Source organism: Peromyscus leucopus, chromosome 15 (genome assembly GCF_004664715.2).
Source record: "Peromyscus leucopus breed LL Stock chromosome 15, UCI_PerLeu_2.1, whole genome shotgun sequence".
Classification (NCBI taxonomy): Eukaryota; Metazoa; Chordata; class Mammalia; order Rodentia; family Cricetidae; genus Peromyscus; species Peromyscus leucopus.
Window position 1 is genome coordinate 66699524 of NC_051076.1, and position 72089 is coordinate 66771612.

Consider the following 72089-nt stretch of genomic DNA (forward strand, 5'->3'; position numbering starts at 1 on the left):
ATACTCAGCCACTTGTACACATATTTTCTGGAGTCTGGGAGAAATCTCCTTGGGCAGGTACAGGGAGGGAGACAGGTTTGGTAATCAATGAAACAAAGAGTTGGTTCTTTGAGAAAAACAACAACATAGACAAACACTTATTCAAACTAACCAAAAGGCAGAGAGAGAACATCCAAATTAACAAAATCTGAAATGAAAAGGGAGCCATAGCAACAGACACTGAGGAAATCAAGAGAATCATTCAGTCATACTTCAAAAACCTGTACTCCACAAAATTGGAAAAATCTAAAACAAATAGACAATTTTCTTGATAGATACCACATACCAAAATTAAATTAAGACCATATTGACAATTTAAAATGATCCATAGCCCCTAAGGAAATAGAAGCAGTCATTAAAAGTCTCCCAACCAAAAAAACCTCAGGACTAAATGGTGTCAGTGCAGAATTCTACCAAAATTTGAAAGAAGAGCTAATACCAATACTTCTCAAATTGTTCCATACAACAGAAACAAAAGGGACATTGCCAATTTCTTTTTATGAGGCTACGGTTAACCTGATACCCAAACTACTTAAATACACAACAAAGAAAGAGAATTACAAACCAATCTTCCTCATGAACATTGATGCAAAAATACTCAATAAAATACTGGGCAAACTGAATCCAAGAAAAAAGAAAAAAAGACCATCCACCATGTTCCAGTAGGCTTCATTCAAGAAATGCAAGGATTTCAACATATGAAAATCTGTCAGTGTAATCCACCATATAAACAAACTGGAAAAAAAAAACATGATCTTCTCATTAAATTCTGGAAAAGCTTTGATAAAAACCAACACCCTTCATGATAAAGGTCTTGGAGAGAACAGGGATAAAAGGAACATACCTAAACAATATAAAAGCAATATACAGCAAGAAACCCAAAGCAATTCCACTAAAATCAGGAAGGAGGCATGGCTACCACTCTTTCAATATCTACTCAGTATAATCCTCAAAGTTCTAGCTAAAGCAATAAGAAAACAAAAGATCAAAGAGATACAAATTGAAAAGGAAAAAGCAAACTTTTGCTATTTGCAGATTATATAATTGCATACATAAGTGACCACAAAAATTCTACCAGGGAACTCCTACAGCTGATAAGCACCTTCAATGATGTGGCAGGATACAAGATTAACTTAAAAAAAAAATCAGTAACCCCCCTAGATACAAATGATAGACAGGATGAGAAAGAAATCAGAGAAACAACACCATTTATAATACCCATGAATAATATAAAAGATCTTAGGGTAACTAGACAAACAAGTGAAAGATCTGTATGACAAGAACTTTAAGTCTTTGAGGAAAGAAACTGAAGAAAATATCAAAAGAAGACAATAAAATGGAAAGATCTCCCATGTTCATGGATTGGTAGGATTAACATAGTAAAAATGGCAATCTTACCAAAGGCAATCTACAGATTCAATGCAATCTCTATCAAAATCCTAACACAATTCTTCACAGACCTCAAAACAACAAGACTCAATTTCATAAGGAAAAACAAAAAACCCAGGATAATACTAAAACAAACCTTTACAATAAGGAAACTTCAAGTTTTACTATAGAACTATAGTAATAAAAACAGCTTGGTATTGGCATAAAAACAGACATGTGGATCAGTGGAATTGAAGACCCTGATATAAATCTACAAGCCTATGAACACCTGATTTTTGACAAAAAGCCAAAATTATACAATGGAAAAAAGGAAGCATCTTTAAAAAATGGTGCTGGTCTAACTGGATATCAGTGTGTAGAAGAATGAAAATAGAACCATATCTATCACCATGAACAAAACTCAAGTTCAAGTGGATCAAAGACCTCAACATAAACCCAGTTACACTGAACCTAATAGAAGAGAAAGTAGGAAATAGTCTTGAATGCATTGGCACAGGAACCTACTTCTTAAATATAACACCAGTACCACAGACACTGAGATTGACAATTAATAAATGGGACCTCATGAAACTGAAAACCTTCTCAAAGGCAAAGGACATGGTCAATAAGACAAAATGACAGCCTACAGAATGGGAAAAGATCTTCAGTAACATCTGACAGAGGGCTGATCTCCTAAATATATAAAGAACTCAAGAAACTAGACATCAAATTAACAAATAATCCAATAAAAAAATAGAATGTTGTGGGATGTCTTTCTGTATGCTGTGAATTTATGTTGCTCTGATTGGTTGATAATATAAAACTGCATTGGACTACGACAAGGCATGTTAGAGACAGGCAGAAAATTCAAGTAGATGGACAGGAAGAGAAAGGAGAGGCAGAGAGATGCCAGCTGCTGCCAAAAAAACAGCAACACGCCAGCAGAACACATGACAAAACATAGATTAATAGAAATGGGTTAATTAAGATATAAGAGTTAGCTAGCAAGAGGCCTGTTATAGACCATACAGTTTGTAAATAATATAAGCCTCTGAGTGATTATTTTATGAGTGACTGCAGGATATGGGTAGGAGAAATTCATCCCATCTGAGGGACCAGGAAGGACCAGAGAAATCTTCCGACTATATTTGGCTGCCCAACACGGAGCAAGAATTTCTACTCAAAACCTGAGAAAGCTTTTTAAAAAGATTCTAAAATGGAGCTAAAAACAGCTTCCTAGTTGTGTCTCAGGCAAGCCATGAGCTACAGCATGGCACGTTTGTGGTGTGGGAGCTTGAACACACCATGGTGGAATCCCACTGCAATACACAGTGGCGTCTCCAAGCTGCATAGCACGCTGCTTGGTGGATTTGACATGTGCTAGTAAAAAAAATAAAAGAGGTTTCTGGGCTACAAACTGCTGGATGGAGGCATGAATCCACTGCCTCCCAGAGTCAGCAGAGAGCATGGCTCCCAGAGCTGGTGGTGAATTCCCTCTGCCATGTTGGGAAGCTGAGGTGGGCGGAACCAGCAGCCAGGCCAGGCGCTTGGGTCCTAGCCATGCTGCGGTTTAAGACAATGGTCAGAAAATGATTCCAGAGACAGAGTAAGAACAGATTCAGATAGAATAAAAGCCTAAATAGTTTACAGTGTGTGTAAAAAAACGTGCATAGGCTTGGAAGAGAGAGAGAAAAAGAGTATATGTAGTTATATAAAGAAATGATAGTTTTTAAAAATAAAGTCTTTAGCCGGGCGGTGGTGGCGCACGCCTTTAATCCCAGCACTCGGAGCAGAGACAGGCGGATCTCTGTGAGTTCGAGGCAGCTGGCTACCAAGTGAGCTCAGAAAGGCGCAAAGCTACGCAGAGAAACCTGTCTCGAAAAAAAAAAAAAAAAAAAAAAAAATAAATAAATAAATAAATAAAAATAAAAATAAAGTCTTTAAAGAGATAGTAAAAGTAATATAAAAAATAAGCCATGTAAAGATGGAAGTCACACACAGAGTCTGGATTATTTTGTCTTTGGAATTTTTCACTACAGAAAGACATTTGATTGTAAAGGCTGCTAAATTAAACCAATATGTATATTTTAAAGATATCTTTGCTGGGCGGTAGTGGTGCATGCCTTTAATCCCAGCACTCAGGAGGCAGAGGCAGGTGGATGGATCTCTGAGTTCGAGGCCAGCCTGGTCTCCAAAGCGAGTTCCAGGAAAGGCACAAAGCTACACAGAGAAACCCTGTCTCGGAAAAAAAAAAAAAAAAAATGTCTTGACTTCAAAATGTGTGTTGCTGGGTGGTGGTGGCGAACACCTTTAATCCCAGCACTTGGGAGGCAAAGGCAGGCAGATCTCTGTGAGTTCAAGGTCAGCCTGGTCTCCAAATCAAGTTCCAGGAAAGGCACAAAGCTACACAGAGAAATCCTGTCTCGAAAAACCAAAAAAAAAAAAAAAATGTGTGTCTAAGGATATGTTACTTTGGAAAAGACTTTTTGTTTCCACAGAAGATAAGAACTTATGGATTGCTTCCAGGCTAATATGTTTCATCTAAAACCCCCTGAAAGGTCTCTGGCAACACCATGGCCCAGATGATCCAACACCCAAAATAGATTCAGGGCAACTGGCTCAGACAATGCAGCCTCACAGACTACTCTAGTCAGGACTTGACCATAATTCTTAATTTTCTCAGGCTCCCCATAAGATTGCCAGTACCCCCATCCAGCAGGAATGAGTATAAGAAGCTATGCCCAGATTCCCAAAACAGTGTTTTTAAATGTTTATTTTTATTTAAAGGAGGTTGATTTTAATGAAATCTCGTTCTAAAGAAGAAAAGGGGATATTATAAATATGATAGAATAAATAATAACAGCTTGTTTAAAAGTGTTCTACATTGCTATGAATTTTAGTTTATTGATTCAAATTTAAATTAATTTTGTTATATTATATGTATATTTTTACTCTTGTTTAAAGTATTTTGTTTGTGCAACTCATTTGAAATTGTAGTATATAGTTAAGAAACACAGATTAATAATTAGTCACCTATGATAATCAAACTTATAGTCAAGTTAGTTAAGTTTTCTAGGTATACATAGATATATTTCAATTAAGTAGGTAATCTTCAAACACTTAAAAGACCTACAGAATATGATATTTTGAATCTTTTAAGAACTTAGACTTTTCTGGACAATGAGACACGTCTGCTCCTGGCAGTACCAATTTACTTCAGGAGGAAGAGGGGCATTGAAGACACTCCATCAGAAGTTTATCTTCTTCTTGGCAGAACTGGCCATTTGGGCAAGAGACTGTTCTTGCTTGTACTGCTTGATAAAATGTTGTATTAACTGGACATGTAGGACTCATGGAAAAATGACCACTGAATTTGCCAAAACAAGGTGAAGTAGTCTTTCAGTTTCCTGCTATGCAGAGAGATGGCCAGATATTCTACAGGACACAGAGAGAAGAAACTGAGAGACTCTAGGCCTATAGGCTGAAGATGGATGCTGCAACATGGCAGAAGAACTTTGGGTGATTGTCCAGGCAGCCAGCTATCTCTGTCATTTTACATTTTTGGAAGTTGCTCACAATGCACTTCCTGTTTACTTAGGTAATTTTATATCCTTCTGAGGTCTTTGATGTAGTTAAAGACTAAATAATTATAATTATAATTTTCCTTGGTTATGATAAAAGATAAATTAGATATGAAACTTTGAATTCATAAATATAGGATAGATAGAATATTTTCCTTAATTTTGCCAAATATAAATAGACTAGATATTGTAACTATAATTCTTGCTTGTTAACTGTTAGTTATATGTAATTTTTCTATGTTAAAGTTAAAACCTTCCTTTTTGATTAGACAAAAAAAGGGAAGTGTGTGGGATTTCTTTCTGTATGCTGTGAATTTATGTTGCTCTGATTGGTTAGTAAATAAAGCTGCATTGGCCTGTGGCAAGGCATGTTAGAGGCAAACAGAAATCCAAGCAGATAGACAGGAAGAGAAAGGAGAGGCAGAGAGATGCCAGCTGCCACCAAAAGAACAACAACATGCCAGCAGACTGGTAAGCAACAGAACACATGGCAAAACATAGATTAATACAAATGGGTTAATTAAGATATAAGAGCTAGCTAGCAAGAGGCCTGTCATAGACCATAGAGTTTGTAAATAATATAAGCCTCTGAGTGATTATCTTATAAGCAGCTGCAGGACATGGGTAGGAGAGATTTTTCCCATCTGCAGGGCCAGGCAAGACTGGATAAATCTTCTGACTGTAATGGAATACAAATCTAAACAGAGAATTCTCAACAGAATAATCTCAAATAGCCAAAATATACTTAATGAAATGTTCAACATCCTTAGTCATCAGGGAAATGCAAATCAAAATGACTCTGAGATACCATCTTATACCTGTCAGAATGGCAGATCAAAAACACTGATGACAGCTTATGTTGGAGAGGATGTGGAGCAAGGGGAACACTCCACCACTGCTGTTGGGAATGCAAACTTGTACAGCCACTTTGGCAGTTTCTTACAAAAATGGGAACCAATCTATCTCAAGACCCAGCTATACCAATCTTAGGCACATACCAAAGGATGCTCAGTAATATCACAAGGACACTTGCTCAACTATGTTCATAGCAGCTTTATTTTTAATACCCAGAACCTGGAAACAACCTAGATGCCCCTCAACTGAAGAATGGATAAGGAAAATGTGATACTTTTACATAATGGAGTATTATTCAGCTGGAAAAAAAAAAAAAAAAACAACGACCCTATAAAATTTTCAGGCAAATGGATGAAATTAGAAAAAATCATTCTGAGTGAGGTAACCCAGACCCAGAATGACAAACATGGTATGTACTCACTCATAAGTGAATATTAGAGGTAAAGTACAGGATAACCAACCTACACTCCACAGCCCCAGAGAGGCTAGATAATGAAGAGAGTCCAAAGAGGGATGCATGGCTATTCCTGGGAAGGGAAAGTAGAAAAGATCTTCTGGGTAAACTGGGGACAGAGATGAGAGGATGAAGAACTTGGGGAGAGTGCTGGGCATGCTGGGCATGAGAGGCAGGTAGCAGGCAGGGCAGAGGGGGAAAATAACAAAAGAGATGAGAAGTCTTAATGGGATTAGGGAGAAACACAGGGCCAGAGAAACTCCCAGGAATCCACAAGGATGGCCTAAGTCTCCTAGCAATAGTGGAGAGGGTGCCTGAACTGGTCACCTACTGCAATCAGATTGGTAACTACTTAATTGTCATCAGAAAGCCTTTATCCAGGAACTGATGGAAGCAGATGCAGAGATCCACAGCCAAGCAATAGGCCGAGCTCTAGGTGACCTCCTGGAGAAAGAGAGGAGGGATTGTAGGAGCCAGAGGTGTCAAGGTCATGATGAGGAACCCACAGACAGCTGACCTGAGCTTGTGGGAGCTCACCAGCTCTGAACTGACAGCTAGGGAGCTGCATGGGACCTCCTAAGGCCCTCTGCATGTGAATGACAGTTGTGTAGATTGGTCTGTTTGTAAGGCTCCTAGCAGTGAGATCAGGACTTGTCCCTGGAGCTTAGCTGACTTTTGGGAACCTGTTCCCCATGCTGGATTACCTTACCAGGCCTTGATAAAGGGGGAGGAGCTTATCCTACCTCAACTTGATGTGCCATGCTTTGAGCAAGCCCATGGGAGAGGCCTGCCCTTTTCTGAATGGGGACAGAGGAGGAGTAGGTGGGGAGAGGGGTAAATGGGAGTGGGGAGGGAAGGGGAGGGAGGAGAGGAGGGAGGGAAAACTGTGGTCAGCATGTAAAATAGATGAAAAATAATTAAATAAAATAATTTTTTTAAAAAAGAAGAAGAGAGCCGGGCGGTGGTGGCGCACGCCTTTAATCCCAGCACTCGGAAGGCAGAGCCAAGCGGATCTCTGTGAGTTTGAGGCCAGCCTGGGCTACAAGTGAGTCCAGAAAGGCGCAAAGCTACACAGAGAAACCCTGTCTCGAAAAACCAAAAAAAAAAAAAAAAGAAGAAGAAGAAGAAGAAGAGAAATGGAGACTTCAAGGCAAAGTGCCGACCCAAAATTTGCAGACTGAGGCGTATCCGGAGTCACAGCTGAAATGGGTAGCTCTGAGTAGAAACCACCAGACCCAGAAATTACAAAGAACAATTTGGTGGCAACTGAGGAATTGTTGGAGGTTAGGAGGAATTGTTGAGACTAAGACACTCTTGACATCGGATGGGCGTCCTGTGGAGTCCCCACACTTCTGTGAGCTTCACCTCCAAGGACCCTGTCAGGTTCTCAAGGCAGAGGATCAGAGAAAGAGTTGCTGGGGATTGGAGCGGCTGTTGATAAATAAGTGAGTCGAATCTATCCAGAACCCGCTCTGTAGCTAACTAAAACCAGAGCCTTGCCTACCTGGAGAGAGGCTGCCCCAGCTTCAGGTTCCTCCAGGGCTCCAGTCTCAGCTAAGGGAGGAAATGTTCTCAGTTGAGGTCAAGGAATACATCAGGAGTCAGGCAGCCCAGGAGAAGTAGAGAGGGGAGATAGAAAACGCAACTAGAGAAACTCTTGTGAAGTTCACAGCTAAAACCTAAGACCCTTAGGAGACTGAAACTTAAGAAAAAAACATGTAATCCTCTTCCTCCCCTAAACCATAACACAACTCTGACTGGCATCCATCATAATAAAGGGACTTTTAACAGAAGGGCTGCTGGATGCTGCTTCTCCCTGAGAACACGCCTTGCTGTTGGAATGGCAATGATGTTCTCTGAGAGCTTATCTTCTCATTACTCCCTACACATTCCCTGTCCCCTTATATGTAACTTTCAACACTTCGCATAGCAATAATTGTGTTGTTTTAGTCTATGTCCTGCTGTTGGCCAGCCATTATCAACTCAATAACTCTGATCTGGTAAGGATTTTTTAACTATATGTTAATTAGGAATAATAATGAATTTCAGTATGACACTTTCATTTGTGTATACAATGCATTTGAATCATATTGATCCCCTATTACCTTCTTTTGTTCTCTTCTCACTTCTGCTGATATCCTTCCTTTTCCCAACTGGTCCCTCTTCTAGATTTCCATGTCTTTTAATTTTGGTGTCACAATGAATTTCATTAGGGTTACTTCCATGAGTACGGGTGGAGGTTTGCTTACTGGAACATGGGCAACTTACCAGTGGCTACATCCACTACATTAACTACCTCTACATCCTCAGGAGGGAGGGGTTAGGCCTCCTTAGCCCCTCTCCCAAAGCTATTCTACCTGTAAATACTATGTTAGAGGAGAGGCCTTATAAGGTGCCCTCCCCAAGAAATCTTTAACCTAGGCACAGATTTTTATCTGCTTTGTTTGATGATCTCCCAAAATAATACCTCAATCAATAAATATTGTTGCATGAAGGCAGGAATTTCTAACAATATCTACAGGCTTCTCCTCATATCTAAGACACTTATCCTGACACATACTGTTTTCTGAGACTGTGTCATACTGAAGAACAGAATTCTGCAAATAAAAGCACAGAGAACAAAACTGAGCCATTACTTGCTGCCATAATAGTGGAGTCTTACTGGGACTTGTCCATATTAATTGTACACTTACTGTCTATAGGTGCTATTAATTATAAAATCACCTGAACTGGAAACATGCCAGAGTAGTTAAGAATGTGTACTAATCTTACAGAGGACCTGGGCATGGTTCCCAACACACACATCGAGTAACTTAACAACTGTCCTTAATTCCAGTTCTAGAGAATCTACCATCCTCTTCTGGCCTCTATGGTCACCTATACTCTGGGGCACACACCTACACATCCACACATACCTATACACATAATTAAAATTAAACTAGATTGGAAAGAAAGTTGAGCAGTGGCAAAAGAATTTTTTGGTGCCCAAATTCTAAAGTGGTTATCATCTTGTCTTTTATAGAAAATAGTCCTACCCTGATTGACATCATAGCAATTGATCCATTATTTTTTTAAAAAGGAAGAAACAAGACATTAAAATTTTTTCAGGCTGCCTATCTGCCTTACTTTCTGTAGGACTTCATGGATCTTGTTGCTCTAGAAAGTATAGGTCAGGGTTCTATTTCCATATATTAAATCTGACGGGAAATGGAAATTACTTTTGTAGAAATCTTTTTACTAAATGCAAGAGATAAAGGGAAAAGGTGAAGGAGAATAAGAATGAATGGTGGTTGCAGATGTTGAATGAAAGAGAAAGTTCTATGTCTGATTAGATGATTAGCAGGCACTGTTTAGATGGAGAAGAAAGTAGAACCCAAATATAAAATACCAAGTTTGGGTGCTGCAGAGAGGGATACTTCCCTGTACAAAAGTCTGAGCCCTGAAGGTGGGATCATCAGCACCCATGTAAAAATCAGGGCACAATGGTTTACAATTATCACCACAGGGTTGAGGAGGTGGAGAAAGGAGGATCTCTGAGTTCACTGGCCAGCTAGTCTAGTTCCTCAGTCATCTCCGTGTTCAGAGAAAGACCCTATCTCGAAAAAGAAGATGGAAAAGTGCTTCAGGAAGACACCTGATATCACCTCTGACACACATGTGCCTAAGTTCTCAGACATATACACATAAAATTTTAATTTTTCATTCCCACAAACTCAAATGAGTCTTTTCCTAAGTCAGTCACACATCTTTCCACAGCCTATAATATTCAGAAGGTTGAGAGCACCAACAAGGAAATGGGAAGACAGAGTTAGATTGGTAAGTACAGCCTTCTAGAAACTCTCACATCATCCCCTGGGATGATCCCCTTCTTAAGGGTCCCTAACCATCTCTTTATCCACCTTGCTGGTCTAATCTACGATAACAGAAACTTACAGCCACACAATATTTTCACTGAGTGCATTAGCCTTGCCCCACTAGTAAAAGAGAAGGTAAATTATCTTGCCATTTCTGAATTTTAGATAAATTAGGCTCTGATTGGTCTGCATCATTTTTGCTTGCATCTCAGCTGTTAATCATAAATAATGCATGTAAGATAAAATCATAGAAATTAAAATAAAGCCTGGATGTAAAGTAGACTCATTTTATGGCTTCCTATCCATAAAAATGTCTCATATCTAGCAATTTTTGGCTTATGGAAAATGCTTTTTAAAAATCAACTTGTGTCTAAAGCAGAGCATACACAGAGTAGGCTTTTTTTTTTCATTACAATAGTGCTGAGTTTTTATGTTGATTGGGATTTTGTTCTCCACCTGCTTGTGAAAGGAAATCTATTGCAAATTACATATGTTGGATTTATTATTATCCTCTGGTTGATAGGTCCTAGAAATAAACACAGAGCTATCTGTCCATGTGGAAATCACAGGTGCTATTTAAATGGATGTGTGTTGAGTAGGCATAGCCCATAAAGAGTTGTGCACTTGTAGGAGCCCATCAGAGCTCACCTTTTCATTTGTTGTGATTCTGACTCTCTGAGATGTCTCTAGCTGGTATAGAGACTTCCTTACCTTAGATCAATAAAACAACAATAATAACACCATTTCCCCATTTACTGACATATGTCATTAGAAAAACAGCCCTGAAATCAGAGTCAGGAGGCCAGTGTTTGTGATCTTCCCCTACCTTTGACAGACATCTGGTCATCGACCATGTCTGACCTTTCTAACTATAATTCATCCATCTGCTAAATGAAGGATCTGTATTAGATAACCCTAGAGGACCTTTCATGACAATATCCCACAACTATACAAAAAAATTAAACCTATGAATAACTAACCAGAAGATGACATCTTCCAATTTTTATCTTGTCTCAAGGAGCAGATAATGACCCTTCTGTCCTCTGAAAAAAGCACAGCTACGCAGTTTTAATCTGTGGTGTTATCAAGGTTTTTCACATAGTGGCTCAAAATCTATCTACATATGCTGCAAAATAAATAAGTGGGAAAGAACAATAAGAACATTCAGGAAAAGGTGAAAAGGTGAATAGAAAACAGAGCAATAGTTCATATTTATGTGTAGGATATCCTACCTAAGTCACCATCACAGGTAGTTAGGCTAACAACAGATTAAAGGAAGTATCTATTTCTTCCCCCAACAAGTATTTATGTATGTATTTGTATTCGTTCAGTAATTTGAGGGGATATGTATTAGTGAAGGTTATCTAGAAAAAAAGGAACCAATAGAATGTATATGTTTTATAAAATGGGGATTTATTAGATTGGCTTGCAGGATAGGAGCTGAGGACTCTAGCAATAGCCATCTGTACTGGGAAACTAAGAACACACTACATGCTCCATCTATGAAGCTGACTGTCTTAGATTTCCAACTAGCACTGAAGGCCTGGAGAATTCCAGGAGAGTTGCTATGGTCAAAGCTGGAAAGCCAAGAATCTTGGTTCTGCTGTCAAAGGATGGCAACAGGAAGAGGAGCAGCAGCACCAAGAGCATCAAGGCAATAGATGTGCTCGTGAGCAGAAAGGGAAGGCAATCAGGAAGCACTGCTTTTTCCCTGGACTGTTTCCTGTCTGAGCCGTCAGTACATACTGTCCATTCCGGGAAAGGTCTCCTCCCTTCAGTAACTCCTGTCTCTTGGTCTATTCCAGATCCAGTTAATTTTGGTGATCAAGATCAACCCTCACACAGTGCTGGAGAGATGCTCAGCAGATAAGAGCACTTGCTGCTCTTATAGAGGACCTGAGGTAAGGTCTCAGCACCCACACCAGGCAGATGGAGATACAACGGCCTGTAACTCCAGCTCCAGGAAATCTGAAGCCTTCTTCTTGCCGATTTGGGCACCTACATATGTGGCAGATATTCACACAGATAGATAAGCAAAATTAAAAATTAATTGTTTTCATAAAGTAGCCATCACAGCACAACATGTGCCAAGTATTCTTTTAGATATTGTAGAAAAAGAACCCAAGCAAGGGCTCAGTGTGAATAGCATTTGCATGTTAAGGTGAGACTGATAATGATCAGGGGACATATGAACAAAAAATGATTTTAGTTCAGGAAGTGAACGGAGCATGAAGGATACAAACAAAACACTGAATATGCTTAAAGCAGGGCAGGGCTGTCAACACAGTGCTTAGGGAAAAGGTAATCAGTGAAGGCCAAGAGAGAGATCACTCCACACAAAGGTACCAACAAAGCCAGGGCCTGAGGTTGGAGAGTGATGGATTTTCAAGGAAAAGCAGAGAGGTCATGGTGGCCAGTGTGAACTAATACTGAGGTATCTGAGGTGAGGTCAGAGAATGAGCCAGAGCCTGATACCATAGGAACTTTCAGGTAATAATCAAATATCTAGACTTTTCTTAATCTCCAAAGTTACTAATATCTATCTATTAATCGCTCTGTTATCTATCATTCTAACATGCACCTTACACCCTTGTGGCTTCTAAAAAAGAAAGTAATATTTACCTAAAGGACTCTGTGTCAACAAAGCACAGAGATATTGCACATTCATATTTATTTAAACTTGGACCCTTGTGGCTTCTGGCAAAGTAAATAATGTATACCCAAAGGATTTCATGTCAACATATCACAGAGATATTTTCACATTTGTGTTTATTTTAGTACTGCTCAGAACAGCTAAATGTCCAACAACAGAAGCATGCACAAATAAAGAATGAATGTGGTCATGTACCCTCACTGTAATGGGACTGGGCCCAGATAAACAAGGTTGGTGACCCTGGCCTTGGTGCCAAAGAAGGGCTAGAAGTAGAGGTTTTGGAATGAAAATGAGAAGGTTAAGGGTATGGGAATTACCAATGGTCTGGCTAAAAATAGAAAGAAAAAGGGAAAAGAAAGGATTATATGACAGCAGCACCCCGAAAGAAGCCAGAGAACAGGAGGACAGCCCAGCACTTGAGTGCAGATTAAACTGGATGAATAACCAAATTAATCACAGGGTCATCCAGTAATGGTTAGTTTTAATTATCAGCTTGACATATCTGGAGAGTCTCAATGAGGTATTGTTAAAACATGTTGACCCAACTGGTCACCTTGCCCACCCTTAATACATGGGGGAGGTGCTTAGTCTTACTGCAACTTGATATACCATATTTTGTTGATACTTATAGGAGACCTGCCCTCTCCTGAATGGAGATGGAAGAGGATGGATTTGAGGGGTGTGGTGAGAGGATGGAGGAGAGGGACTGAGAGAGGAGGATGGGACTGGGGAGGCTGCAGCTGGTATATAAAATAATAGATGAATAAAAAAAGTTGACCTGTTGATATATCTAGGGGTGGGGGATGTCTTAATTAAGTTAATTTATGTGGGAAGACCCAATCCACAGTGGGTGGTACCATTCCCTAGGCCTGAGTCCTGGACTGTGTAAGAATAGAGAGCTCCAGCTGAGCGTGTGCATGCATAAATTCATTGTTCTCTGCTTTTGATTGTAGGTATGATGTGACTAGCTGCTTCAAGTTCGTTCCTGACTCCCCAGCAATGATGGGCTGTGACTGGGATTGTGAGCAACATAAGCCCTCCCTTCCTCACAGCTGCTTGTGTTGGGCTGTTCTATTGCAGCGAGCGGCTGGAGATAAAACTACAACAGCCAACCTAAAGACAACGGGAATTTGGTGAAACAGCAGGGGCTTCTGAGGTCAGGATCAATCCATCTGGATAAAGCAAGGTTGGCAGGGATCATCGGGGTGCTCTTCCATGTTAGTTGTCTTTACTATCCTAAGAACAGAAGCAGAAACTGAGCAATGCATGGTAAGATGAGAATAGATATGATTCCTCTGCAAAGAAGCATTCCCTAAGGATCGTGGCAATACTCCAAAGCATCCTCTCCCATCTTTCTCTGTGGAGTCTTGTCAGTTTCATTCTATCCAGCATAGTTAGTTATTTAGAATCCCCACAGCCTGAAATATCTGTTGACACCACGTAGCTAAAGTTTCCCTGTGTCCCGCCTAGTCCACAGCCGCTCTAACCCAAATAAACCCACAGAGGCTTATATTATTTTTAAAACTATATGACCTAATAGCTCAGGCTTCTTGCTAACTAGCTCTTACATCTTAAATTAACTCATTTCTGTAAATCTATACTTTGCCACGTGGCTTATGGATCACGAGTACTTTACCTCTTGCTTCTTCTGGCGGCAGCTAGCTGTGTCTCTCAGCTCTGTGTTTTTCCTTACTCTCTCTCTCTCTCTCTAGTTGGAATGTCCCACCTAACCTATTCTGCCTCACCATTGGTCAAATAGCTTTATTTATCAACCAATTAGAACAACACATATTCACAGCATACAGAGCGATATTCCACAGCAACACCATTGTTCTTTTCAAGGTCAGTCCTTAGATGGTAATATCAGGATTACTATTATTACTAAATCTAAATTTAATTTTCTTTTCATTCTCCTTTGACATGATCTTAAGGCATCCATTAGTCCCTGAAGTTCCCCTTCAGACTCATCAGGAGCTCTACTTAGTTGGATTTTGATAGCTTCATGCTGGCACACAGACTCTCTTTTGTGTTTTGGGCCCAGCACCATGAGTACAGCCAATCAAGAATGGACTACACACACACACACACACACACACACACACACACACACACACACACACAAACATGTACACACGTACACACAAACAGAGAGAAAGACAGACATGTGAAGCTAAAACTCTTACACAATCCCCCAGCCTCATACATGCCATCCTCTCACCATTGTTAGGGCCATGCTGTAATGTTACTCTTTATGGCCTTGCTGATAACATCTACTGAGTAAAGACAGTCAAGCCAAAGTCAGGCCATCTCTTCACCTTGTCATGGGGTGTATGAGTCCCTAACCACAGCACACTTCAACTTGCCCTGCGAAAAGGTCAGTAGATAGCTGCCCATCCTGATGGATTAACAACCCCTGAGGAGCAGAAGCCACACATCACATGTCTGTGCAGACTAGCTGTGGCAATATGTCACAAACAGCAAATACACCAGCCAAGATATCCATGTTGAACTGAAGAAGAGGCCATACATTTTTATCAGACCGAATAAACTCTGGGAGGGTCCCAGTGAAGTCTATGTACTTCTAACCACTTACTGCCTTCCACCTCTTTCTCCTTGCCATGCACTGCATTAGCTGCCTTAATTTCCTTTCAGTTGCTGAGGTAAATATCCTGACTGAGGCATCTGGAAGGAAAGAAGGTTTATTTGGCTTGTACTTCAATGTCACAGTCCATCACAGGGGAAGGCCCGGCAGGAACCTGAAGGAGGTTGACTCTCCATTCCACATTCTACAAAGTGTTACCTTTAACCAGGTAACTCACTCACCACCAAGGAAGCAGAACAGAAACCACAAGGAAATGCTGCTTACTGGTTCAATCAGGCTGATGCATAACCTGCCCAGGGATGTGCCACCCACAGTGGCCTGGGTCTTCCTCTATCAGTTAATAATCAAGACAGTCCCCCAAAGTTTAACCTAATCTAGGCTACCCCTCAATTGGTACTCCCTCTTCAGGTATCTCTAGGCTGTGTCAAAGAGATCTTTAAAGCTAACTATGGCAGCATTTACCATGCCTGAGCGGCCCTGCTTTGTATCCCCTACTGCCCCTCTGCTGATGGGCTTGGCAAGCCTGAAGCACGTCTCTTCCCAACAGTTCCCTGTGGTTCAGGGTGGACTTCAAGTCACCCTCTCAACATCCATTGAACACGGACTCTAGAAAGGGGTGAGGTTTGTTTTTGTTTTTAATTTTTAGTTTGTCTGTGTGTGAGAGACGGAGAGAGAGAGAGAAGAGAGAGAGAGAGAGAGAGAGAGAGAGAGAGAGAGAGAGAGAGAGAGAGAGAAGAGAGAAGAAGGGAGGGAGGGAATGTGTGTACATGCAGGTGCCCTCAGATGCCAGAAGAAAGCATTGGATCCCCTAGAGCTGGATTACGAGAGAGCTTCCGAGGCTGGGTCCTGGGAATCAAACTCAGGTCCTGTAGAAAAGCAACAAGCACTCTTAACCACTGACACACATATACAGTCCAAAGAGGGGTGTTTTACACCACAGCCATAAATGAATACTGAGGACCTGACACCTGCACACACACACACACACACACACACACACACACACACACACACACAAAACAATGCTTTTTTCTCATTTCCATAATTTTTACAAGCATAACAAACTGTAATAGCCATGCATGTATTTCTTCCTTCTCTCTAGCTTTACTGGTTTTGAACTGCTGCCATCCATGGGCCATCTTTTCCTGAAACAGAAGAATCGCACATTCAGATGAGAGATGTTCCCTCTGTGTATGGAATAGTTAAAAAGCAATCATATAATGAAATGTATTGTGGGCATAATGTGCCTGTGTTTTCTTACGATGGCGTATTTTGCCGTGATGTCCCTGTGTTGATGTGCCACTTATATACATTAAAAATGATGTAAGTGACCATTCAGGATGATCATCTTTCTCCCATAATGACGCCGAGAAGTGCCTTTCTGTTGAAAAGGGTGCTTTCATCTCTATGCTGAATTTTTAAGTGGATCTTTTATTTCAGTGTGTAATGAAGGGGAGTTGATGGAGCGCTTTCTCCACAGTCTTCTTTCTCTCTTGCGAGTTCTCATTTGTTTTGATAACTCGGAGACTCCCAAGTATTCAAAGATCATCTCCACAGCGAGTGGGATCTGATTAGCCAATGCAGTTTTTAACAAAGGGCTCCACAAACCACAGACTCACTTCAGACACACTTGAGAGAAAGAGCCTTGATTTTGTACTGCACAGAGATGAGTGGTAGAGAGACAAGACTAGGAGAATCAGCTGGAAGATTGTAGCCATCTAGCCAGAAGTGTGTAGTACAGGGTCAGAAACATCAGAGATCCTACTTTAAGAAATACATATTTCTTAATATATATGTGTATATATATACATATATATACTCACAGACACACTCAAATGCACATAAAAATACACACACACAAACACTGAGAAACTCACTGTAATGTTCACATTCTCACACAATGACCCACCTTATACTCACACACTGTTGCACATAATTCCACACTCACCTCTTCTCCTTGTCTGCTCCACTGACATTGTATTATGGCCATCACATCTTATCACAAAGCCTGGCTGTGGCCATCAGAACGACTTTCACATTGGTCCACAGTCCACACCACATCTCCAGTTACAGTGAAGCATGGACATAAAACCCCACTACGACTCATTAAGATGTCCGTGGTCCCATGAGACCTGCTGTCCTTGGCAGTCACCCCTGGGTTCCTGCACTCTGCCTCTTCTGGTACCTCTCCTCAGAGTCATGAACTTCATGAAACAACATATCACTGCGTACAACGAACTTGGTTGATTAAGTGACATATTGTGAAATACAGAATGGTAATTTTTCTAATGGAATTGATTTACTTTCTCATCTTCCAGTGTATAGGTATTTAAGTTTTTAGTCACACATAGTAAATGACCTAAGAAAATTAATTAAAATTGTAAGAGGTGTTTTTGTTTTTCTTATGTGTATGTTATACGTCACACACTTAAGCTGTGGAGCTGCAAAGACACAAGGCTACTCTCATGTCTGGAATAACTCATTTCGAATCCTGGAATGTTTGAAATGTCTTACAGAAATTAAGTAGATGTGGAACAAGGATGACTGGACTGCTACTCACATCACCAGTGAGGCTACCTGGAAAACAGGATCCCAAAAAAGACACGGGGATCACCCAATGAGGGAGAAATGGATGAGATCTACATGAACAACCTGGACATGAGTGGGAGCAATGAACGGTGAGGGTTGAGGGAAAAAGAGCAGGAGATCCCACCTGGATCAAGAACAGAGAGGGAGAACAAGGAATAGGAGACCATGGTAAATGAAGACCACATGAGAAAAGGAAGAAACAAAGTGCTAAAGAGGCCCACAGAAATCCACAAAGATACCCCCACAAAAGACTGCTGGCAATGGCTGAGAGACAGCCAGGACTGACCTACTCTGGTGATGGGATGGCCAAACACCCTAATAGTTGTGCCAGAAACCCCATCCAAGTACTGAGGAATCTGGATGCAGACATCGACGGCTAGGCCCAGGTGGAGCACTGGGAGTCTAATTAGCGAGAAAGAGGAGGGTTTATATGAGCAAGAATTGTTGAAACCAAGGTTGGATAAAGCACAGGGACAAATAGCCAAACGAATGGAAACACATGAACTATGAACCAAAGGCTGAGGGGTCCCAAACTGATTCAGGCCCTCTGAATAGGTGAGACAGTTGATTGGCTTGATCTGTTTGGGAGGCATCTAGGCAGTGGTACCAGGTCCTGGGCTCGCTGCATGAGATAGCTGTTTGAAACCTGGGACTTATACAGGGACGCTTGGCTCAATATGGGAGGAGGGGACTGGACCTGCCTGGACTGAGTCTATCAGGTCGATCTCAGTCCTCGGGGGTGGCCTTGATCTGGAGGTGGTGGGAATGGGGGTGGGCTGGGGGGAAGGGGAGGGGGGCAGGAAGGGAGAGGATCTGTGGTTGTTATGTAGAACTGAATAGTATTGTAAAAGAAAAAAAAGAAAAAGGTAAATAATTCAAAAACATATTTGTTAGGCATCATCTGGAAAAGGTCACTGACCAAGATTATGTTATTTTTCTCTTCTTTTTCTTCTTGCTGCACCAGGAATTAAGCCTAAGGTCCTGAAAATTCTAGGCAAATGCCCTACCCTGAGCTGTACATCAAGTTCTCCCCTCCCCTGCCACCTTTTTTAACTTTTTACCTTGAGACGAGGTCTTAGTAAGTTGCCCAGGCTGCCTGGGATGTTCCTTGATATGCAGACTTGAATTTGTGATTTTCTTGCATCAGCATCCCCAGTAGCTAAGAATACACATATATACCACCACATCCATCTATTCCATCAGGAAACATAAAGTTTCCTATTGACTCCAAAATAAACTACCACAAATTCAGTGACTTCGAACAACATAAATACATTGTCTTGTTTTTCTAAAGGTGGAAGATTTGAAATAAGTTTAAAATGGTTATTTTGGCAGAGCCCTGTTCCTTCTGAAAAATGCAAAAGGTCTCTTGTTTACTTGTGATTTCTGGCTTCCAAAGGCTTCCCTCTTCCTTTCTGGTGACTTCCTTCTGTATTCAAGCCCAACAACATAGCATCTTTATTCACAGACCTCTGCAATGATATTACACTTTAAACATAAAATTGTCCAGACATGATCATACATGTGAATTTTGGTTCAGACAGGGTTTCTCTTGTACTTTGCGCTTTCTGAACTCACTTGATAGCCAGCTGCCTCGACTCCAGATCCGCCGCTCTGCCCCGAGTGCTGGATTAAGCTGCGCCACCGCCCAGCACGTGTGAATATTTGATCTCCAGATGGTGTCAATGTTTTAGGCAGTTTTGGAACCTGTGAGAGTGTAGCTTCACTAACACAAATGGGTCACCTGGGGCAGGCTTTGTAGATGACATCTACTTCTGCATCTGATCTGACTCCTGACCTACCAAGATGTAAACAAATCACACCATAAGCTCCCACTGTACAGGCCCAGCTACCTCTGATGCCACGCCCTCCCGCCTGTTACAGACCATGTGTTAAAAGTGTAAGTCAAAATAATTTTCCTACAATTAAGTTAATTCTGTAAGGCATTTTGTCACAACCAGTAGAAAAGTAACTAATATTCTACACCCTCACATCTGATTCCTCTAAAACTTTTACTTCCTGGCTTCCTCACATGATGACCCCGGTGATAATCCACCATCGTCTCCCAATCTCTAGATTTTTAACTTAATTACATGTGAAAAGTGCATTTTGCTCAGCTTTTGGTAACGAGGGGACTGGGAAGCTAGACTTCTGCCTACAATTATCAATAACCAATAATTGAATTATTTTCCTTCCCTTGTCAAGAAGTTTTGACTCAAATCCAAAAATAATCACAAGGGCTGTAGGCCTGTTGTCAGGGCCTACCTAGGATGCACATGGCCTTCTGTTTAATCTCCAGCATTGTGTGAACACCTAGTGGTACACACCTGCAATTCTAGCACTTGGAGGTAGAAACAGAGGTTCAGAAGTTCAAAGTCATCTTTGACTACATAGAGAGTTTGAGACCAGTCTGAGCTACATGAGACCTTGTCTAAAAGAAATAATTATGAAGTTCGGAACAGTCCAAAAAAAAATGAGTTGCTGTTGGGTTATGGTCCCTGGAAAGTTTGAGGCTAGTCTTAGCTACATGAGAACTTGCCTTGTCTAAAAGAAACACTTATTAAGTTTAGATGGGTCCAAAGAAATGACACACTGTTGGGTTACAGTCCCTATATCAGGCAAATGACAAGGTAGATCAATAAAAGTGAATCACAGCAGAATGGTGAGCCTTGCTGATGGTTCAAGCATGGGTGGGACAGGCTCTTAAGGGAATTCAAGGTACCGATGGGGTAAGATTAGGAGCCTGAACCATATTGAGCCTAGTTTTATGTTTTCATGATTCCTGCTGCTGAATAAATTCTTAGAAGTAAATTAATTTAAGTTTTTGTCCTCTGTTGACTTAGTTAGGGACTTGTGACATATGTAGATTAGAGCCAGCACAAGAATATTTAAGGCTGAGTTAAAGGAGATACTGCCACAGAATTGGATCTTTCCTGCCTCTGAAATAAGCATGCTGAAAACCATGGGCTATCAATGTGTCTTTAATGTTTTTGTTATTGTTGACAAAAAAGCATATCCTTGAAAAATTCATTGAGGCAGAGTGTAGGGTGAAGAAAACAACTGTAAGCTGGGATTTACTACTCAAATTATATTTTATATACTAAAGATTTCATTTTTAATTATTCATATGCATATGTTTGTGTGTGTACATGTGTGTGTGGTATGTACACATGAGTGCAGGTACCTGTGGAGGCCAGAAAAGTCGAATCCCTTAGACCTTTAGTTACAGTTGTAAGGTCTCCAATGTGGATTCAGAAAACTGAACTTGGATCTTCTGGAAGAGCAGCAAGCACTCTTAACATCTGAGCCATCTCTCCAGCCCTATATCCATATTCTTGAATAGACTATAACAAAATAATAGTGATTAACAGCTTCAGCCATGCTTTTCTGGAGGACAGAGATTTTCAATAGTGGTGTTTAGGACACAACAGTCTAATGAAAATTCCTTGACAATACATCTTTTTTGTTGAGAATCACTTCCTCCAAGAACTTACTTTTATGGTGCTCTTATCTTACTTTGAATGTTTCAACAGTTATTATCTTTTTAAGTGTTTTATTTTTATTTATGTGTATGTGTTACAGATGTGAGTATGCACTCATGTCTTCAGGTACCCTGAGGAGCCAGAAAAGGGCATTAGATGTCCTGGAGCTGGGGTTATAGGCTATTGTAAGCTGCCTGTGGCTGCTTAGAACTAAATTTTGGTCCTCTGAAAGAGCAATATGCACTTCTAACCACTGAGCTCTCTCTTTTAAAGGATTTCTTTGGGTTATAATTTACCTTTGCACTAATCTCTGGACCAATTCAAGTGGTTCAGATCACAGGAGAGAAATGCACGTTTTCAGTTCAGAAGGAAATCTAGATAGCCTTTTGAAAACAGGATACCAAGGAAGTATTTCTGAGAATAGGTCTAGGTGAGTGCTCTTGCTGTCAGGCCTGTGAGCCTGATAGAGGTGTTGCAGGACTTGCTCAGGTGAGAAAAATACTTTCACTGAGAAGAAACAAAAAATACAGTGAATCTATGCTGTGTTCTTTTCAGTATTATCATATTTTATTCTCTTTCATGCTAAGACAATAATTACAGAGAAAGTTCCCTCCAGGACTGTAAATTAGGGGGCATGCTTCCTCTGTCCGGGTTTCTTGTGCTTTAGTCACATAAAGAGGCAATTACTTCTTGTGCACACTTAATCCCACCAGTTAAATGGGGCATATAAAATAGGCCTTGCAATTTGTCCTTTACTAATCTTAAGCTTGCTGAAAATTGAGACTCATCTAGCCATTTGGATTCTTAAAAATAAAGCATGCCCTCCTACTGAAAAGCTCAACCTTTGCTTAATTTGATAAAAGCAGAACTAAGGGCTGGGAAGATGGCTTAAAAGGTAAGAGTACTTGCTGTGCAAGAGTAAGGACCTGAGTTCTGATCCCCAGGATCCACACAAAAAGTTAGGCTTGGTAACCCCGGTGCTGTGAAAGTGGAAACGGGAGGATTACTTAGGCTTGCTGGCTGCCAGTTTAGCTCCATGTTCCATGATAGACTCTGTTTCAAAAGGAGTAAGGTAAAGCATTATGGATCAGGATATCCAGTATCCTCTGGTCTTCCTGTAAGCACACAGGCACAAATACCTGCACAAAGAGACACACACCCCCACATGCTTGCCAGTGCTAGGTGATGCTCAGAGAGGATATCCCTAACCTCTAGCAGATGCCAAGGAAGGGCTGGATGCTGGATGTTAAGTGGTGCTGAGCTGCCTGAGCACACTGCACTGAAGCTTAAAAGAGGGAGTTGCCTCATCTGCAATGGGGGCAGGCATAGGAAGCTTCAGACTTGAGATTGTACCCCTGCCTCAGACTGGCTACCAGCTCAACCTCTGACCAATGCACCGATGGTGTGACTTCACATAAACTAATATGTCTTCAGTCTTCAAATCTGTAGAACAGAAAGATACATCCCGTGGGCAGAAAAGTGACCGACATCTAAAACAATCTAGTTATATGATACTCTCAGAGACAGCCATCAGGTAGTTGCCATAGGAATCATATTCTTTGCATAAATGAACATTGACATCATTGCCTAGTACCCAACTCTCAGCACTCAGTTTTATTAATAGAAAACAAAAAAGACTTTAAAATTTAAATAAATAATACCAAAGTAATAGGATTTTAGACACTACCATAAGGTTTTAGGAAAATATTTGGGTTGGGGGGGCTGACCTATAGCCTCACTAACTCTCATGGTACACACTCCCTCAATGCTACCTGCAAAGAAAGTCCCTTTTGCCAGCAGTTTCTTCTTGCTTGGTGCCTGAGTTCTGTTTGAATTTGTTTTCATTACACTTTGTTTCCTCTCATGATCCCAGGATGCTTATAGTTGACTTAACAAATCAAAATGGCCATGAGATAGCTTTATAGGTTGAATTGCTGTAGTTAGAAGTTTCTCTGGTCCCACCAAGCCCTCTAGTCCCACAGCCATTTATAAAATAATCACTCAGAGGCTCGTATTAATTACAAACTGTGTGGCCAATGGCTTATGTTTCTTGCTAGCTAGCGCTATCATCTTAAATTAACCCATTCCTATTCATCAATGTTTTGCCACATGGCTGTGGTGTTACCAGTCTGTTGGCACGTTGCTCCTTGAGCAGCAGGCTGGAGTCTCTCCCACTTCTGCCTTTCTTCTTCCTATCTCTCCCTTGGATTTCCCACCTGGCTATATATAACCTGACTCACCATAGGCCAGAGCAGGTTCTTTATTAACTAATCATAGCAATGCATATTCACAGCATACAGAAAGACCATCCCACAGCAAATTGCCCTGTTTTCTGATTCATGGTTGATACCAAGATGTGACCTTTACTTCAGAAAGAGAAAACACACTGAGAGTTCCTGACCATTTCAAGGGAAGCCCTGATGGTTGTTTCAGGGGTGTAATCGTGTAGGCAAAGGAGCTGTTGGAGAAGGGGGGATGCTTACCAGGGTATCCGACGTCTTGGCTTCAATGTGAGCTCTCTCATGGAAATTGATCTCAGAATTGGTCCATTTTTTTTGCTCCTTCTGGTCCTCAGTTTATACAGACAAAAGAGAGAAATTTAGGGGCTGAGGTTAAGACTCAGTCAGTAATGTGCTTGCTGCGCAAGCATGGGGACCTGAGTAGAGATTCACAGCAAAGGTATCAAAGCCAAACATGGCGGTGCTACAAACCTAGTTCTGGGGAACAGAGGCAGGGGGATCTTGGAACTCATTAGCAAGTCTAGTGAATTGCTGAACTGCAGGGTCAATGAGAGGCTTTGTCTCAAAGGCTCTGGATGGATTGATCTCTGGCCTCTTCATGTACACACATACACATAAAGGAGAATTCTGACAAGGTCTAGGTTGGATGTGTGAAGAACATGAAAAGATGCTTTCATCGCTTAGGGTGCCAAGACATTCTTGGAATGTACAGAAGCCAGAAGCCCAGAGTGATCCCCAAGGTCAAGGTGCCTTCATCTAATGTCCCATCTCAATGCTAACAAAAAGACACTTTGGGGCTGAGGAGATGGCTCGGTCCGTTAATTACCCACTGTGCACTTATGAGAACCTGAGCTTGATCCATAGCACTCATGTAAAAAGCCAAGTAAGGTGAGTGCCATGTGCTGTGATCCGAGGGCCTAGAAGGTAGAGACAGGGATATCCATGATGTTCTCTGGCAAGTCTAGCTGAATCAGTGAGCCCCAGGTTCAGTAAGAAAGTTTTTCTCAAAATGTATAGAGTGATGGAGGGAGACACCCAACTTTGATGTGTGGCTTCTGCACGCAGATACAAGCACTTGCACATGCAAACACAAAAAGGAATGGGTTGGAGAAATAACTCAGTGGTTAAGAATGCATATTGCTCTTGCAGAGGACCTGAGTACTGGTCTCTCGGGATCCACATTACGCAGCTTACAACTGCCCACAATTCTAGCTTCAGGGAATCTGATATCTTCTGCTAGCCTCTGTGGGCACTACACTCACATGTACACACACACACACACACACACACACACACACACACACACACACACTTTAAAAAAATGAAATAAAAAGTTTCAAATTATTGAAAAAGTGGTTTGGATACCTACAACAACTTCAAACCCTTAATAGCATCAATGTTCTGTTGCTGAAGCCACATGATCTTTAATAGTTTTTCTGCATAAAATATAATTTCATCATATTCCTTCCCCTTTCCCAACTCCATACTCACCCAGCTTCCCAACTTCTCCCTCTCCCCCCCTCTAACCCTCCCTCTCCTTCTCCCTCTCTCCCTCTCTCCCTCCTCCCTCGCTCCCTCCCTCCCTCCTCTCCTCTCTCTCTCTCTCTCTCTCTCTCTCTCTCTCTCTCTCTCTCTCTCTCCATCTCTCCATCCATCCCTCCTCCCTCCTATTTATGGCCAAAGTCCTAGAAGACTGATGAAGGGTTTATGAACTTGATATCAACTCCAGCATCCTCAACATCCTAACACTGACAGTCATTGAGAAAGCCTCTGCCCAGACATGTAAAAACCAAGATAAGGGAGGTGTTCTAGTGAGTCAGATGCTCTGACATAGGGATACACAAGAGCAAACTCCATTCCCTGCTTCTGAGAGCAAGCTGAGCAATGGCTGCTTTGCCTTCATGGGAAGCAATTAAATTCAGAGAATGTCTGGGACCTAAATCTGTGTATTAATGCAAATATGATATTCCACACAAGACTAGTTTTCCTCTAAATTTAAGACCACTGTATGTGATGTTTCCCCTATTAATGTATTTGCACAAAGAGGCATTTTATTTTCCCTTGTTTCTGAACTAATTTTTCTCTATTAGGCTCATAATGAAAAACCAGTGCTGGTTTCTAAAATTTAGTGGGAAAGCGTTCTGTGATCTGGGTTAAGAAGATGGCCCAGTGGTCAAGGAGCTTGACATGCAAGTGTGAGGACCTGAATTCAGACACCCAGAATCTATGTGAACCTGAGGGTGAAAGCATGTTTCTGTGATCTCGGTACTCTTAAGGCAAGACTGGAGGTGGAGACGGGACCATTTCCAGAAGCTGTGGGCCAGCTGACCTAGTGTACACACAAGCAAGCACCTAAGAGATCCTGCCCCAGACAAAATGTGAGTACAAACACTTGACCTATCCTCTGATTGCCACATGCACATGCACACACATCACATACGTACACACATCACACATATATATTATATACACACATCACAGTATACATCACACACAACATATACACACATCACAATGTACATCACGCACATCACACATATACATCACATACACACACATCACACATAAACATCATATACACACATTACACATAGTCACACACACACACATCTCACACACATAGAAACACACACATCATACACATACACACATCTCATACACAAACATCACACATCTCACATGTACATATCTCTCTCTCAAACACACCTCTTTCTCTCCCTCATACACATACATATACGTACATGCGTGTGTGTGTGTGTGTGTGCGCGCACACGCACACACATACCCCACACACCCACACACACCCCAACACACATGTTTATTTTTAATCTATGTGCATGAAACAAAGCCCCAGGCTTCCTGGGGTATGGGAAAGTACATATTTTTATGAGGAAAGACTGACAGAAAGATTGGTCAATTCTCTGAAAATGGCCAGCATTCCCTGTACCTTCCAGAACTAGAGATAGCATCTGATTTGTTGGCCCTTCTAGAATCTGGGACATTTTTAATCAGAATCATATTCCAGAGGATCACTCAACAAGGTCAAGCATGCCTTTGTAGAAGCTGACTGGTGGATAAGAATACTCTACACTCTCACCCCAGGCAACATCTGCTGCCAAGGGTGCCCTTGGTCTTCCTTTCTCAGCCTCCTAACTTGATCCTCACAATTCACAGAGAATCAAGATAAAAACTTGCCCTACAAGCCTGAGTACCTGAGTTTGATGCCCCACAACCCACATTAGAAACAAAGCCGGACACAGTGACACATGCCTGTAATCCTAGCACTTGGAAGGCAGAGGCAGGGGGATCCCTAAGGCTTGCTGCTCAGCCAGTCTATCTAAAATGCCCAGCTCCAGATTCAGTGAAACATTCTATCTCAAAAATAAACTGGAGGGCAGTAGAGAAAACACCCAACATTGGGCTCTGCACTCCACATACAGGTACACGTGTGCATACACACACAAATATGGTCACATACACACACAGCAATTAATCTTAGAGAGAACCAAGTTTTTAGCAAGAAAATCTTGTGCTTGCAGATCAATGGTGGCCTTCTTTCACTGTTTCTGGCTCCATTTTTTCTTTGTATTAAAAATACTGTATTTTTTTAGCAATTCACTTTTCTATATTCCTCGAAACATGGAAGACCTATCTTCTTCACCTTGCACTGGGGCATGGACCATATGATCAGTTCTGGGCAGTGGAGTGTAGGAGACAAGATGGTCTCATCTTTCTCAGCTGTGAGCCTTCTTCTCTATGGTTGATGGATAACGGGAGCTGTGTGCCAGGGTAAAGGATAAGTGGATTCCTGGGTCACCTTGGAAGGACTTCCTCTAGAGAGGTCCCCTTCCAAGTCTACTGACAGTGGAATTAGTGAGAGGGTAAATCTGAGTGTACACTATTAGGACTTTTAGCCTGTGAGATAGAATAGCCAGCTGGTACTTTTACCTCAAGCAATGCAAAAAAAAATTTTTGTTTATATAGGAGTGGCAGTGGCCTTCTAAGGCTGAGTGCCTGTGAAGGAAAGAACATATTATAAAGATGATTTCAATTACACAGTAGCTTAAGAAATAGTAAGTTGGGTCAATCGTATAATCCTTGAAATCCAATCCTTTTCTTATCCTGCCTCCTTTAACCTCCAAATCCAATTAGCAGTGAAAAAAGCAGTTTCTGATTAGTCTTATGTACCTGTCTAAACCATGACTAAGCAGGGCAAGAGGAACACTGGTCTGAGGGCTGAGACTAGTTAAAAGTCCTAGGTCTTCTACAGACAAGCTCTAGGTCTACAAAACAGTTACTTATCTTCCCATAATAACAAAAGGGCCCTGGTAATATCAAGGGTTTGGACTACAGTGCATCTGCCCTCTCACACAACACTGTTTCGACATGAATTACTAAGTAAAGGGCTCAAAACCTGCCAACCTATAAGTATGCAGATGTGGGAAGTTTGGGGATTATATTATGACTTAAACTTAGGAAAATTCATATGTAAACTCAATTATTAAGGTCTGTGCTCCCCAGATGACAGCGCTTTCTCATATAATAACAAAAAGTTGGAAAGTGAGTAGGCAGCTGTTCAAGTCATATACAGCATGTATTTTCTGTTAGCCAGAGTCCACACTACTCCTTTCTGATGTATGTGTGTATATGTATGTGTATATGTGTTTGTGTGTGTTCATATATGTGCAGGTGTACATACATGTGTATACATATAGGTGGACATCCTCAGGTGTTGTTACTCATCTTTTTTTGAGACAGGAATTCTTACTGACCTGGAACTCACCGAGCAGTCTGGGCTGGCTCTCCAGGCATCTGCCTATCTATAGTTCCCCAGTGTTGAGATTATGCCATAAATATTTGCCTGTGTTCTATGGACTGAATTAAGTACCATACTGACTCCTAGTACCATATTGACTGAGCTATCTCTCCATCCCTCCCCATCCTCCCTAATCGCTACTCCTTAGCATCAGTCTAATCCTATTTACCTGGTCACTGAAGATACTGGGGTTTGCAATAAGCTTAGAGTTAACTTTAATCCTTCTTAAGCCTGCGCGTGTTTGCGGGCACAGAAGGAGAGTGCATTCTGCGCAAGCCTACACAGTTGGCAAAGTGCAATGCTGTGGGCTAAGGGTGGAAGTCCACCTTGAAGGCATAAGATTCTGAATCCACACACCAGCATACAACAAGATGAAAACCTGAAGCAAAATGGCTGTGATAAGCCCCAGGCCATTTACCTAAGACCTGGGTGAGACATCCATAAAAGCATGAGTATCTTAAACTTCCTTTCTCATATTTTTTTACCTATGAAAATGGAAGAAAACAAAATTATGAAGACAATTTAAATGGGGATTTTAAGAGTTTTCAGACAGGCAGAGGGGTTGAATAGGTGGCTGAGTGGATTGTTAGAGCAGTGGAAACGTGCTGTACGATGCGGCCGTGGTGAGTTCATACCACCTTACACTGGGTCAGATCCATAGGGAGCACACACAGAGGAGGAATTACAGTGTGAGCTGTGAGCTTCGGGGGGTTGCGACCTGTCAGTGTGGTTCATCTGTTGGAACAGGTATGCCACTCTGGTGGGGATGTTGACCACCGGGCAGTCTGTGCATGTCGGCGAAGCAGCAGGGGACACATAGTCGTTGGAGGTACTTGCCTTTGAAAGGCAGAGCTGCTCTAAAAATAGGGATAATTTAATATTCTGAGAGATGTGGCCGATTTCCTCGTGAAGATCTTAGTCCAATGAAGACGATGGTAGCTGTCCCCGTGCTCCTCAGGGACTTGGCCAGGACCTTTTGACTAAGCAGGAAGCCCTGGAACACTCTGCTCTGCTCTCCCAGGTGCTCAGGAGAGCGTTTCAACCCACAAGACTTGTTCTTATTCTCTCTCTCCTTTCAGCAAAGTCACGCATTGTTTCCAAAGAAAATGCTGAAAGGGGAGCTATCCAGGAGTTCAGCTGATGTCAGATCACAAGTCTGCTCTGATCTCACCTGCACATGCATCAGTGCTTTCAGAGTGCTCTCCTCGTCTCTGAGGGGAGATTTCCAGCCAGCTTCTCTCCACACTACCCAAGCCATCCTTATTGCATTGCTCAGCCCCATTACAACACTGTACAAGTAAATAAACAGGTAACTACAGCTAAAGCAGAAGAGCATTTAAGGGCTGAGGAGATGGCTTGATGATTAGAGAATTCTTTGCACAAATGTGAGCACCTGAGATCAAACCCTCGAATCCTACATAAAAGCCCAGCAGGCACTGTGACTCATCTGTAATTCCACAAAGTGAGAGGCAAGGAGAGAGCCTCCAGAGTAAGCTCGCTATCTAGACCAGCCAGATTGATGAGCTCTGAGTTCAACTGAGGTAGGGACCTCAACAAGCAAGTGAAGATTGTTCAAGAACAACACTGGATGCCATTTCATGCCTACACACACATACACACACACACACACACACACACACACACACACACACACACACACGCGCGCGCTTATACTTGAATTCCACACACATGTGAACAAACAGGCACGTACGCATACCATAGGCATAAAATCACGAGAGGTAGTGTGGGCTCTATCTACCTTGGTGGGCTAAGCACTAGCCTGACAAAAATAACAAATGACTAAAGAAGAGTATAAGCACAAAGTGAAAGATATGACTCCTGGGAGTGGAGAGAGATGGCCAGAGAGTATTTTGAGGTATTTTCCTTTAAATTTATCAAAGATGGGTTTTCTGAGGAGATAAGCAACTGTTTCCATCCCTGAGATGATACCAGAAGGGATTAGCATGCCCCTCCTTAAACGGGATTTAGGATAGATATTTGTTACACTTAGTGTGTGTCAGGGTTGGTTATCCTGAAAGTCCATTTGGACTACAAAAACAAAATGCCATAGACTGAATGTTTTATGAGCAAAATAATTTTTTCTCACATTCAGAAGATTGGGTTGAAATAACAATCTAATAATCTAATCATTTCCCATTAGTCTCACTTCCTAATACTGTCACATTAGGAATTCAATCTCAGCTTATGAGTTCTGAAGGGAATAGACATAAATAGGTTACAGTAGTAATAAACCCTTGCTTTGTACCATTTTATTTGGTGTTTATGACTCTATAAGATAATTCTCACCATATAAATCCTTAATCTTCCCTGAGTCCCACATGTTAAAGGTTCAGACACCACAGTGATGCTGTTTGATGATGATGGAACTTTTAGGAGGTGGGGCCTAATGGAGGGAAGTTAGGACATTGGGAATGTGTCACCAAAGGGGACATTGGCACCTTGGTGACTTCTCTAGAGCTTTTTAACCCCTGTGAATTGAACAGGCCTCTTCTTCCACAAGCTCCCACCAAGCCCAGTTGTGACCACAGACCCAAAGCCACACAAGCAAACACAGACTAGAACCTCTGAAACCACAGGACAAAGGAAACCTTTCTTCCTATGAGTTTATTATCACGTGGTCTGTCACATTGAAGGGAAAATTGAATCACACACTAATATAACTAATGTCTATTTGGGAAAATAATAATAAAACTTGAGGGGCAACAAGATGGCTCAGTGGGTAAAGGCACTTGCCACCAACCCGACACCGTGAGATCAATCCCTGGGAAGCACAAAGTTGAAGGAAAGAACCAATTCCGATAGGTGGTCCTCTGACCTCCACATGCATGACATGGCTCACACCCCACACACAAAATCAATGAATGTAATTCAACAACAACAACAAGAATTTTTGAAGAAAACTATCTAAAACTCACAGTAAGAATTTTGCTTCAGGTCATCACTTGATAAAAGGCAGAGAAAAATTAAATCCAGACTGGCTGATGAATATAGCCCAGTTTCCTACCACTGTTCCGTGAGCCTCCTGCCTGAAAGGGTAAGAAATGGAAGCCCTGTTTTTCCTCTAGTGCCCGCTGGACTTTGAAAACAGCATTGGTTTACACTACAGTTTCTGTAGTTACAACAACTTACAATGTGTAGTTACAGCTAACTAAAGCATATTTCCTGCCATCACCATGACACCTGACTGCAGCAGGGCTCACAATGAGCCCTAGAGGAAAACTAAGGCGACAAATCTAGTCTGTCTTGTCTGCTGCCCCATTGCTCCATGCCAGCCTCATCTCAGTTAACTTGCTCTGTGGACTTTTTCCTTCCCCAACAGCAGGACCAATAAACCCGATGTGCCTTTAATCACTTCTGTACTTATGTAGACACAGCTTCTGCTGCAAATCATCTTGGAGCAATAAACCAGGTCTGTTCTCATGCAGAAGGATAATAAAAGCTTCCAGAGAGAGAGTAGCTGCCTCCTCGTGGGCAGAGCCAGGCTCCACTGGTTGGGATCCAGTCATTTCTGTCAGAGGGACAGAAAAGTACAGTGAAGAGCTGTCAACAATTTTGAGGATTGGTAACAGTTTAGTCAGCATATTTATTCTTTTTAAAAAGGTATTGAGAACGGGGAGATGACTCAGCAGTACTCACTGCTCTCAAAGAGGACCTGAGTTTGGATCTTAGCACCCATGTCAGGTGACTCAAAACTACCTGTAACTCTAGCTGCAAGGCATCCGACTCCCTCTTTGGTCTCCACGGATACCCACGCTCTTCCATGCTCATAGACACACACATATACACAAATCTAAAAATAATAAAAATAGATTTTTTTTTCAGAAAAGGTATCAGAAGCAAACATTTCAATATGCAGTACCAAGGGACAAACAGCAGAACTCTATAGGCTGCTGACTGAAAATGTATTTGCTCTGCTCTGAGTTTATTAAAAAATGGTGAATAAAGAGGAAAGTTTGTAGAGAAGCCATGCCTCAAAAAACAATCCTGTGAAGGGCAACCTTACAGAGAAAAAAGGGGACTTTCACAGAAAGATATATTTTGATATTCCAACAGCACTCAATGGCACATAATTGCCACTCTTCAGAGCACACTTTTGTGAAGATGAAAGATGAAGGGACACAGGAGAGGGACCACAAAACAGCCCCTTAGTTCAGATCCCAGGGCCTGGCATTTATGGAACCAGATGAAGGGCAGAGCTGGAGCTGAGGGCTCTTGCCTTCACAGATTTGAAGGAAAAAGTACATTTGCCTGTGTATGATACCTAGAAGGCCATTATTTTACTTCTCTTTTATCTAAAAGAGTGATAGAGGTCAACAATATAATTGTACTTGCAAGTATGCCTTAGAATAAATATCATAAATAATTTGATCTTTTCACATTTTATTTTTGCTTCAATTTTTAAACTGTCATTGTATATGTTCATTATACATAATACTGTTTTTACACAAAAACATTTTCATGCAAGTTTATGTTGTACATTGCTCATATAGCCCCATAACCCTCTACTTTTCTAATTCTAATTCCATCCTCTCTCATTTGTCCCTTTTTAATCCCTAGACTGTTTGACTTTTACTTTCATGTCATGTACACAATCATAATTTTATGTATATTTAAGAAAACTAAATGCCACAATGAGAGGTTCTCAATGAGAGGTTCTCTCCATAGTTAGTTAGTAATGAACCATGAGATACAGAATTGATACAAGTCATCTCTGTCCTGGGCAGGTTCCATCTCACAGATTTGTCACTAGAAGGTTCTACATTGTTTACTAAGGCATTGGAGGTTAAAGAAATTGCCTGAAACTCATTGAAGAGATTTCTTTAAATTGGGTCTCATTATTGGTTCTAGATCTTGGTCATAGCTTTTCCTTCTAAGACAATGTTTGAAGTAGTAATTTCAAGATATCCAAGTACTGTCTGTGTTCACTTCCATGATGAAGATACATGCTAGCCCCTCTTTTTCATCTTGGCCCCCTATTCCATTTTCCTGAACTCCATTTAGAAAATCCCACAAAAATCCGCTTGACAAAGGGTTAGTGTGATGCTATTCTTGCTTGTCAACTTGACTGCATCTGGGATTAACTAAAACCAAGTAGCTGGCTACACCTGTGAGGAACTTTTTTTAAGGAAATCATTTGAAGTTGGAAGACCCACTTTTAATCCAGATCTTTGGAGGTGGGAAGATTAAGGGGTGGCACCTTTAATCAGGGCTTTTGCTCCTTGCCTCTTGCCCTGATCCTCACCAGCAAGTCCGACTGATCCTTCTCTGGAATTAGAGTCTACTTCTTTAGGATTCCAGCACATACTTAAGACTTGGTGAATGGAACAACTCCTGGATTCTTAAACTTACTGAGGGTAGGTAGCCATTGTTGGACTAGCCAGACCAAGGCCTGTGAGCCACTCAATAGATCCTCCATCAGCTATGCTCCTCTGGAGAATCCTGACTAACAGAGTTAGGAACTAGAGAATACTAGTTGTCCTACTTAGCTTTAACTGTTGACTTGACACAATCTAGAAATCACCAAGGAGAAGAATATCAATTTTCTAGATCAAATTGGTCTGTAGACATATCTGTGAGGAATGATCTTGATTGTTAATTGACATAGAAGGGAAATGTCCACTATAGGCAGCATCATGCCCTATGCAAATGGTATTGGGATGTAAAAGCATAAGTCTCCATAAGCTACAAAGTAGCACCCTCCTTGGTTCCTGCTCTATTATCTCAGCTGTGAGTGAATGCATTGGTTAGAGGTAGAGCTGTGTGGAACAGCAAGCAGGCCTGCCTTCAAGTTCCTGCTTGATTTTCTGTCCTGATGTCCCTCCATGATGGACTGTAAGCTGGAAGTGTAAGCCAAATAAATCCTCTCTTTTCCAGTGTTGCTTTGTTGTGATATTTATCACAGCAACAGAAATGAAGCTGGAACACAAACCAATAGTAGATTTCATCAAATGAAATATACTCAGAGACCAGATGGACTGTCTGGAGTACTAAGAATCATGATGGCAAGGAAAGTGAATGTCAGTCCATAAAATCCAGTAATAAGACATTCATGTTGGGGGACACAAAGGAGAAGCAGAGGTGGCAGGGTTGGAAAGAAACAAAACTGCACTCACAGCAATGACAAGTTGCATGCTATGGAAATTTCCTCGGGGGCCTGCCCTGGGGAGATTTCTCCCAGAGTCCTGGGGTAGATGCTATGAATGGCGGGGGTAATCTGAGGGCATGAATCTAAGCACACCAAGGTCTTTCATCCGTCCACTTCATTCATCTGAGATAAAATTCTATCTACACAGCTTTAATTCTGTTGCCATGCTTAGCTCCTCTCTGTCCCTTCACCCCCTGTCCTCTCATAGTGCTAATTCTAATTAAACTCCTTTTGCCTCATCCTCATCTTCATCTTCATTTCTCTCCATCTTGGTTCCTTTCCATTCTTCTCCCAGAACTTGTAAGGTCTACCACCTTACAAGCAGTAACTCTCACAATACAATCCAAGGCTTCCAAGGTTCCCACAAGAGCAGTGATAGCCAGCTTCATTTGCAACCCAAAAGGGGAGTGAATAGAGGAGGTGGGATCAGATAAGGCCTGGAATAAGTCAGAAAGGGAATTTATGTGCTCAAAGTATGCTCTTATAAGTAGTTAGGTGAAACATTATGAGTTTATCATAAATGTGCTCAAACTACAATCTTATAGGTGATTAGGTAAAAGAATCTATAAGTCACTAAAATAAAATAGCCTCTATTTTCCTATGCCACCATATACTGGCAGGGCAGGGTAACTCTGCTTGGAGCTAGGAAACCTGTCTCATAGCTACTTTGCACCTGGTATGAAAAAAAATGCCCGTTTGTTCTGAGTCAATTGCTCTGGAATACTACTTGGGCTGTGAGAGAAAGGAGGGTCTGAGCTTCATTTGCACCACCTAGGAGACAGGTCTTGTCTCCATAAGGGTGTTTACCTTAATTCAGGAGACTCAGTGGTTAGTCTGAAATGCTTTGTCCTTTCTGCCTTTTGGCTTTGAATGCTAGAGAAGTATGTCAGATGAAATACACTGCTGGAAGTTCTTGTGGAAGGCATGAGAGTGCAAAAGAAATTCACAGCAGGAAACAGCTGATATATTAAAAAGCTGAATAACACCTTGAGATTTGTGTTTCTCTGAAAGAATGCCTTGATTTTTCCAGGTATAGCTTTATCATATTCAGATGAATTCCTACTACATATTCCTGCAGCTCATAGCAGCATGCATAGGTACACCATCTTTACTCAAGACACAGGCATGGGTACACTGCCTTCACTCAAGTTGCATGCAGCATAGTAAGACCCAGAACCATGCAAACACAATCTTCCATTCTGGAGACACTGAAAAGACTTGTGGCCTGTAGGGAATTATAGTGTAATGACTAAAGAAACTCCATTTTATGCTAAGTACCCAGCTTAGTACCTAATAGCCATTTATGTCTGATTCCAGTCCTGGAAGATAAGTTCCCAGTAACCCTGACTCAGTGAACCCCCACCCAGAAAATGTACAGCCATGACCATCTACTTTGTTATATTTTTGTTTGTTTGTTTGGCTTCTGTAACCTGCTTATGTAGACCTTCAAGGACCACCTAATCTTGGCAGAGCAGAACAGGACTCAGCTTGCTTATGCAGATACTCAAGATCTTCTGGTGGTTTTCACTTTCAAAAATCCTTCCTTCAATACCCTTTGTGTAGCAGTCTTTGGTTTGGCTCAGAGGCTGCTCTCCTGCTAGCAGCTTCAATATATTGACCTAATTATAATCCAGATTGAGTCTGTGGCCTTTTCCTGGGGTGTCTTGAACTCCATAACAATAGAACCACTTAGGGACAGTTTCTAGGATTAGAATTCAGTTTTCTTACTTCTGACCCAAATGCAAAACAGTCTAAAATTGAAGTATAGCAATTGTTTGTCTAATGTCAAAGAATTGGCTCTGAAAACATACATCAAGTAACATTATATAGACTCAGCAGGTTATATTTAGCAATATATATGTATGTACATCAATAATAATTAATGAAAAAAGAGGCCATGAAGGGTGTATGGAAGGGTTTGGAGGGAGGAAAGGGAAGGGGGAAACACTGTGATTAAATCACAATCTCAAAATAAACAACAATAACAAAAATAATTGGTGTAGAAGAGTGGGAATTTAGTTCATTGATAGGGCACTTGCCTAGCAAGCACAAGACCCAAGGTTCAGTCCTCAGCTCTGAGAAAAATAACTAAACCATTTCAGATCTGCCCTGCTGCTAGATTGGAAATTGGAAACCCAGGAAAGCCAATGGGGGAAGATGGAGGATAGGAGGAAAGGGAGAAAAGAAGGGAAGAGAATGGAGGGCATAAGGAGAGTGGAGAGGCGGGGCAAAAAGGAAGGGATGGAAAGAAAAGGAAAGGGAAGGGAGTGGAGGAGGAGGGAAATACAGGGAAAGGAAAAACAATGGGAAGGCAAGCAAAGGGGGAGAGGAAAAGGAGAAATAGGGAGGGAAGTGGAGGGAAGGGAAGAGGACGGGAGAGGAGAGAAGGGGAGGGAGGAGAGGGGAGGGGAGGAGAACTGTAAATAAGGTCAAGCAGAAGTTCCTATCATCCTGTAGATATTTGTCCTGTGTGGTGGTTTGAAAGAAAATACCCTCCAAAGGGAGTAGCACTATTAGGAAGTGTGGCCTTGTCAGAGTAGGTGTGGTCTTATCGGAGGGAGTGTGCCACTGTGAAGGTGGGCTTTGAGGTCTCCTTTTCTCAGGCTTTCCTAGGTGTGACAGTCAGTTGACTTCCTGTTGCCTCTGAGTCAAGGTGTAGGACTCTCAGCTCCAGCATCATGTCTGCCTGCACGCCACCATGCTCCCCCTTCATGATAATAATGGGCTGAACCTCTGAAGCTGTAAGCAAGCCACCTCAATTAAATGTTTCCTTCATAAGAGTTGTAACGGTCATGGTGTCTCTTCACAGCAATAAAAACCCTAAGACAGAAATGTTGCACCCATAGTCTGATGTCCGCAAAGACCACCAAGAGACTGATCTGAAAGCAAAGGGTCTTTTTAATTCATGAGTTCAAACCCAGGCCCCTCATCCATCTGTCACAAGGGTGGAGTGAGAGGGACCTCAAGCAATAACAGGGTCAGATTTTTATAGTGGCTAGGGTCAGGGGTCTAGGGGAATTCCAACTCTGTATAGTCACAAGCTTAGGATTGGTGCTTACTTCAGGTTAGAGATGCTTGGTTTGAACTGATTGGAGAGTTGCAGATGCAAGGAAATTGGCATATTCTCTAGTAGTTTATGCTATGCATCTATATCATTGGCAGACTCCTTTTCTCTGACAACTAGACACTCCATTTCTTATCTGCAGGAAACTTGCTCCCTCTTACAGCTATGGTATACAATCTATTATATCCTTTAGGTTAAGGCAGGAAATATCTGGAACTCATTTTTTGTGTGGTTCTTAATTGTCTGGTCTAGGGGCAACACATTCTCTGGTGGGTCTCCCAGGGCTTAGGGTACAGGGGCAGCACATCATCCGCTGGTGGGTTGCCCAGGGCCTGCTGCCCCCAGTCTGACCCTTCTCTAAGATGGTTGCAACCCTGACATCCTCTCAGAAATTAGTACCAGGGACTGGGGTACTGTTGTGATAGGCCTGACCATGCATTTGTTTGGAGTAATATGGACTTTGGTACTTTGGGCTAGGAAATCCGTGGGATGCTTTAAGCACAGCTTAATGGGGCGTCCTAGTAGAAGCATGGAAGACACTGGGTTGATAATGATTTGAAATGTCGGGAGCCGGCTCACGAGGCTTCAGAGAAGAATTTTAGTACACTGCCTAGAAATCATTCTTGTGATATTTTGGTGAAGGAAGTGGCTGCCTTTTGCCCTTCTCTGAAGAGTCTGCCTGAGGCTAAAGTGAAGAATTTTGGATGAATTTCACTGGCAGAAAAATCTCAAAACAACCTAGTATAGACTCTGTCCTACGGATACTAGTGGTAACTCTAATGAAGATTTAAAATGAAAAGCAGCAAGCTGGTAAATTACAAAAAGTACATTTTGAGGAGAAAAAGAGCACCAGGAAATGGAATCGAGCTAAATCCTCTGTTCAAGGAGATAAACAGTTTAAGAAATGGAAAAAAGGGAGTGGTGACCTCCAGGCAAGATCCCACCAAGTTAAATTTCCAACTTGTGGAAAGGAATTAAGGAAAACTCTAGAGCCGGGTGTGGTGGTGCATGCCTTTAATCGCAGCACTGGGAAGGCAGAGGCTGGTGGATCTCTGAGTTTGAGGTCAGCCTGGTCTACAGAGCAAGTTCAAGGACAGCCAAGCTTAGGCAGTAAAAGAAAACAGAAAGCTGGTGAAGATGTAATTAAACAAGGAGGCCGTGTTCCAGCCCTAGTACACAGCAGAACTTGGCAGCTTCAGCCACATGGTTCTGACTTTAGAGTTAAGGGTAGAAGAAACGGGTTATAAAAGTTGCCTCCCTGACTAAGAACAGCCGCTGAAGCCAGGCATGGGTCAGAGGTGTTCCTGAATGGAGAGCTAGTAGAGAGGCCATTGTGTGAAGCTGGGAAGTTGAAGCCTGAATTGCTTTGGAGAAACCAAGATGTTAGAGATGCCAGAGCCATGGGATACCTGCCAAGGAGAGCTGCTAACAGTGTGTGGAACGAGCCCAAGAGAAAGAAGTGTTTTGCAGTCAACAAAGCTGAACCAAATTGGAGATGTGGAGAGCGTTTTGACATCAGACATGGAGGTGCAGAGTTTGGAGTTTGCCCAGCTGGTTTTTAGTCTTGCTTTTCAGCATTTCCTCATTATGCTTCCTCCCCTGAGTTTTGGGTTGGTAATGTATATTCTGTGCCATTATAACCTCTGAAACTGAAAGCAAGCCACCTCAATTAAATGTTTTTATTTATAAGAGTTGCCATGGCCATGGTGTCTCTTCATAGCAATAGAAAACCCTAACCAAGATATTCTGCAAAAACTTTTTTTTTAAATATCAAAAAGTTTTACAACTGTTTTTCATAATCTCTGTTTCCTCTCATGCATTCAATAACCTTAGGTTGTAACTATGTAGTCAGGAATTCGTTCAGCAGTAACTAAGTAACTGGTTAATTAAGGGCACACTATAAAGTACAGCTAGTATTGTCTTGAAAGGTACAAAAGTGATTTTTTTAAATCAGGGAGTCAATGTCACTTCTGACAAGCTCCAAGCTACACAAGGTGGAATTCCCTCAGGAAATCATCTATCCCAACTCACCTGAGTTAGGGTCTCACTGTGCAGCTCTGGTATGGGACTCACCATATAGGCTAGGCTGGCAATGAACTCACAGAGATTCACCTGACTCTGTCTCCCAAGTGCTGGGATTAAAGATGTACGCTACCACACCCAGAAGGAAATTATCTTTGTGGAACAAGTGATAATGCAATAGTTTTCTGGGTTAGATAATAAAGAGTCACAGTAAAGAAAGAGAATTTATTGAAAGATAAAGCAGAGTTCAGAAGAAGTGAAATGTTACAAACAAAACTCTGACCCAAAACTAAACTGTTATAAACAAACATTTCCTGTCCCAACCATCAAGTCCCAAAAACCAACTCAGAGGCTTAATATTATGTATAAATGCTTGGCCAATAGGTCAGGCTTATTACTAACTTGCTCTTACATTTAAATTAACCCATTTTTATTCATCTACATTCAGCCGCATGGCTTGAGACTTGTTACCTCATTTTCTACATGTCCTGCTTGCTTGATGTCTGGCTAGAGGGGCAACTGCCCTGACTCTGCCCTTCTCTCCCATTGCTCTCCCTGTGTCAGGCTGTCTTACCCAATCTCTTTCTGCCCTGCTATTGGCCAAACAGCTTTTTATTAACAATGAGCACAATCCACAGCACTGTGTGCTGCATAGACTGAAGAGGTGGAACTGGACCACAGTGGACAACTGAAGCATGTGCTGCCAGCCTGTGAAAGAGACTTTGCTCATGTCTCCTGAGAAAAAAAGTTTACACAACTACTTAACAGACTTGACAAGTGTTTGGAAGGGACAGTGTGTCACTTTTTCACAGTGCACCAGTGACAGAAAAAAAGAAACCATTCCACACAACTGTACCTCAGTGAACCAGTGCATACAGTTGGGGTCACATCTAGGAGCATAGGAAACATATGGTGGCTACAGCACTGGGAAAAAAATCTCTCTCCCAGCAACATCCTCATATTACCTCGTAAACCCTCCCCACCACCATCATAGGATACTGACAGGTCCAGTCCCAGGCAGGTCTCACTCGGGTACAAACAGCTGCTGAGAGCTCAAGAGGGCCATAGCCATGTCAGGCCCAGAGGATGACATTCCACAGCGCTCCACCCCCTCTTTGTTCTACATCTCAGACGTTGGGATGCTAGCGAGGCTGAATCCACAGACGTCGTGTTTCATAAAGGGAGCATACTTTGTTATACCTCATAACAAAGAGAAACTGAGGCTGTGGCAAACTTCAGCTGCGGGAACAGAATGGAATTGTCTTGCCCAGCAGAACTAGCAGACCTTCCTAACGCGGCAACCCTTTAACACCTCCTGCTGTGGTGAGCCCCCAACCATAAAATCACTTCATCGATACTTAATAACTGTAATTTTGCTACTGCTATGAATGGTAGTGTAAATATCTGGTGTGACCCCGCGAAGGGGTCAAGACCCACGGGTTGAGAACCACTGGTCTACCCCATTCTGAGAGCATTTTTTCTGGAAGTTTTTATGATAGGTGTGATGTCCCTGGAGACTGGAGAAGGCTGAAAGGTCGAGACAAATATCCACGGTTAATTGAAGGCCAGAGCTCAGAAAGTAGGAGGTGGAAGGGCTGAGGCATACAAGTCTGTCGCAGTGAGTCCTCCCGTGCTGTGATGCATTGCCTATGGAAGTGTTTGTGACGTGGCCCGTAGCACAGCTGCCCTGCGTTAGGTCTCAGAATAATTGTGTTTTAATGGACCCCCACATCCATCCTCTGGGCCATCCATCCTCTGGGCCACATGGTCTCCTTGGTGGTGGTTTCATGTTTTAATTACATACTACTCTAATAAAACATAAGCCTTTTAAAGGCAGCCAGTCATTCAGAGATCAAAGTCACATGTGCCCAGGGTTTGATTTCCTGCTGAATCTGAGCTTGGTGGGAGATTTCTGGGAAAAGAAAGGCTGCACCTAAGATAAATATCTGGAGTTCACATGACACGCTGAGGCAGTAATATTCTTAAATTACAGAAGACTGTGTCTGCAGCTTAACCTCCCAGGTGTGAGGTCCCCTTAATTTGTAGCCGAAATTAAACTATGTGGGAAAACAATGAATATTTAAAGCATAATTTTAGTGGGAAAATCTCAGGATAAACTTTGGTTCTGAACATTTATATTAAGTCAGAAAAAATGTAAATGGCATATTCAAAGTACGAATTTTTATTTAAATTTTCAGATAAAGATATTGAGCATATCGAGGGGGAAATGGTATTAATCTATTTTTTTCTTGTTTTTAATATCATGTTAGAATAAAGATAGGACTGGGTATGCAGCTTAGTTGGTAAAGTGTTTGCTTTGCCGAGCATGAGCGCTTGCGCTCCAGCCTAGACTGGCATTCACTGGGGAGGTAGATACAGGTAGATCCCTGGTGCTCACTGGCCACCCTGCCTAGCCTACTCAGCAAACTCCAAGCCAGAAAAACACCTGGTCTCAAAAGGAAGGTGTGTGGTTCCCAAGGAAAGACACCCAAGGATGTGTCTTGGCCTTCACACATGTATACACATGTACACACACATGTGCCCATGCACACAACACAGATCAAATTTGATGTGATAAGTAGGAAGATCATCGTGTTTTGGCCAAGTGTCTGTGAGGCCTTGGATTCTTCATCTTTTAAAAAGAGATTCTTCACAGCAGCACTAGTGACAGATAATCTACCTGAGCATCAGTTTCTCTATCTGCAAGGAGAGAGAGATTGCTGTATCCACAGTGGATCCCAAGGAGGATGCTCCAGTGAAATCCAAGCACAAAGAGATGTACTGCACCAAACTTCTCAGTGCAACAGACATTGTCATCAATGAAACAAAAACTATCAAAGAGCACTTTGTGTCCAAAGTACTTCACATCTAAATGTAGTTTCCATTCCAAATACAGTGATGAAATACTATAGAATTCAGAGGATATCTGTGAGTTGACTAGCAAAGAGCAGCTAGTCTCTAAAGATTTTTTAATTGTTATTTATGTGTATGTATGTAAGATGTATACATGCATGTGAGTGGCCTTGGAAGCCAGAAAGGGGAATCAGATTCCTTGGAGTTAGAGTTACAGGTAGTCGTGAGCTGCCTGACATGAATGCTGGCAACTGAACTCTGGTCCTCTGCAAGAGCATTAAGTGCTTTTAACTGCTGAATCACCTCTGCAGCCTGCAGTGGGTCTCTGTAGAGACAATCATTGCTATTTTGCACTCAAGCACAATGACTACTATGTAGTGGTACAAACTAGAGTAACTGGAAAGTTCTGAAAGGAAAAATTCAATGTGAAACAATATTGACACTATTATATGGTAACAGTCCAATTAGTCTTACTGCTAAAAAGCAGTTGCTTAAAAGTCCACAGCCCATTGATTTAATTTCTCAGATTCACTGGGCATTTGGCACAGGAATAAACCCATTGTGCTAGTGGGTTTCTATTGCTGTGATAAAACACCGTGACAAAGGCAACTTAGTGAATTCTAACACCTTGCAGTCCATATTAAGGGAGGTCAAGGCAGGAACTCAAGGCAGACCCGGAGACAGGAACTGACACAGAGACCTTGAACTTAGTCCATGCTTACTGGTTTGCTCCTCATGGCTTGCTTAGCTTGCTTTCTTGATTTTTAATGGCTATTAGAATTTTTCCCTACAATATATTTTTGTAATATTCCTTCCTCTCCCCCAACTCCTCCAAAATAATACCCTTCTCCTGACCCACACCTAACTTCATTTTCTCTTTCCCTCCCTCTCTGCCCATACATACACACAAAAGAAAAACAATAGCATATAAAAAATGAAAATCAAACAAGACAAACTAAAAAAAATCAGTAAGACAAAAATACCAAAACAAAACACACACACACACACACACACACACACACACACACACACACACACACACAAAAGAAAAAGAAAAAAAACATTGAATTCATTTTGTATTGGCCAGCTACTTCTGGGCATGGGGCCTTCTTTGAAGTGTGGCTGATATACAAATACTCAGGGAACACTCCACTGGAGTGGAGGACTATTTTCCCTCTCCCAGCAAGTATAAATTGCAAATTACCTTGTTTTCTTATACAACCCAGAACCACCTGCCCAAGGTTGGCCAACCACAGTGGACTGGGCCCTTCTAGAACAATCATTAATCAAGAAAATTCCCCCAAAATAGTTGAATACAACCCAATCTGATAGAGGCATTTTTTCCTTGATTGAGGTTCCTTCTACTTAAATGACCTGAGCTTGTGTCAAGTTGACAAAAATCTAGCCCAACTACACAGGTGCTTAGTATCATGCCAGCACAGAGAGAACAAAAACTCAGAAATGAATGGTTCTTACCTTCATCTAGGGATTTTTAACCAGAGAACAAGAGATTTATTTAATTAAACATAGTTAAAATATTGCCACATTCTTCTAACTCGTGGTCCAACTGATTAATGTTTTGACATAAGCTAGAGTCATGTAAGAGGAAGAAACCTCAATTAAGAAAATGCCTTCATAAGACGTGGCTTATGCACCTAAAACGCTGGAGATGTGCAGATAGGGGTTTGTTAAGTTGTCCATCCAACCCTTCAGCTCCTTCTGCAACATGAGAAGACCTGAACTTGGGATCCTCCTGGTCAGTTACCCTGAGTGTTGAGATTATGGGAGTGCACCAATATATCAAGCTACTTGATCAATTTCCCATTTACACTGGAATAACTATGGCAAATTTAGTGACTTCTTGCTATACTGCAAGTTAGATATCCAAACAGTTTTGGGTAGTGATAAGCTCCCCCTAGAAGATGCAGAAAAGCTTTACTTAATTAGCTTGCTACATCTGGCTTCCAGAGGATTCTGTTTTCCTTCTAAACCCAGGGCTATAGCACTTCTAACTCCTCCTTCATTGGCTTCTGCCTGTATGTCATTATTTATATATGAAACCTATGACCACTTGGTGCATGGATGTTGGCTAGTTTGTTTGTTTGTTTTGTCAACTTAACACATGCTAAGGTTATTTAGGAAGAAGGATTCTCAACTGAGAAAATGCCTCCATAAGACTGTCCTGAAGGTAAGTCTGTGGGTTATCATCTTGATTAGTGATTGATTATTGATGGGGGCAGACCCAGCTCACTTGAGGTCACCTGAGCAGATAGTGTGGGGTTGCACAAGAAAATAGCCTGAGCAAGCCATGAGGAACGAACCAGTAAGCAGAACCCCATTCGTGGTTTCCTGCCTTCCAGTTCTCGCCTTCAGTTTATGCCCTGACTTCCATGGACCGTGGACTATAAGCCATAAATGAAACAAACTCTCCTTTTTGTTTGTTTGTTTGTTTTTTGTTTTTGTTTTTGTTTTTTTGTTTTTTGTTTTTTGAGACAGGGTTTCTCTGCATAGCTTTGCGCCTTTCCTGGAGCTCACTTGGTAGCCCAGGCTGGGCTCGAACTCACAGAGATCCGCCTGGCTCTGCCTCCTGAGTGCTGGGATTAAAGGCGTGTGCCACCACCGCCCGGCTCAAACTCTCCTTTTTAAGTTCCTTTCAGTCATGGTGATTTATCACAGAAAAAAAAAAAAAAAAAAAAAAAAAAAAAAACCTAACTAAGCAGAAATTGGTATCAAAGTCCATCCACAATCCTCCTCAAAACTGCCAGGTTAGTTCTGTCACAGCAATATCCCATCCCATGATCTGGTACCAGTTTCTAAAATGACCACCAGACAGCAGCAGCTATGGAGTGGAGCCAGCCTGAGCCTAGGAGACAAGCCAGCTACATGAGCTGTGGATGGCAGAACCTGAGAAGTGTCACTGCCGAGGCCCTTTGGAACCAGGTGATAATGAGTGGGTCCCAGACATCAAGCACCGAACATTTTACACCATTGAATTTTGGTATTGCTTTGTGCAGACTTAGCTGTACCCTGTATCTTCCTTCATGGAGTGAGAAAGTATTTAATTTTTTTTTTATTTTATATGAACTTACTATTAAGAAACTTTTTTATCTTAGAAAGACTTGATTTAAAATTTCATTGAGATTTTTTAATAAATATTTATTTAATTATAAAAATAATTTGTTTTTTACCTATTTTTTTCACTGCCTGTGTGGGTTTTATGAAAAAAAAAAGACTGAGCAGAAGACACATGATGTGGTCCATCTTATATTTTCATTAATCATTCTAACAATTATCACATATATTATTTTTCTTGGGGATGCCATAGCAAAATGTACACAAGGTAGCTTAAACAACAAAAACATATTTTTCACCATACTAACAATTAAAAATTCTGATTTTGTAATACCAATAAACCAAGTTTTCTAGATGCTATTTTCTCTAGATTGTGGATGGCCACATTCTCATGGGAGTCCTCATCTGAGGACTTACAAGGGTACTGTTTTTTTCAGATTACGTTAGATTATGAAAACATCTTAATAGTGTTTTTTGTTGTTGAAAGGCATTTAGAGGTTATAATATGATTACATTTCTTCCTCCCCTTACCTTGGTCCACATAATCCTATATACACCTCCACTCTCAAATTCTTGGCTTTACTAATTTTTTTTTTTTTTTTTTGAGACCAAGGTTGGATAAAGCACAGGGACAAATAGCCAAATGAATGGAAACACATGAACTATGAACCAATGGCTGAGGGGCCCCCAACTGGATCAGGCCCTCTGAATGGGTGAGACAGTTGATTGGCTTGATCTGTTTGGGAGGCATCCAGGCAGTGGGACCTGTGCTCATTTCATGAGTTGGCTTATGCAGGGGACGCTTGGCTCGGCCTGGGAGGAGGGGACTGGACCTGCCTGGACTGTCTACCAGGTTTATCTCAGTCCTCGGGGGAGTCTTTGCCCTGGAGGAGGTGGGAATGGGGGGTGGGCTGGGGGGAAGGGGAGGGGGGCGGGAGGGGGGAGAACAAGGGAATCCGTGGCTGATATGTAGAACTGAATTGTATTGTAAAATAAAATAAAATAAAAATCATTGAGATTTTTTTTAGCTTTAGAAAGACTTCAGATATTTCAAAGAAACCTTGGCTATCTTAGAGACTGAACTTTGGAAAAGACTTTGGGTATTTTAAACAAACAAAATGTTAAAGTATTTGAATTTTTAAAGACCACGTGACTTTTAAAAGTTAGAACATTTTGATATTTATACTAACATGCAATCTTGCGGACAATTGAGCAAGGAAAAGTTCAGTTTGAATAGCGATGTGTTTGTGTGTCAAGTTGACAAGAAGTCATTTATGCTGGATAGTTTTTATCAATTTGATACAAGCTACAGTTATTTTGGAATAAGAACTCTTAATTGAGCTGGGCGGTGGTGACACACGCCTTTAATCCCAGCACTCGGGAGGCAGAGGCAGGCAGATCTCTGTGAGTTAGAGGCCAGCCTAGGCTACAGAGTGAGTTCCAGGAAAGGCTCCAAAGCTACACAGAGAAACCCTGTCTCAAATCGCCGCCCCCCCCCCTTAATCTGGAGAAAATGTTTCCATAAGATTGCCTATAGGCAGGTCTGTGGGATACTTTCTCGGTTAGTGATTGATGCAGAAGGGCCCAGCTCACTGAAGGCAGCCCTACCTCTGGATGGGTGGTCCTGGATTACATAAAATGTAGACAGAACAAGCCATGGAAGCAAGCCAGTAAGCACCACTCCTCTGTGGCCTCTATATCAGCTCCTGCTTCCAGATTCTTGCCTTCAGAGGTTGACATGAAATCCCTGGACAATGGACTACAAGCTCTAAGAAGAAACATACCCTTTCTTCCCTGAGCTGATATTGGTCATGATGTTTCACAGCAACAGAATCCCTAATTAAGACATAATGATTCTGGAGCTTATGATACTGTGGCCTAGGTAGCAGAAGGAAGTTACTGGGGCAGGCCTTGAATGTTATATCCACCTGTTTTCTTTCTGGAACCCTGTATCCTGATACTTCAATATATGAACAAGCCACATCGTAAGTTCCCACTACACAGGAAGAGCTGCCCTCACCACCAACCCTCCTCTCATCGTGAACTGTGTACCCTAAGACTATGAGCCAAAATAATTTTCTCATCTCTTACATTGCTCTATCAGATATTTCACAGAAGCAGTGAAAAGGGTAACAGATACATCTTTATTCACCTCCTCTCTTCCTCACACACCGTGATCATCTATAATAATTTCTCAATCACTTGGATTATTAATTCCAAGTAATAGCCCATTTTACCTTGTAAGCAATATTTCCAGTTTTTGATGACTGGGGAGCTAAAATTCTGGCCACCACAATCATCAATGGTAAATAACTCAACTGATGCTTCATTAGGCTGTGTGATTTGACAGTTGTTGACTCAAATCTAGAACTGCTTATTAAAAGTGGACTTCAATCAGTAAGGTACCTTCTTAACATTAACAAAGCATTCAGTTTGATCCTCGGCATGATATAAAACCAGGCATAGTGACACATGCCTGTAATCCCAGCACTTGGGAGGGGAGCTAGGACAATCTGAAGTTTAACGTCATTTTTGGTTTATCATAATGTTACAACCATCTTAAAACAGAATGCTTGGGTGCACTATAACTGAATAGATCTGCCCAACACAAGAGTGATTATTAGAAATGTGCATGGAATATAGAGTTGATTCTGCTTGGAAATGTGTGCTTTAGGGATCCAAGCCTTACTTCCTAATGAGACTGAGTGGGAGAACATTATTTCAAATAATGAGAAAACAGCTCATAAGGCTTCATAGACATTTGAGACAAAAAAAGTATTTTTAATAAGCATCATTCTGTATGTTACATATTTTATTCAGAGATCGTAATGTAAGAGTCATGTTGATCTAAGCCACTGGTCAGAAATAACAAGAATAACAAATTCTTCCTTAGGAAATTACAAATTTGGTTGTTTTTCATGGGCATAACACACTTCCTTCACAGTTAGTTCCAGGTGCATAGAGTATTCATTAGAAATAATGATGGATTTGATATTGTTTTGGAAGTATCATTAATAATTGGATTAATGGGGCCAGAGATATAGCTCAGTGGGTGGTGTGCTTGCTCTACAAGTGTGAGGACCTTTGGTTTAGATCCCCAAAACCAACACACAAAGATCAGCAGTGTCTACCTGTAATCCCATTGCCATGGAAGTGTGACAGGTGGATTCCTGGAGTTCAGTCATCAGCCAGCCTCATCTGCTTGGCAGGCTCCCGGTCCCAAGTAAGAGATTGTATCTCTAAATCAAGGTTGACTGCCCCCAAGGAGCAACATCTGGAAGAGGTTGACCTCTGACCTCCACATGCACATGAACACATTAGACACACACACAAAGACACATGCATACATGTTCAAGATATTAGTAGTGCAAGCTAGATTTGAAAATTTATATTCTATAAGTAAATTCTACAGATTTTTCTGTTAAAATCATTATGTGCTTCATAGTAAATAATATATACATTATATATTTATATCTAATATATAAATAATATATATTAGAAATTGCCGGGCGGTGGTGGCGCACGCCTTTAATCCCAGCACTCGGAAGGCAGAGGCAGGCGGATCTTTGTGAGTTCGAGGCCAGCCTGGGCTACCAAGTGAGTTCCAGGAAAGGCACAAAGCTACACAGAGAAACCCTGTCTCGAAAAACCAAAAAAAAAAAAAAAAAAAAAAAAAAAATAATATATATTAGAAATTATCTTACCATCATGGGCTATTAATTTAATGGTGCTGACTTGATTTAAATATGCCAATTTAGCTTAAATCTATTGAATCTAGTGTGCTACTTGAGTACCTTTTATAAGCAACACCTTGAATATATGCAAAAATGTTATGTAAGCACAATCCCTTGATAGGTTGATAATTTAATGTAGATGAGAGAAAAATTACCCATAGTGTAGGTACATTGAGTTAAGTGGTACTACAAAGACATAAATAAAGTCTTACTTAGATAAGAGGGAAGGTAGTTTTAATAAAATTTGTCATTTGGAAAACCACTTCAGCAAAAATAGTTGAAAATAATATGTAAAAAAAATCACAATTTTATGTACTGAGTGGCTTTGAGGGCTATGGCTTAGTGATGTAACTTAGCTTTTAAAGATAGTCTAAAGAGAATATCTCCAGACTGCAGATGTCAGTAGGAATTCTACCTCTGTTGATTGAAGACCAGGTAAGTATAAACCTGTTTCAACTGGGGTGAGAAATGCTTTTTTTATGTTTAAATGTATTAATCTATCTACCTATCTATCTAGCTAACTATCTAGCTAGCTATTTGGGGTCACATGCAGATGTACCAAAATAGGCATGTGGAGGTCAGATGACAGCCTGGTGGAATCCATTCTCCCCTTCTCCCTTGGGGGTTCCCAGGACAGAATGCAGGTGGTCAGGCTTGGCAGTTAGCACCTTTTCCCACTGACTAGGGTGTTGTGCAGGCTTATGAGATGAGGAATTTTTGATAGATGGAAGGGCTTCTTGATGTATGCATGTAACTTGGGATGTGAGGGAGAATTACTATTAGAATGACAATCTGATGTTCTCATTGTGTAAAGTGCATTCATGTAAACTACTTCCCACTAGCATTTCTTAATGTTTTAAGAAGGTAAGGAAAGTGCTTTTCATTTTTAAAAAAAAAAATGTAAGAAGAGAAAGCTGTTTACCAGAGTTTGCACAGCCTGTGTATGATGAAGTCAAAGCTAAAAATCTAGGCATTATTAGTTTGTGAATTTTCTAAGATTCAATTACAATTTCCCAGAGGTAGGGAATCAGGTGAGACACAGAATTTTAGAGCTGGAAGTTCTGATGTTGTGTTCAAGACTTAAAAACTAACTGTATTGGAGAACAAAATGATAGTATAATAATATGAACACAGAAGCAACTGGTGTGTGAGCGTGTGTGTGTGTGTGTGTGTGTGTGTGTGTGTGTGTGTGTGTGTATCATGATGCACATTCTATATCTGTAAAGCAGGCAGAAGTCTGGGTTATGCCCCAGTAACAAACATCTCCTAAATCATAGTGACTTAGAATAAGACCTGCCTATTGCGGATCAGCAGGATGTGTGGTACTTATCTCCTCACTCCATAATCCAAGCTGATTCTAATGTTTTTATTCTGAAGAGAGAGGAGATAATACAGCACATCAAAACCTGACTCTCAGGGTTACTCAGGGCTGAAGCATATTCCAGTCATATTTTCTGAGTCAAAACAATTCTCATGGCTATGTCTACCTTTAAGTAGATGCAAGAAAGAAGAGTCTATGAGTACTTTCTGGGTCTTGCATCAGTGAGTCTAGACCTCAAGCCAGTGCACAGCTGCTGCTGATGTGGAGGTTTTTAAACTAAAAATCACATCTGCTGATGCCATTTAACACCCATTGGTGTAATATGAACAGGCATCTGCTGCAAGCAGAACAAACAGTGGGAAGAGAGAGTGCACACTAGTTTCCAAACACAGCCCTCTGTGATGTTAACATTGACTAGCAGCTTGATGTAATCTAGCATCACCCATGAGACAAGCCTCAAGACATACCTGTGAAAGGTTTTCTTGACTAGGTTAATTGAAGGTGAAACAGTAAGTATGGGCAAAATCATCCTTCCACAGCCCAGATACAGGGAAATCTGGGGGGAAAGCTTTGGCCTGCTTGTCTTCAGGGCTTGCAAGTGAGTGCATCTACGCGTTGGCTGTTGTTTCCATTCTTCAGATTCTTCAGGATTCCAAGTGGACTGAAGAATCTGCCAGGTCTCCAGTACTAGAGTGGGACTGCTGAGGCACTAAGTCTTATGAACTAGGTTCTCAGCCTTCCCCAGTGTGTAAATAGACATTGTTAGACTAGTCATACTGTATCGTGTAAGCCAGTCTAAAAGTCACACACACACACACATACACACACACACACACACACACACACACACACACAATGTTTGCCTGCTTGACCTCATTCTTGATGGCAAATTTATCTCTTACATTGCTGCATTAATCCTTCCCTCACTGATATTAGAGCCAACATCTTCAGACTTCCACTGTAGACTGAAGACCAGTATCAATCCTGTAATCCTCCAGGTCTTCAGGTTGGATTGGGATTGTTGAGACAGCCAGCTTCATGGACTGAGCAGCTACCAGATTCTCAGCCTCTCCACTGTTGGACTGCCAGGATGATAAGGTGTAAAGCAATCTTTAAAATCCTCTTTTGGTACAATACCTATTCTATCAGTTCTGTTCATTTAGAAACCCTGACAAATACAATGGATCTCCAAATCAAAGGGAACCATGTCTGGGCCTCAGTGCAGACTTTATATATGATCTAGAGAATATAAAACCATAGACTGACACTCCCACCAGACAGGACTAGAGCTGTAACCCTCACTGAAAGGAAATACAATGTATTTGTTGACTACAGAGTGTTCATCATGAGCTGAGCATTTGGGGGGTATAGACCCTAGCAAGGCCCTAGGGAGACGGTGCAGTCACTTCAAGAGCTTGCTTTGCAAGCACAGGGACCTGAGTTTGATTTCCAGAATCCTTGTTTAAAAAAATATATATCCAGATGTAGTAGGGCACACTTATAATCCCAGAGCTAGGGATGGGATAATAGAACTTTCCCTGTAGTTCGCTGGTCAGCCAATCAAGACTCTTGGCATGTCCCAGGCCAGTGACAGACTATGTCTCAGAAAACAAGGTGGATAGTGTGACTGAATATGTAAGTAACTCAGGACCCAGTAAGGTTGGCACATATAATTAGCCATCTTAATAGATTATTATATTCTAATAAATATTTTGAAGTTTCTTTGTGTGCATTCATGAGTGCATGAATTCACAGGTATGTGCATATATGTGCTGTGCATATGGAAGCCCAGTGGTCAACCTAAGGTGTCATTTTTCATTTTCCATGAAGCTGAGTTTTAGATTCAGGGTCTCTAACAGACCTGAAGCTTGTCAGTTAGGGCATAATGCCCTAGGAATCCTCCTATCTCCACCTTCTGAGCATTAGGATTACAAGCATGCACCATCATGCCAAGTATTTTATGTGTGTTCTTTGGAATAGAATTCATATTCCCATCCTTGCACAGCAAGAATTTTACCAGTTCAACTACCACTAAATTTCTTATTTTGGGTTTGTGTATGTGTGTATGTTTGTGTGGTGAGGTATGTGAGTGTGCATGTGTCTGTGTATCTATTCATGTTTGCTTTCTTTCCACCTCATGATTCTCACTCCTGCATTCTTATTTGAGAATTTGCCAAAGTCTAAGAGGATTCAGCAAACAAACTATTGCTGTCATTTGAGGCACTTCTATAGTATGGCACTATTCTAAGACATTTTGATCCAATCACACCATTGATCTAAACCTTGTACCAAGCCTGAGTCCTCATCAGTCTCCAATCTTTGGTTTTTAAAATCATGTTTGGCTTCGTGGTTTGGTGGTGGTAACAGCAAAGCAATCACTTCTGAGTATACAAATTCATCAGTTTCACAATTTTTATACCCATTGTATGTCTTACTTTGATCTGACCAATCATTATGATGGTCATAATTTCACAGTGAAATCAACATGAATAAATCATGAAGTAAAACATTCTGTATTCTGGCCTCTTCCTCCTTCTCATGCAGACAAGCTTTTACTAAGTATGTGCTACTGAATACCATGGATGGCCATCCTTGTAGCCACTTACTTACCACTTGTCAAATGACTACCAGGAAAGTTGCACCATGATAGATAATTTTATGTCAACTTGACACAAGCTGGAGTCATCTGAGAGGAAGGAACCTTCCAGAAATTCTGGTTGTAGACTAGCCTGTAAGGCATTTTCTTAATTAGTGATTGATGGGGAGGGCCCAGCCCATTGTGGGTGGTGCCATCCCTGGGCAGGTGGTCCTGGGTTCTTTTTTTGTTTGTTTGTTTGTTTTTGTTTTTCGAGACAGGGTTTCTCTGTGTAGCTTTGCGCCTTTCCTGGAGCTCACTTGGTAGCCCAGGCTGGCCTCGAACTCACAGAGATCCGCCTGGCTCTGCCTCCCGAGTGCTGGGATTAAAGGCGTGCGCCACCAACGCCCGGCTGGTCCTGGGTTCTTTAAGAAAGCAGTCTGAGCAAGTCATAGGGAGCAATCCAGGAAGAAGCTCCCCTCCATGGTCTCAGCCTCAATTCCTGCCTCTGTTTTCTTTCCCTGTTTGAGTTCCTGCCCTGACTTCATTTGATGATGAACAGTGGGAAGTATAAGCCAGATAAACCCTCTCCTCCCCAACTTGCTTTTTTGGTCATGGTGTTTCATCACAGCAATAGAAGCTCTAAGACAGGTGCTTTATCCAGTTGTGGTGGTTGGTGATGTTTTTGTTTGTTCTTGTTGATGGGCAAATTAGTTACTTTACTCATTGCTGTGATCCAATATGTGACAAGAGCCAACTTGAAGGAGGAAGGGTTTATGTAACTTACAGTTCAGGGAGATGCAGTCCATGCTGGCAAAGGAGCCATGGCTACAGGAGCATGAGGCAGCTGGCCACATTGCATCTGCAGAGAGAGGTGAATGCTGGTGCTTAACTCACTTTCTTGTTTTTATTCAATATAGGATCCCAGTCCATAGAAAAGTGTTTCCCACATTTAGGATCAATTAACCTAACCAGAAAATTCCTCACAGAAATGTACAGAGGTGATTCCTTGATGGTTCTAGATCTTGTCAAATTGACAATCAATATTGATCATCATGGTTACTGTAAGTGTTGGTAGTAGTCACTTCTACGGACCAATTTCTCAAGCAGCGCTGACAGAATATGTTAACAAACAGAGTCAGCCATCACTGTGAACACCCATTTCCTGGCATTAATACATATTTGCTGTTGGTCGTCTGTGGACTCTGATCCACACTTCTCTTTCTGGAACTCGGCCTCATATGTGGTGTCCTGTACACTCTCTACCTTATTCCCTTGATATAAGGTCTCTCAATGAACCTGAACTTTCCCTGGCAACCAGCACACTTCAGTCATTTTCCTGTCCCCCACCCCCACAGTGTTAGAACCATACAGGCATTGGTGCGACTCACCTCTTTATGTAGGTGCTGAGGATTCGAACTCAGGTCCTCACATTTGTGCAGCATTCGTTCCTACCACCAAGTCATCTCCCCAGCCCTAAAGATGACTTCCCAACTTGTGTGACTCTGTGAGAGATTTTTTCCTTTTTTTCTGACATTTTCGCCAGACACACATTTCTCTTTTTACAGATAAATGAAACTCTTTGGAGATTGGTACAAAGAAACTCAGCGGGTCCTGGGACCTGTGCCTCTCTCAATAACACAGAAAAGAATGCTGATGTAGAGAGATCCCTAGCTTTATCCTCAATGGGAACCGAGTTCAAATCTCAACTCTATGACTCTATTTCCAAAATAATGAGCTTTAATTATCTTATCCCTCTGAATGTCAAGGTCTTTGCTTGTCAAACGTAAATAATGAGTTGTTTTCTTGCATGACTTAGAAAGCTCAAAATCTTTAGCCAAAGTGCTCCAGCAATCTGTTAAGCTGACACTGATGGCGTTTGCACCACGCTCCTGGGTAACTCTTATGAGAGTAGAGAGTGCCGCTGTAGAGTCCCCTCCTGGTAGCAGCTGTGTCTCCGTACTTACGCCGCACGTGCAGGAATGCCCAAGGAAAAGGCGATTGCTCTGGTCAGGCATTTCAGAAGCCTCTCTCTATATTTGGACTGTCTAACAGCAGAGCTTAACTAGGTAGCCAAACAACCACCTGAGTTTTCTTTCATCAACAGTAAAAGCTCATTGGGAAGCCAGACATTCGCTGGAAAGAAATTAGAGAGCAAGATGCCAATTGGAGGCAAAAAGCCCTTTACTGTGGCCAAGCCAAGGGATCTCTCTAAAGATGGACTCTCTGAGGATCACCCTTAGTCATCCTCGGGTGTACTGACTATGATAAATTCCCCCAAAGACTAGGACACTCTTGTGACTTCGTGGGTGGGAAGTAGGTGAAGCAATGCTAGGTTTCAATCTGAAAATAATCCTTTGAAAACACTGTCTATAAACTTTTAAAGTTCAAAATACCTCCTTCTGAAGTTAACCGGAAGATTCCATACAGTGAAGGCATGGTTCCAAGCCCATCAGATTTGCTGGTTTTGGTACTGGACCTCAAAAGCTAGATGCAGGTGGACTGTGATTTGAGAGTCTAACCTGGTGTCTCTCTACTGTAGGCAGCAAGTCAGTCACACGGTTTCCCCAGTCAGGAAGCAGAGGGAGGTGATGCTGTTGTTCAGTTCAGCTTCCCTTTTCTATTCAGTCCTGGGCCCCCCAGCCACGCAAGGTACTCATCACACTTGGGGTGGGTCTTCTTATCCAAATTAACCCAATCTAGAAACTCCCTGGCAGACTGGCCCAGAGATTTTTCTCCTAGGTGATTTCTAGATCCTCTCAGGTTGACAGTATTAATTATCACAGCCCCTGAATTCTAAGACAAGTTACTTACTATATTTTATGATGAGTCTATCACCTTCAGGTCTTGGGATCTCAGCTATATTTTGTTTGTTTTGTGATCACCCATGCATGCATTCGCTGAAAGGACATTGACGCCTAAGTTTTTATTTTTCTCAAAGCTTTTCATTTATCTCTGCTCTCTACAATCTGATCAGCACTTACCACATTTTTTAAAATTTCTTTCCTTTCTTGCCAGAGAGAGGGCAGGAATGGAATTAAAAGGATTTCTAGGCGTTAATATATTTTAATGAAGTTAAAATCCAGTGGCAGGAGGGATATCAGAGGCCCAATCCTGGACCCCAAAACTGGAATCATATAATTAAAGTCTTTAAAAATAATACATTAAAATAGCCAAATATAAATATGCTAGTAGCTTCCAAATTCTTTTCTCAGTAAGTTCTTACACAGGTATAATATAAGTTACCAAGGTCAGTTCAGTCACAGAAAAATAATTGCCTATATTATATTATTGACTCTCCCATCCTCTGTCATCTCTCCCTGTCTCCCCTTCTCTCTAACTCTTCCCCCCTCCCCACAATTCTTCATACCATATATCACTCTTTCCTTTCATCCGTCCCTTCCCCTCTTTCCCCCTCCCTTCCTCCCTCCCTCACTTCCTTCTTTCCTCCCTCCCTACCCCCCAACTCTATAGCTAGTGGAAATGTTCAGCAAGCTGCTGTTCTTCTAAACGTATTCATATGGCAACAGCTGGATCTTCCTCTCAGACACAGACGCATGTTGTTCTTTAAAGCAAACTTAGGTGCCTGTGCACTGCTGGCAGCTGCCAGGGTTCCTCCTCATTTTCTAGAAAAGCACACACTCACTCACTCATACCCCTGCCCCCAGATGCAGACTCACTCCCAGCAGGTTTTATTATTCAGAAATGCATAGTCTATCTTTACACTCCCAGGAACATATTTGGAGAAAAATAGATATCTTTAACTTGCTAGTTCCCCACTGAGCCATGCCGCTCTCTCCACATGGGCTCGCCGAGGCTCTGGGGGGGCTCCCACGGCCCAGCCTACTGGCATCAGTTTTGAAATTCTCTGCTCACCTGCAGCCAGGTGTGCTTGCTGAGACAGTAAGAGGGGAGCTGACGACAATTTCATCCCAACAGTCAGTCTTCTCCTAGTGAGGAGCTGGACGCTATGGGATTTGTGTTGCCTCATAAAAGTCAACAATGTGAGATTGGATGGACTGGGAAAACAGAGCACTTCCAGAAGGAAAATTCTGAGTATAGACAGCTACAAAAATGCACAGATGTTAGAATCTCTCCCTCTCTCTCTCCTTCATATTATACATCATTCATTTCTCTTCAGTCTAGTTGTCCTTAGGGATGTCAATAACAGATCAGAATACTAATTAGATGCTTTTGAATTCTCCTTTTCAAAGAAAGAGGTAAATTAGCAGTCTTTTTCTTTGTGCATATGTATGTGTACATGTTCACAAGTATGCAAATATACATGTGCTTGGTGCACGCACATGTACTTGTGGAGAACAGAAACTAACTTCTTTGGGGTGTTGTTCCTCAGGATCTTGTCATCTTGTTTCCTGGTAGAGATTCTCACTACCCTGGACCGGTTGGTCAGCAAGCTCCATGTCTCTACCAATCCCTGCCTCCACAGTGCTTTTGACATGAGTTTGGAGGATGAACACAGGTCCTCCTGCTTGTGTGACAAGCATTTCATCTCTCTATCCCATGTTTGACAGTCTTTATATGAAACTAAGTCACTCTAGATCTCAGACCCAGCAGTTTGCGTAAACTCTTCCCACTTTTTTTCCCCACTGGCTCTACTTCATCTTTCTGATTCTATTCTTGGCCAAACTTCTTTTCCTGTGACTAAATCAACGATAACCTCTGCTGACCCCAACATCTCAAGCTGTGTGTTTCTGTATGTTTGGGAATTCTGGAGAGATAGATGATAGGTAGGGAGGTAGATAGATAGATGTTAGATAGATGATAGATAGATAGATAGATAGATAGATAGATAGATAGATAGATTATATAGGTTGATTGATTCAGCTAATGTTTCTCTAGAGAACCCCTACTAACACTCTGGAAACATATACTTTCTTACAACCTCTAATACTATCCCACAATACCTTCATTTTTGGATTTAAACACTTAAGCATACAGTGGTAGAGACACTTGTTCCCTGGTTTGATCCCTCAAAATAAAAGATAGAAAAAATGATTCAAAACAAAGAAATCAACCAAACCTGCTGGATTTTTTTCCTATGAAACTGTGAGATAAGTTCATGCTGTTATGAGCTGCAATGGTATTTAGAACTTGTGGTGGTTTGAATAATATGACCCTGAAAGACTCATGTGTTTGAATGCTTAGCCTATAGGGAGTGGCACTATTAGGAAATGTGGCCTTGTTGGAATATGTGTGGCTTTGTTGGAGGAAATGTGTCACTCTGGAGACAGGCTTTGTGGTTGCATATGCTCAAGCTATGCCCAGTGTGGGACTTACTGCTGCATGTAGATCGAGATGTAGAACTCTCAGCTCCTTCTCAAGCACCATGTCTGCCTGCATGCCACCATTCTTCCCATCATGATGATGATGGACTAAACCTCTGAAACTGTAAGCCAGCTCCAATTAAATGTTTTCTTTGGAAGAGTTGCTATGGTCATGGTGTCTCTTCACAGCAACAGAAACCTCAACTAAGACAGATCTCTTTGTGGAAGCCAAAGAAAACTACACATGCATTACCTCTCCTTTTACTTGATGTTTTACTGGGCCAGATAACAACCAAATAAGCCTGCATATGAGCAAAATCATTGCAAAATATAAATTAATTTCTAGGTAATAAATAAGCAGCAGAATGACATAGGAGAGCTAGATCTTAAGAACTGTTGGTAAGAGTGATATTTCAGCTGACCAAAATGAAGGGAAGGAGCTGGCTGCTCCAAGATGCAAGATAAGAGCATTCATGCAGAGGGAAGGGACAATAAAGACCCTGAGCAGAGAAGGAGCCCTGGGGTGTTCAAGAAACTGAAAGGGGACCAGCAGCATTGAGCACTGCAAAGGACAGAATTTAGAAGAATAAAGTTTGAAGGAGAGGCAGAGCAAGGGCATATTCTGTGCTTTATAAACCATGATTAGAAATGCAGGTTTCATCCGAAGAACCATAGGAAACCATTGTACACTTTTGCTACTATAAGGAAGAGATACTTAAACCAAAAATTGGCTTTAGAGAAAAACCTGGAGACAATCACAAATGTCTTTAGTTTAATTAATCATATTATGCCAGCGTTATCTTCTGAGTGTTGTTGATTGACCAGGGTTAAATAAGGTGCTGACCCTACAGGGAACTGAGAGGAGGTCTATAGGAATTATCTACAGCATCTCTTCTTCACTCTTCTGTAAGCCCGAAATAATTTCAAAATAAGAAGTTCGGGGGGAAATGTCATGACCCACTTTTTAATTTAAGAAGATTTTTATTCTCCACAGTTGAAAGGCACAGGGTGAGGGTGTGCACAGCAGTTAAGAACCCGACTCAGAAACCTGTGTGAGGGCCAGTGGAACAAAGAACTGCTGAAGGGCAAGTTCAAAGTCTGTGTCTGAATTAGAGTCTTCAGCACTTGGCAATGCATCTGCACAGGTGTGTGTGCACATGTTCATGGCTTAGAGTTGATATGGGGAAGTAGACAGTGAAACAATGAGAAAAATCAATTCTAGGCCACTAACCTCATTCACTGACATTTACTCATGGGAAGGTGACAGTGGAGGGGCTTGAGAGACAGCTCAGATGTTAGGAGCACTGCTCTCGCAGAGGACCCAAGTTCGGTTCCCAGCATCCACACTGGTCAGTTCATGACTTGCAAAGCCCTCTTCTGGGTTCCATGAGTACCTCCAAGAATGTGCATATACATACATACATGGAGACAACACACACACACACACACACACACACACACACACACACACACACGCACGTAAATAAAAATAAATACATCATTTTTAACGTACAGCAGTGGAAAGCAAAAGCTAATGAGGGTTAAAGATGAATGGGCCTTTAATGAAGACATGCAATGCCCCGAAATTCAAGGTCAGGGTCTGGGATGGAGACTGGTGTTAGGAAGCCACAAGCAGAAACGTGACATTGAAACACTGCTACCTTGATCAGACTTAACAAGATAGCTACTTATTCTGAAATCACTAAGGGACTGGTAACATCCAGAAAGGAGTTAACAGATGAGTGAGTCAAAGAGCAAAGGACCGCCCACCCGAGAGAGAAGACGTCTGAGCATTCCGTGCTCCTACAGTCTTCTCTAGTAAGGTGAACTGAGAAAGGGAACTTCTGTTTGTGCTTCTGTGTAGAATGCGGGAAGGAATAGCAAGTGAAACAAGATCATGCACAATTTATGGAAAAGAAATGCTATCAGTATTCTGAACAGAGGGCTGCTCTCTACAGTGACTTCTAAAATATATATCTAATGGAGAACATTCCTCTGTATTTATCACATGCACACATATTGTATTTGTACCTATATAAAACACGCCACCTATTTCTTCACATAAGAAACACCTGAAAATCACTGCTGAACTTCTTACTAGTATATCTGTGAAGGAATTTCCATACATGAATTTAGAGCTCGGGAATTTGGGGCCTACAAGGACCTGTGCCAGAAGCGATAGAATTTTGAACCTCTGTTTTTATGTACCTTGGAAAAGGCTGTTCATCAGATTCTAATCCAGAGTCCAAAGATAGGATCTGGACTCTTGTCTCATTGTCAACATGATTTATGCAGCAAAAAAAGCTGATCAGACCTTCTTGGTTATTTTGGTCAATTGAAGTAACAGAAACACACAATTTTGTCAAAACTATCTCCGGGCTTCAGTGTAACTCAGCACAGCACTCACCTGGTACTTACAAAGCTGTAGGTTTGAAGCAGAGAGTGAGGGGCAGAGGAGTGAAGAGGAAGAAGTAGTGGGAAGGTCTGTCTAGGTTTCAGATGAGTTGTGGGCCTTGAAAATACAGTGCAGAATACCTTTCTACAACAATGTCTACTATTGCAAAGAAACGAATAATTTGACTTTATTGGAATGATTTCAATTTGTTTTTCAATTGGGAATTTTTTCAAACTTTTGTATAAGATTAATTTTAAGCTGGGCGGTGGTGGCGCATGCCTTTAATCCCAGCACTCGGGAGGCAGAGGCAGGAGGATCTTTGTGAGTTTGAGGGCAGCCTGGTCTACAGAGTGAGATCCAGGAAAGGCACAAAGCTACACAGAGAAACCCTGTCTTGAAAAACCAAAAAAAAAAAAAAGATTAATTTTAAGTGGTGGTAGCTATATATCTCACCACCATTCAAGCCGTTTCTCAAACAAGTCAATGGTGCACATTGAGCATAACCCCTACTGTACCTGCCCCTCTCTCATTAGACAGGCCCCTTTGTTCCCCTAGACAGTTTCCTTTCTACGTTCATGCCATGCAGATATGTAGGATTTCATGGTTCTGTGTAAATTCTAGGAACCATAAGTAAGAGGAAACATGAGATATTACTTTCTCATGATTGTCTCCAATTACATTTATTGTCTTGCAAATGACTCACCTTCATTCTTTATGGCCAAAATAAAACACACACACAAACACACACACACACACACACCACCACCACCACCACCACCACCACCACCACCACACTGTGTATAGACCACACTTTCTTTATCCATTCCTCTGTTGTTGAATGTCTAGGTCAGTTAATGACACTTTTTTCAAGTAAAATTATATTTCTTTATCTGACCAAGGACTAGAAGATGGGTTGTCTCTTTCCGTAAATGTTCCTTCATTCTTGCAGCAGCTGAAGGAAAGGGGGTCGAGGAGCAGTGGGCAAGACTCCAGGAGGTTGCCCTGGACCTCACAGTGCCCTCCTGATGGAGCACAGGGCTCTGCTGTGAGAGAGACGTAGACACGCTTGCATTCTCCAGTCCCCTTGGCTACCCTGTGTTGCTCTGCGCTGTGGACCAAATGCTCTTTGCCTGAGCACGCTCCAGCTATGCACTGCCGGGCGGGCGGTGAGCCCGGCCACAACCATCTACTCCAGACATAAATACACGCTTTTAACCTCAGTGATCTGCCTGGGCAGATCAGACCACTGTACCCAGCCGTAGACTGCCTTTCATAAGGCAGTTACTCTAGTGTCACAGCCCCAATGGGGAAAAAAAAGCATAATGAAAGAAAAAGGAGTCTTTATTAGCTAGGGAGTTGTTGGCACTGCCTGCTGAGCCAATTGAGGGGCTCTCTGGGAGAAGTTGACCCTTCAAGGAACGCGCCAAGGTATCCCACCAAGTGATTGTTCACACCGTTTAGTGGAAATCCATTTTGAAGGGGATCACCTGGCGGCTGACATCACTTCCTTGCTTAAAAGCACTCCCGTTTTCTGTGTTTCAGCTCGGTTATCTTTTTGTAGGCTGAACCCCCTGCTGAATCCTTCAGTCATAGACCACTCACCCCAGTCCACCCTCCCTGGCAGTGGGTAAATGACAAATGAAAAGATTCTCTCCATCGAGTCAATTGGCGAGGGCAGGTGGCAGGGTACCCAAGGATGCTGCGGCTCTCCATGCAGTTTCGTGTCTCCAAGATCAAACACAGAGATGACGGGAAGAACAGGTGATCAGCGGGCGACAATAGATGACTGCTCTAGGTTCTGGATGAGTTGTGCAACTCAGACGAAATGGATGGCCCCATTTAAAATGACTTCAGAAGTATCAAAGGAGGCCTCTGTAGTTCCCGTTCGAGCCTTCAGACTCGAACATTATTTTCTAGTCCTGCTGGTGTTACTATTGAGAGTGGGAAGGAAATGTGAAAAAGGGCTCTCATCATTCAGACTTCTTCCCCATATGCCTTTGCCAAAGGGAAACCAAAGCTCGATGTGTGGGTTGTAGAATGAGGCTGAAATCATCCACTACTGACCCCCCAACCCTGTCACAGAAATACCCATGGGGCACAAGAAAATAGGGGCGTTGAAGGGAAAACGTATCACCTGATTTTTCTGTCTCTTACCAGGAGATTGTAACCCGCTATCACACCCCCACCCACCCCAGAGAAGGAGTCATTTCCATTCTGGGGCTGTCTGTCAACTCATATTTATTCAGCAATGGAAAATGAACCACTCACTAAACAAATAAATGACTTTTAGAAGAGTCAATATAAAACCAACTGCCTCCTCAATTTTACATGGTAAATATATTGCCAGTTTTTAAATGCAAAATTTTGTTACTTGAGTGTTGGTGTCTAAATTAATATGGTGAAAACTCAGCCAGTGCAGGGGACATCAAGTGAAGTCTGTCTCTCCTCCCACCCTAAGTCTATGCTTTCCCATGGATTCTCTTTCAGAAACAGCCACAACTCGGGTTCTCAACAGGAAAACCTGCACATAGAGCTGTGTGCATGTGTGTGTGTTCACATACTTATCCTTTTCCACTTTACATGGGTAAGAGCCCACTCTCTCTGTGCTGTTTTAGACCTTGATATCTTGCTACTTCACAGAAATCTTTATACCAAGTCATAAGTGTTAATGGTTAGGCTTCATTCCATGTCTCACTCCCCATAACTGATGGGTTGATAGGCAGATAGTGATAGATGGATACAGAGCATAAGAGAGGTAATATGAAGATATATAGATAGATGATAGACAGAAAGATGGAATTTATTTATCTTACCTCCCACTGGTTGAGACATATATGATTTTGTCTTCTCCGCCTTTGTAAACAGCAGAACACTTGATAGCGTTATAGAGAACGTTTGCATGTGTGTTCCAATGATTCTTTCAAATAAATCTTTCAAGTGGAAACTTTGGGAGAAATGGTTGTGCCTGTTTGGGCAGAGATTGCTGAATTGCTGTCCCTGTACTTGATACAAATCTAAACAATCACCAATAATATATGACCTTGTCCATATAGTTGTCAAAATATGTCTATCTAAACTTAAGTTTTTTTATTATAAAAGAAAATTTAAGATGCTGTTTGTCTTTGCATAGACCTTATGTGAATTATAAATGTGATGAAGTGCCTTCTATACTTGCCAACGTATTTTGTAAATATTTTCTGCTGATTTGATGATCAACTCACATATCATATCAAATTATAGGAATCACCATTTTAAAAATCAGGAAGAGATGAAAGCCAGTAATTTCATATACTAGATAAACAAAAAAGTGATAGTTCAGGATAGATATCTAGATAGAGGAAGATAAAATTTTTAATAAATATAATTTAAATGTATATTAAGATTTCTTTTCATGAATCTTTGCTATTCTTACATTTTCTTTCTCACTGTGAACATGTTACAATGCAATCTTGCTGGAACAAATTAGTTCTGTCTTTTAAAATTGTGGAATAAGTCATATTTACAATTTAACTTGGGATACCATTAAATTTTCCTTTCCTGCATTGCTAGTCTTGTGAAAATTTGAAATCCTTGAGATCATTCAATGGACAATCACTTCCTCATTCATATAGCTCTTACGTATTTTCATTAAACTTGTTCCTAGGCATTAGTTATTAACACCGTTACAATGAGATTTTCTTCTATTATATTTTCCAATTTTAAATCTTAAAGAAAAAGCAACTTTTGAATGTTAATTTTATAATCTAATATATAATTAACTGTCTCTTAACAACCTCTGTTTCTCTAAGCTCCTAAATACATGATCATATGATGTACACATAATCATAATGTCTACTACTCTTTCCTTCTTATACCTAATCATATCAGCTTGTATTTGAGAAACTGCTGCTCTGTTCTTAGGCAAATTTCTGGTTTCTGATTGGACAGTGACAACAAAAGGATGGAGTATTCACCAATTTCCATTCAGTTTGATTAATAATCTTTCTCGAATGTGCCTATTAAATTTTATCAGACACCATAGTAGACTATCTTTCACCATCAGTATGAAGAGTAAATGTCATATTTTAATCTCTATTAAAACTAATTTTATTAATAGACTTACTAAAATGTAATTAATCAAAATCAAGCCCTGCTTGCACTCCCATTTTAATTGCATTCAGTTAGTATCATTTTCTTTCATTTTATTCTTTTTTATTTATTTATTCTTCTCTCATATATTACATCCCAACTGCAGTTTCCCCTCCCTCCTCTCCTCCTCTCACCACCCCCTTCCCCCTGGACCCACCCCCCCCCCCCCCCCCCCCCCCCCCCCCCCCCCCCTCACCCTGACCCACCCCTCCTCTCACCCCTTCCCCCTGGACCCACCCCTCCCTCACCCCCTCACCCTGGACCCACCCCTCCTCTCACCCCTTCCCCCTGGATCCACCCCCTCTTACCCCCCCCCCCATGGACCCACCCCCTCTCACCCCCCCCCTGACCCCCCCCCCCCCCCCCCTCCCACCCCCCCCCCCTCACCCACCCCTCCCCTCACCCCCTCACCCCTACCCACCCCCCTCCCCCCCTCCCCCCTGGACCCACCCCTCCCTCACCCCCTCACCCCTGGACCCACCCCTCCTCTCACCCCTCCCCCTGGATCCACTCCTCCTCTCACCCCCCTCCCCCCTGGACCCACCCCTTCCCTCACCCCCTCACCCCTGGACCCACCCATCCTCTTACCAACCCTCCCCCCTGGACCCACCCTCCTCTTACCACCCCTCCCCCCTGGACCCACCTCCTCTCACCCCCCTCCCCCAGAACCCATTCCTCTGTTTCCCTTCAGAAAAGAGCAGCTTCCCAGGGATAACAACTGAACACAGTATCCCAAGTTACAATAACACAAGGCATAATTCTTAAACTCATTCTTAACAAAATATTGTATTTCAGGTTTTTACACTAATCGTTAAACAATCTTTGTTTCTAACTTTGTAGTTAAGGCTATCAGTGTAATGCATACCTCAGAGAAAGGAAATTGAAGTTCTTCCATCTTTTTAAATAGTCTGGAATAATGAGGAATTATGTGGGCAACACCAGAGTACTTTGATCTTTGAAGATAAGTAAAATTTCCCATGATGTTGTCAGGATGGCATGTTTAAAATTGGGGGAAATAGATCTTTAATAACGCATTTTAATTTTTCTATGATAATTAAAATATTTAGTTATTCCTAAATATTTCACATAATTCTACACATTCTATATAATGTGAAGTTGCTGTGGATATCACTCTATATAAATAAAACACTGATGGCCAGTGACCAGACAGGAAGTATAGGCAGGACAAGGAGAGAGGAGAATTGGGGAAACAAGAAAAAGGGGGAGAGACACTGAAGCCACCACCAGGACAAGCAGCATGTAAAGATGACGGTAAGCCAGAAGTGACGTGGCAAGGTATAGATTTATAAAAATGGGTTAATTTAAGATAAAAGAACAGTTAGCAAGAAGCCTGCCATGGCCATACAATTTATAAGTAATATAAGCATCTGAGTGATTATTTTATACATGGATTGTGGGACTGCGGAGCTTGGTGGAACCTGGAGAGAAGCCCTCTAGCAACATGAAGTATTTTAAATTTTCATAGTTTTTCAAAAAAATGCATCATTGTGACTATAGTAGAGTAATAGTGTGATGATGTATTGATGAATTGTTTATAAAAGGCTTAAAATAGGGGCTGGAGAAATGACACAGTGTTTTGGAGCACTGGCTGCTCTTCCAGAAAATCCAAGTTTGGTTCTGAGCACCCACATGTGGCTCACAACCATCTGTAACTCTAGCTCTGAAGTATCTGAGGCCCTCTTCCAGCCTCTATAGGCACTGTAAGCATGTGGGGCAGACCTTACATGAGGACAAAGCATTCATATACATAAAATAAAAATAATAAACCTTTAAAGTCAGTCATTAATTATTGATGGATGTTTGACTTTAAAAATTCTCTAGTTCCTAGAAATTAAAAATGGGCAGAACAAGAAGAAAGAGAAAGTAAATTGTGTGCCTGTATATGTGCATGTGTGCATGTGTGTAATTGTGTACACCTGTGCAGTGTGTCTGTGTGTACAGATATGTGTACGTGTGTATATGTATGGGGGTATGTGTATGTGTTTGTGTATTCATGCAATGTGCATGTGTGTGCATGTACAAATGTCCATGTGTGTACTTATGTGTATGAATGCCTTGCATTGTGTGGATAAAAATTAGTGCTTTGTGTGTAAATGTGTGTGCATGCATGCTTGTGTGTTTATGAGTGTGTTTAAGTGTTCTTGTATGTGTACCTGTGTGTATGTATGTATATGTGTTTGCACTTTCCTGTGTGTATTTGTATGCATGTATAATTGTGCATGTTTACATGTTTGTGTTCTTTGTGTGGCATGTGCAGTGTATGAATGCAAGTGAGGGTCTTGTGCGTATATGTGTTTGTGTGCATATATGTGCACATGTGATTTTATGTGTGTATGTGTGCTTGTGTGTGTGTGCTGTTTTATATTAAACATCTAAGGGCTAAATAGCTAGTACTGAATTTTATTAATGTAATTGAATTATTTATTATATATTTACCTGGAATATTGGAATCTTTTACTTTTATTGTGTGCAGAAATACTGAAAGGTGAATAATTGCTTGATTTTTCAAAGCTGTAAAAGCTTTGGTTGGAACTGAAAACCATGAGTTGAAATGCTATAGTTATTGTCACTCTATGATGGTTCTTTCCTTTCCAAAAACAATATGAAGAATTATAAATGGCTAATTTAAGCTCTATAATTCATAGCTCAAATGTATATAACATTTAATGTTTTAGTCAGCACACAGTCTTTAAATTTAAAATCTTTAAATAAAAAATACTATCAAGAAACCTGAATTTGTTTTGCTTTTTCAGTTTCTCTTCAGAGGCTGGAGAGATGGCCTAAATAACTTCAGTTTCAGAAGGTCTGATGCCCTGTTTTGGCCTCTGCAGGCATATATATATATATATATATGTAACATATACACACTAAATACACAAAAAATAAATAAATTTAAATATTTGAAAGTAAATAAAAGTTGTCTTCAATGTATCTATTCATGTATCTTTTCAGAACATAAATAACTATTTGAAAATTAAGCTTGGACATGGTGCCACATGCCTGTAATCCTAGAAACAGGAGGTTAATTCAGGAGGCTAACAGACTTGTGCTGCGTCTCAAGATCTTGTCTCAAAACACAAAACAAATTTTGTTTATGGCAATATGGATAAAATAGGAGTCATGTTAAGTGGCCCTGGTCTCTGTATTATACTGAAGAAATGATTATTGACCACAGTCTGAGCCTGCCAGCACCAGATACTCAGTTCTCACAGCTCTAAAGGATTTGAAGTTCAAAATCAAGGTAACCTTGATGTTTAGTAAAAATCTGCTTTCTGGCCCATGGTGCTCATTTCTGAGTCTTCACAGTCTGAAAGTGGTGACAATATCTCATGCCTCTTTTATAAAGGCCTGGACCCCACCCTTCAGCATGTCACAATCATGGCTGAACAGCCTCTACAGTCACCAGGGGGAGTGAAGAATCAAGTCCTATGAACATGGGTGCGAGGCACACACACTCAGAAACTGCTAAGTGGGGTGATGCATGAGGCCACAGGAAATGATAAAAGTGATATTGTTTTGAGCACAAACATTTAAGGGACATAGTAACAGGGACATGAGTGGTTCTGGTGTGTGCATAAAGAAGTAAGAACTTAAGTTGAAGGCTTTCCTTAAATGTAGAAAGTACTGATGAAAGTTTTAGAACAAGTAGATGAATTATTAGTTTTCAAAGCAACTATGAATACGTGAACATAAAATGATATTTAAATGATATAACAGTAGCCGGGCGGTGGTGGTGCACGCCTTTAATCCCAGCACTCGGGAGGCAGAGGAAGGCAGATCTCTGTGAGTTTGAGGCCAGCCTGGTCTACCAAGTGAGTTCCAGGAAAGGCGCAAAGCTACACAAAGACACCCTGTCTCAAAAAAACAAAACAAAAAAAAAAAATGGTATAACAGTAGAAGAATAAATTTTCTGTTAAATCACATGGGATTCTAAATAGTCTGTGCTATAGATAACATGTTATGAATGTAGCCAATTAAGTGGGACATCAGACTCTATGAAACAGAAATAGAGTTCATGTGTGCATTTTGCCAAGAAGGACCAGTCTCTTTCATAGCCATTATAACTAATATGAGCAGTTGGCGTTGAGTTAGGTGAATTAAAACACATATGCCTATGCTTTTGGAGACAGTGACCCTAGAATTAGATGAGATTTGAGCAATGAGAGAGTTTGAGATGTTCATAAATCATTTATCAGCCAATACTTACCACCATCCCCCTGGGTCACTAACCACATTTTCTGAAGACTAGAAGGTGGGGGGGGAGGGGAAAAGAGATGCCAAAAATTAACTCAAGAAGAATACGATCATGGGTTTCCAGGTATTGGGTCTTTCTAATACTGCAACCACACCACAGACAGATGTCTCTATGCTCCACATCAGACCTTAAAATTGAGGATGCTTGGGGTGAGCAAGATGCGTCAGGAGCCTTCTGCATTGGCTAACTCCCTTTCACTCATGTTCATCTATGGCCATGAATGCTAAGAAGCAGAATGTTGGCAAGCATATTCACATCTGGGACAGGAAGTGTTAAGGTCTGTATTATGCATAAAATCCTGAAGTGGGGGACGGGGGCTGCAGGGATGACTGCAGGGTGGTAAAGCGATTGTGGCACAAGTTCAGTGACTTGAGTTCCATCTCCTAGCACCACGTCAAAAGCCACGTGCAGTACCACATGCCTGAAATCGTCTGGCCTCAGTGAGCACCTGCATTCATATACATATTCACATGCAATTAATTAAAAATAATAAAAATAAATTTTTTTAAAAGTGGAGATCAATAGAGGAAGACAGTTGATCACACACACACACACACACACACACACACACACACACACACACACCTGCACATACACAAACACAAAAATACAAAAACAAAATTTTTGGAAAAAAGAAACTCCAGTCAGTGGGAAAGACTGGTTACTTATTTTCTCTGTCCACAAATGTGGCTCACCACTTTTTAATTAATGCAAATCCTCTCCTGATAATACTGTCAAGCTTAATCATAAGCAAAGCAATAAAGCTTTGCATAATTTTGCACCAAAGCGTGGTAGAAAACAAGGGTCATGAAGGACTGCAGAAGTCACAGCCTCTTTCTGGGCCTCAGTCTCCTGACCTATACAGGGAAAGAGGTGGTTGGATGAAAATTGGAAAAACAGGATTACAAGGTGCTGAAATCCTCAAGAGGTAAAAATGTGTATCTCTCCTCGGCTTGAGATCCTTCCCTAAGATGTACATTTCAGGAAGGAAGAAGGTGATAGGCCTTCAAGACAAATGAATCCATCTCAAATGACTAACTACTACAGAAGCACCCAACTTTAAGCAATGTACCAAGAATATTGAATATTGTGCACACATACTTACAGAGTCACTGATAGTCTCATTGCCTGCTCCCCAACTCAGAAAAAAGGAAACCTCCACAGTGATTTCCCCTTTGTTGCAGGACTAAAACTGAGACTCATCTCCATGGACCAGCACTATTTTGGCAATTTCTTCCTAGTGTGTCTCTAAATGTTCAGATGCAGAACTGAGAGATACAGCTCAGCAGTTAAAAACATTTGCTGCTTTTCTAGAGGACCTGAGTTCTGTTCATATCACCACTTCCAGCAGTTCACAACCACCTGTAAGCCCAGCTCTAAAAGATCAGATACCCTCTTCTGGCCTCCTCAGGCACTTACACACACACACACACACACACACACACACACACACACACACACACACTAGTACATGAGCATAAACACACAAATGCATGTGAACACAAGTTTTTAAATAAACATAAAAATAAAAATAAATGGCCAGGCATGCATGTGATGGGGAAAATACATTTACAATGATGAGCCTATATTCTTTATTAGAAAATAACACATTTTTGTTAAAATTTAAAATCCTATACTAACTACAGATTCATTGCAATGAGAAGAAACCAACTGAAAAGTCTACTTCAGTGGCAAAGAATCTTCTAGATTATATTGTGTAACACTGAAGATGATCCTGGCACTTGCTCTACACTGTTAAATGGCTCTCTATCCATTAATCAGTTGGAAAGTGAATGCTAATGAGAGAAGAAAAGAGATGTCAATATTCATGACACTGTAGGAACCACAGATGTTTGAAATGTGCTTTATGTCACTGTCTAGCGGGAGCTATAAGAAGCTGTGTACCAGAGAAGGACAGCTTGTTTCCAAATATGAGCACAGTGACAAGTTCTGTGAGAAGACAGCTCCCAGAACTTCATGGTTGTTAACTCTTCCAGCCCTCAAGTGTCACTTTCTGTGACTCGGTCTTGAAAGATGAGAGCTTGTCTCTGTCCAAATGCCATCGGGAGTGTGGAAAGGCACACTGCCTACCATTCCCAGGGTTCACTGGGAACCTCAGGAAGAGCTAGGCAGGCAAGCAACCATGGCTGGAGTCACAGAATCATTGCCAGCTGCTGTTGCTTATGTCAAGTTTCAATTGTTTCATTTAATGAGGTGGAAAACAACTCACTGTTCAGACCGCACAGTTATGAAGATACTCTGACAGAAAATGTTCTGTGGACCCTGGTTAAATGTGGCTAAGAGGCACCTCAACTGTCAACTTGATGAGATCTACAGTAACCTGGGAGACTGACCCCTCAGGATGCCTCTAAGGATTATCTTCATAGCATTAACCGGGGCAGGAAGACCCATCCTGAACGCAGGTGGCACCATCTCACTGTCTACGGTCCTAACTGAATAAAAAGGAGAAAGTGGGTTAAACATCAACACTTGGCTCTCTCTGCTTCTCAGCTACGGGTACAATGTGGCCAGCTTCCTCAGGCTGCTGAAATTCCCCTGCCATGGTGGATCATGCCTTCAACTGTAACCAAAACTCACCCCTTCTTCCTTAAGTTGCTTTTGCCAGAAAGAGAAAAATAGCTGAGGTGGTATCAAATTGCACAAA